This window comes from Heterocephalus glaber, unplaced genomic scaffold (genome assembly GCF_053883595.1).
Source record: "Heterocephalus glaber isolate CG9 unplaced genomic scaffold, H.glaber_assembly_v1.0 deba00001472, whole genome shotgun sequence".
In the NCBI taxonomy this organism is placed as follows: Eukaryota; Metazoa; Chordata; class Mammalia; order Rodentia; family Bathyergidae; genus Heterocephalus; species Heterocephalus glaber.
This window is the reverse complement of record NW_028258315.1, coordinates 44,693,770-44,765,858: the sequence shown is the minus strand read 5'-3', so window position 1 is coordinate 44,765,858 and position 72,089 is coordinate 44,693,770. Positions and strand designations below refer to the sequence as shown.

The window sequence follows — 72,089 nt, the reverse complement described above, 5'->3', positions numbered from 1 at the left end:
TGACAACTTCTAAGAAGTACATTGGAAGGCAAATTAATGAAACTGACTCTGGAGGAAAAAAAAATTTGAATAGCACCTATTAGAGTATATTCCTAGCTTGAACACCTACCTATATGACAACAACAGGCTCATATATATATAAATTATGTCAAACATTTAAAGCAGAAAAAAAGAAGGAACACTTCTCCCCTCATTTTAGGAACTCAACATTGTGCTAATCCTAAAACTGGATAAAAATAATAGAAGAAAAACGTATGAACATAGATATTTGTTTAACAAACCAAACTCTTAGAAGTCAGATCTGCCAGTACGTAGAAAGAGGTTTTATTATAGGGATGGCAGTGTTGGTTCAGCATTGGAAGATCCACCCCCAAAAGTCATCATTTAAACAAAGGAAAGGAAAAAGCCATACGATTACGTGAGTAGTTGGAGAAAAGGTAGGCTAAATTCTACAGCTGTTCATGGTATAAGCTAATCAGGTGACTAGAACAGAAACTTCTCAACAGATTAAAGACATGTACTCCATACTTCCTCAAAAATGCCTTATATGCATGGAGAAGATAAAATGCTTTCTTCCTACGGTGGGGGATAAGGGCAGATATGCCTACTCTTCACCTGTCCATTAAACTTTGAAACCTAGGCCTAAACCAAAATAGTCTGGCAATAAAATGACATAATTAGGATAGGATTGTCAAGGTGGAAGCAAAATCTTTATCTGTAGATGAAATGATAATCTACAGAGAAAATACTAAGAAATCTCTAGGAGCCCCGAGAACTTGTATTTGAATTTAGCAGGAATAGAGAACACAAGGTATATACATAAAAATTCAAGCCTATGTGTACTTGCTATACATGAATTGAATATTGAAATTTAAAAGTTATGTAGGAGTACAAAGGACTTGGAAAAGTAAAAGGAAGAAAACAGTATTTGAAGACATTAGCTAGTTTTAAGACTTCCTCTAAAGCTACAGTAATCAAGGCAATGTTGCTGTAAGGAAAGACATATAGATCATTGGAATAAAACAGAGAATTTAGGGTCCCATCAGACATGACCAGCCAGACCAAGAGGGTGAGCCAAGGAGTGTGAAGCTCCCTGGCACCATCCCGGGCCTTGCCCACTCCACGGTGAGGTCCCAGATGTGGCTTGGAGCCCCGGCCCCACCCGGTGCTCCGTACTCCGCTTAGCCATGCGGGCGCCTCCAAGGCCCACAAACACCCCACCCCCCTCCTCTGGCCTTCTGGCTCCTCTGCTACCTGGTCCCACACTACAGAGGCACAGGGGATTATAAAAGCCCTTGTCCAGAGTGCCACAAGATAGAGCAGAAGTTAGTAACAGAAAGAGTGTTTCTCGGACTCCTCGATGAAAACTGAAGCTCAGCAGAAAAGTAAAGAGAATCTCTACAATAAAGACAAGCCAGACCACCATACTTGGTAAGTTGGAGGGATCATCACTTGGGACCATTACCTCCCATCAAAACCTGCACTATCTTCAGGGGAAGGGCAACTGGAACCTGCAGTAGAACTTTGCAGAGTTCAACCCTGCGGGAGGACAGGGAGCTCAACTTGGGACTAGAAGCCAGAAATCTGCCTGAATCTCACAGGTCTGCTGCTGGCTTGCTGAGACTCATTGACCCTTATATGCACACGGATGCCTACATTGTCTACTATGACAGCAGAGACATACCCTGAAGGAGGCCTATCATTTATACTTTTTATTTGCAAAAGAGAAAAAATTATTTTTCTGTTTTTAATTCTTAATATTTACTTTTTTCTACTCTTTTGAAATTTTCATTTTTTTTTAATCTTTGCTTTGTCTCTCTCTCTCATTCTCTCACTGTCCCACATTGCTCTTCATCTCCTCATTTGTTCCTTTCTGCACTGAATTTGGATTTCTCCTTTTTTTTTCTTTTCTTCTCTTTTTCATTCTCTTGATTATCATTAGTTTTGAAGGAAAGTAAATATGGTATCTAGCCTCCCTGTTGCTGTTAGGTGATTCTGTTCACATCTTTGTTCTTTCAGTCTTTTTCCTCTTGCCTTCAACAATTTCTTAGTTTTTGTGATCTTCCTGTCTTCTGGCCTCACTGCTAATCTTTCCTGATATTCTTCCCTGTCCCTCCCTCCCCAACTCCTTCTAACTCCCCATCCCAAAGGGGAAAGATGCTATATTGAAGAGTTTATTCACTATAAACATATGTTGGGTTGGTTCTCAGTTTTAATTTAATCCACATAGTTAAATGTGATAGATTAATTACCACAAATGGTCATTTTCTAAGCTGCACTTGATGTTACGATATTGCTGATTGTATCATTTGGGCTAACATGTTGTGATTGATATAATCAGTTTTCCTTCCTCTTATGATGTATATAAAATAGCCTCAGACTCATTAGAGTCTAAAAAGCTAAACACAAGCTATATCTGGAAGTCACCTCTGAAAAACAGTCGTTCCAAAAGGGGTTTAAACACAAGCAACAAAGATAACTACATTAAGCAATTTTGCAATATCAACCTGGGAATTAAACCAAAGACAGTACCAAAAACAAAAATGAGAAGACATTTAAGCAAGGCACAAATGCAGGCTTCCATGCCACAAAAAGGAAATTCTGAGGGAAATGAGGGGGAAAAATCTGATTATCAACCACCTGAACATGCTGAACTGATAGTACAGGAAGTAACAAAGCACATGCATGAGGCTCTAGAAAATTTCAAAGTAGAAATAATCTCCCAGATAAATACAGACACGGTGAGCACAAAGACATGATTAGAAGCTTTAGAGCAGAAACAAGAAAATAGATGAGATCAGAAACAGGCTGGAAGCCATGAATGCCCAGCATAAGAAAGAGATGCAAACCATGATCACCCAACATAAGAAAGAAATGGAACCCATGAAACAGATTCAAACAGATATGCGGAGATTAAGAACTCCATTGAAAGCATGCAGAGCAGACTAAGAGAATCTGAAGACAGAATATCAGATATAGAAGACAGGATTGTGGTAAAGGACCACGAAAACAGAGATTTCTTAAAGATAGTAAGGGACCATGAGAAATCAATCCAATAGTGCTAGATGATGCAAAGAATACCATAAGACACATAGGAGTCCACAGAAAAACAGGAGAAAGTACAATTGACATAGAAAACTGTTCACAGAAGTAACAGTAGAAAACTTCCCAGAGATAGAGAATTAGACATACAGATAAGTGAGGCATATAGAACTCCAACTAGCCATGACCAAAAAAATCTACACCTAGACATACAATAGTCAAGATCCCAGAAACTCAACAGAAGAACACAATTATACAGGCAGAGAAAAGAAACAAATCATCTTCAAAGGAAACCCCATCAGAAACATGGCAGACAGTTCTCAACACAAGCTCTCAAATCAAGGAGATCCTGGAGTGAAGTATTTCAAGCCCTAAAAGAAAATAACTTCCAACCTAGACTGTGGTATCCTGCAAAATTATCTTTTATAATCTATGGGGAAATTAGATACTTTCACGACAAAGAACACCTGAGAAATTTCATGAACACAAAAGCAGAAATCCAAAAAATTTTAAGAACTATCCTAAAAAAGACAATGAAGGTCACATCTCCATGAGCCCCAACAGAGAGAAGACACCATGCAAGGTAAGACACTAAAGGGAAAGAGGAGAAAATAAGAAATGAAAGAGCCAACAAGAGTAAAACATCATGACAAGGATGAGTCAATATCTCTCAATTATAACTATTAATGTCAATAGCAATTCACCAATCAAAAGAAATAGATTAACAGAATGGATTAAGAAGCAAAACCCAGGAATATGTTATATAAAAGAAGCACACCTAAGTCAAAAGGAAATTCATAGACTGAAAGTAAAAGGATGGAAAACAGTTGTGCATGTGACAGTAGCCCAGAAAAAAGGAGTCTTAGGAATCTTATTTGCAGGCAAAGTAGATTTCAAACCAAAACTAATTAAGAGAGACAAAGATGGTCACTACATCTTTGTGAAAGGAACGATCCAAGAGGAAGAGATGACAATCCTAAATATATATGAGCCAAATATGAATGCCCCAAATTATGCAAAACAAATATTAATGGACATGAAAAACCAAATAAGCAGTAATACTATTGTAGTGGAGGACCTGAACACCCCTCCATCACAAGGAGACAGATGAACTAGAAAAAAAATTAACAATGAAAGTCTAGAACTGAGCCAAGCTATTGAACAAATGGACTTAATAGATGTTTACAGAGTGTTCCACCCCACAAAATCAGAGTACACACTCTTTTCAGCTACACACGGGTCATTCTCCAAAATAGATCACATGCTAGCTCATAGGACATATCTAAGTAAATGTAAAAGAAGTGAAATTACCCCTTGTATATTATCAGACCATAGTGCAATAAACTGGAGAGCAATAACATAAGTAACCACAAAACACCCACAAAGACATGGAAATTGAATAAAACCCTCCTAAGCAACCAAAGGAGAAACAGAGAAAATTAAAGGAGAAATTAGATAGTTTCTAAGAGTAAATGATAATGTCAGTACAACATACAGGAATCTGTGGGACACAGTGAAAGCAGTTCTATGTGGGAAATTCATAGCAGTGAATGTCCACATTAGGAAAACAGAGATAACTCATTTAAATAACCTAATGCAGAACCTCAATCTCCTAGAAAAAGAAGATCATAACAAATCCAAAGCTCATACAAGAAAGGAAATTATAAAGGTCTGAGCAGAAATCAATGCAATGGAGACTCAGAGAATGATACAAAAAAATCAATGAATCAAAGAGCTGTTTTTTTAAAGAATAAATAAAATCAATAAAACTTTAGCCAACCTTATCAAAAAAAGGAAAGAAAAGGCTCAAATCCATGCAATTAAGAACGAAAAAGATGAAGCCACAACAGATCCAGCAGAAATCCAGAGGATCATCAATACCTACTTTGAAAACCTGTACTCTAGTAAAGTATAAAAGAAGAAATAGACAGATTCCTAGATACGAATTGCCAAAGTTAAATGAATAAGATATAGAAATTCTAAACACCCCAATTACAATGAGTGAAATTGAAAATGTAATATTTACCCACAATGAAAAGTCCCAGCTCCTCATGGGTTCACTGCTGAATTCTATAAGACATTGAAAGAACTACCACATTACTGTTTAAACTCATCAAGGAAATTAAAAGGGAAGCAAGGCTTCCAAATTCATTCCTGGAAGCAAGTGTTACTTTTATTCCAAAACCAGAGAAAGACCCCCCCTAAGGAGAACTACAGGCCGATCTCCCTAAAGAGCATAGACACAAAAGTCCTTCAGAAGATACTGGCAAACAATACAGAGTGTCATCGAGAATATAATACACCCTGACCAAGTCTGATTGATCCCAGGGATACAAGGATGGTTCAACATTTGTAAATCAATTAATGTAATGCACTATATTAACAGAGTCAAGGGCAAAACCATATGATCATCTCAATAGATGCAGAAAAAGCATTCGACAAAATCCAACACCCATTCATGATAAAAACCCTACAGAAAATTGGAATAGAAAGCCTTTATCTTAGCATGGTTAAGGCTATCTATGAAAAACCAACAGCCAACATCATAGAAGCAAAGAAAGAGACCCAAAGATCAGTGAAATATATTGGAAGATGCAGAAACAACTCCAGACATACTCAGCCACCTTATGTTTGACAAAGGAGCCAACCACCCTCATTGGAGGAAAGATAGCATATTTAATAAATAGTGTTGGAAAAACTGGACTTCAACCTTCCAAAGATTAAAACTAGACCCATACCTATCACCGTGCACTAAACTAAGATCGAAGGGGATTAAAGATCTAAATATTAACATAGAAACACTAAACTTGCTGGAAGATAAGTTAAGTAGAACTCTTAATGAACATAGCATAGGAAAAGACTTTATAAACAAATCTTCACTACCACAGGAGCTAGCAAAAAAAAATCAACAACTGGGATCTCATCATATTAAAAAGCTTCTGCACTGCAAGAGAAACTACCAACAGAGCTAAGAGACAACCTACAATGTGGGAAGAAATTTTTAGCAGCTGTACCTCAGACGAAGGTCTACTATCGAGAATATATAAAGCACTGAAAGACATCAACCCCCCCCCCAAATTCAAAGACCCAATTCAAAAATGGGCATCTGAAATGAACAGACATTTCTCAAAGTAGTAAAAGCAGCAAATAAATATATAAAAAAAGTTGAACATCACTGGTCTTTGGAGAGATGCAGATGAAAACAACACTGAGATTCCACCTCATCCCATAAGAATGGCTATCAATAAATCAACCAATAACAAATGCTAGTGGGGGTGTGGAGAGAAAGGAACACTTCTCCATTGTTGGTAGGAGTGCAGACTGGTGCAACCACTATGGAAATCTGTGTGGAGAGACCTCAAAGTACTAGGGCTGGAGGTCCCATTTGACCCAGCTATTCCCCTACTGGGTATCTTCCCCAATGAATTAAAAGAATCCTAGCATAGCAATATATGTGCACCTATGTTTATACCTGCACAGTTTGTAATAGCTAAAGCTTGGAAACAGCCCAATTGCCCATCAACTGGAAATTGGATAAAGATGATGTGATTTTTTTATATATATAAAATAGAATACAACTCAGCCAGAAAGAATGAGAAACTAGAGTCATTTATAGCTAAATGGATGCATATTGAGGCCATACTCTTAAGCGAAATAAATGGAACCCACTTATGTAGATACCCAATAGTATCTCTACTGTGAGAAACAGAGAGTGTAAATAAGGATGAAAATGAGTAAAATGAATAATTGATAATTTGAAATTGGCAAAGTTCCAAAGGTGTAGGAATGGCACGAGGGAAAGGGGAAAGAAAAGAAGCGGAAGGAAAAATTATGAGAATGAAAAAAAAGCAGTCTATGTAAATCGGAAAGGGTGGAGGGAGTGAAGGGCTCACAGGTAATGAGGGAAAAATAAGAACTAAGATACAGCATGTTCAGGTACAAGCACCCAATGATAAATGTAAATGTATTGTATACCTAAAATGTACCAATAAAGATATAAATAAAAAATAAATAAAACAGAGAATCTAGAAATAGAACCATACATATATGATCCACTGAGTTTTGAAAGATTATTTAACATTAACATTTCATAGAACATAAACTCAAGTCAGGAGCAGAGGAAAAGATTTTGTTTTCAGCAAATGGCACTACAACACTGGTATCCATATATAGAAAAATGAACATCAACCCTTCATTTCCATACATAAAAATAACCTGAAAGGATCTATGAATCTAAATATGAAAGACTAAAACTATTAAACTTAATGAAGAAATTTTAAGGGAAAATGTTTATGAATTTAAGGTAGGAAAGAATTTCCTACCATATAAAAAACGATGTATAAAACAAAAAATGTTAAATGAGAGTTCATCAAAACTTAGTAATTTAAATGACATCGTTAAGAAAATGAAAAGTAGTCCTTAAACAGACCTTATTTATAATGCATATAAGCTATGACCAGAATATATAAAGAACACTTATAGCTCATTAATAGACAACCCAATTAAAAAGTAGACACAGGAAGATGATAGCCTGTACAGCACAAAGAAAGGAGTGCAACACTAGAATCAGAAAAACACTAATCAGTACAATAACAAGATTGAATTATACACTCATTAAGGAAATGAAGTTAAAAGCTTTAAAAGCCATGACTTTTTGTTTTCGTTGGATTCTCCCCGTTTGTGTTTACTTTGCCTTCCCCCAAAGATTCTGCTGGGCCTCCTGGAGTTGTGATCCTCATTGTCTTTTCTTAGGATATTGTCTAAAAATTTGGGGAGTGCTGGTTTAGGATTCATGAAGTTCCTAAAGTGCCCTGTATCATGAAAGTATCTTATTTCTCAATTGTGAAAGAGTTTTGCAGGGTACCTCAATCTGGCTTGGAGGCTGTTTTCCTTTTAGGGCTTGAAGTAAGCCACTCCAAGCTCTTCTTGCCTTGCAGGTTTGCATTGAGAAGTCTGCTGTGATTTGGATGGGCTTTCTTTTGTATGTGATTTGCTTCTTTTCTCTCACTGCTTGCAGAATTTTTTCTTCTGTTGGGTTTCTGGAATCCTATTATATGCCTATGCGTAGATCTTTTTTTGATCAAGGCTAGATGAAGTCCTATATGCCTCACTTATCTGTATGTCAAATTCTTTCCCCCTGTTTGGGAAATTTTCTGCCATCACTTCTGTGAATAGTTTTATGTCATCTGCACTCTTTCCTGTTTCTTCATTGGCTCCAATCAGTCTTATGTTATTTTTCTTTGCATCATCTAGCAGCTGCTGGATTGATTTCTCATGGTCCCTTACAATTTTAAAGCAATCTTTTTTCCTGGTCACTAATTGCAATCTTATCTTCTATATCTGAAATTCTGTCCTCACATTGGTTTATTCTGCTGTGTAGACTTTCAGTGGAATTTTTAATCTCCTGGAAATCTGTTTGCATCTGTTTTATGGATTCCATTTTGTTCCTATGTTGGAATTCCATCATGTTCCTCAGCTCCTCGTTTTTTTTAATCTATGTTCTCTCTAGATTTATTAATCATGTCTTGTACTATGGGCACAATATCTGCTGTTATCTGAGAAATTATTTCTGATTTCTTTTTTTCCAGATCCTCTTTTGTTGCCACTTCAGGCAATCCAGATGGTTGTTAGAGTGTTCCATCTTATTTCCCTTTGGGGTTGCTGTAGGTGATCTGGAAGTCTGTTTCTGAGGCTTATTTGTCTTCTCATTTCCACGGTGGGGGTGGGGGTGCTGCTAGTGCCCCTGCGGCTTACCTCCTCTGCCCTGGGAGCAGTGGAATGGCAGCCAGGGAGCCTCCTCCTGGGCCCTGGGATTGGCTCACCTCCTCTTCCCTGGGATCCATGGAATGGCAGCCAGGGAGCCTCCTCCTGAATCTACTTATAAGAATTGAATTTAATTGTCCAACTGATGGAGACAAAATAGAATGACTTTCCAGAAGGTCAGCAAAGAAGTCCCTGGGGAGTTCTTGTTTTATGACTACAGTTTCTATTCAAGAAGATGAAAAAGTGCTGGAAATAGATGGTAGTGATGGTTGCAACACAATAAGAAAGCCACTCCACTGTATACTCATAAATACTGCAAATGGTTAATGTATATGTTATGTGTATTATATCATAATAAAAAGATTTTCAATCATCTTAACTAAATTGTTTAAAATATTCTTTTTAATCTCAAAAAAGAAAGGTGACAAAATTTTCAAGTGTCCCCAGGTAATTTTTCCAGTTTAAAAAATACAGTAAAATTTTCCAAATAATTATTTGAAGATTGATTTCTAAGTTATACAAATCTTATTTTCAATTTTTCCAAAGACATAAAACTTAATATGGATGCAGATATGTATGACTATGTGCTGCTCAGCTTTTAAAAGAGTTTTAGCACTGTTTTAAGAAGTCCCAGTATTATATTTCCTTGATGTGTATCTGTGATCAAAACACAAAATTTATATTCTCAGTATACTAGAAATGCAAAATTACCTATCATTTTTATGAATTATTGCCATAAAAAGTATGTACATGTAATGTGCTTTTTCATAAATCAAATAGAAATGCTGTTAGTATATTTTACATAGGTGATAGTGTTATGTTATTCAATATTTGAATTGATTAACTCAGGGAAAAATTATAAAACAAAATACCAGTATAACCTAGTAATATCACTGTTTATATTTTGATATTAGAGTTTTGTTTTTAGGAGTGTGATTTAAAGAAATAAAAAGTGGGAGACACAAGCAGGAATTCTGATACAAATTACATTATGCATACTTTCTAAATTTTGCATTCAACAAAATACCCAGTAGGTCCTATATTTTTCTTTTTGTTTTGGTACCAGGGATCGAACTCAGGTCCTTGCACTTGCGCGGCAGGTGACAGAACCACAGAGCTAAATCTCGGGCCAGAGTCCTATTTATTTTTTTTTTTAAGAGAATGTCCAGAAACATTAGGTATTAAAGAATTTCATGGCATTGTTTTACAAAAGTTAGACAGTGAATTATTTTATTTTCTAATGTAGGCTTCACTTATTAATGAGGTCGATGAACTGATGCAAATACTAAAAAAAATCCAGACAATCGTATAAAGGAAAAAACATTCACATTTTGAATCTGTTGATTGGAATGAATTCTGTGGTCACAACACCACCACTGGCTAAGAATCAACTTCCCCACAGCAGGGAACCAGTTATGAACTTCTCAATAAGTCATATAGATCTCTCAGATATAGGCACCATGGCTGAAGTCTCACACAAAATGTCTGTGTCCCTTTAATTACACAATATGGTAGTGTTTAGTTCATGGGGACTTAATACTTATTAAAAGGAAAAATAGAAAATCTGCTTGCATGTTATGTGTGAGTACATCACTGTACTGTGGGTGGGTTTGAGGGCATTAGCCCTTATTATAGAGTAATTCCACCAAGAAAGTATCTGTCAGTTCCCAGTTGCTCACTGTTAGGTCAGGGCCTTCTTCATCTCTTAGTTGACTGAAGTGATTCAAACTGAGTTAGGTGTAAGAGTTCTTACAGCTCAGTTTTATTTCTCAGCCTCAGGGTTTGTGAGGGTACTTCACTGTTTCTATTTTATGTCAGACTTTGTAGGAGTTCCCAGTTTTCTGTTGACACCTATAGAATAGCCATCCCAATGATTTTGAGCCACACCAATGATATCTCCAGGCTGCATGGGGATTTCCTCTTCAGTTCAAGATTGATAAGGATAAATAGCAATCTTGTGAGCATTTTGGCCCCCAAAATAGTAGATGTCATCTAAAGAATGAAAGTTTGCAGAGGTATCATGATGCAGTGTTTGCATGATTTCATAAGCTACTCGACAAACCTGGGATGTAAAAGTACACACCAGGAAGTCTACCTGGAACAGAAAGTGTATATCCAGGCTCATACCCTGAAGGGAATTTTCTGTGTACCAACTGTGCAGTCCAGTCAAGAGAGTTATCACAAATAAATTCATAATTGTTTTGCCTCCTTTAATAAAGAAGGATCATCTGTGGCCAAATACATTTTTTATTCACTTGCATTCTACGTGAGAGAAGCTGAAAGTATTCTTTAACAACATGCACCATGTACTCCTCAATGGGTTGGAAGGCTACTTCTTTTCCTCCTTTGTGCATCTGACATGGGCTCCAATAACTGGGTGCTTGAAGCCAAACTTCTTGGTGTCCACTTCTATTTCCTTTTCCAGCTAAAATATTTGACAAACTGAGACACCCACCACACTGCAGAATCCATGGACTTTTAGGAGTCGATCTGTGAGATCTTCTGGCACAGCCAAGGGTAAATAAGGAGGCTGGGGGTGAAGACTTTCTACAGTGGGGAGCTTGACCACTTAAACATTTGTGTCCTTCACTGACCAGTGTCCACTAGAGATGCCAGATCTGTCTGTGCATTTCTCAGTCACAGGTCTAAACACTGTCTCCCATCCATCAGTAGCATATCGCCAGTTCTGAGATTCGAAGGTGAGTGTTCACTGAGTGTCATATGCAATCATGAAGCAATAGACCACATGATGGAGTTGACTGCCATAGCCACAGCCACACCAGCTTCTTGGATTTGCTGCAGTCCTTGGGATTCTGGAGATATGTTATTCTCTGCTGGACCAGCTCAGTTAGATCTTTGGCTTCTTTCCCCCACCAATCACCTGCTCCATCTGTTTGACTGAGGTAGTATAGATCTGTCATTATAGACCTTTCATGATGTCCTAAATCTGAAAGAAATTCATCTGCATGTCTTTGGAGTTCGTTTCCTTCTAAATTCTTTAATTTCTTCAATTCCCTCTGTAGAAAAAACTAGAGCTCTTTAGCCCCATTTCCAATTCTCCTTTTTAGGACTTCATGATCGCTCCCCAGACCATTTCTGGTTTATTATAATTTTCAATCTGTTCTTTGGCCTCAACAAGCTGCTCTTCTAAAGCACATACCCTTCCTGTAGCTGGCCCTTGATCAATGGGGCCTTCTGATATCTGGAGAGATTCAGCCATTGGTCCCAAGTCTTCATTCTGCTCCTTTAAGTGTTCCAGTTTTGCCAGAATCTTAGACATTTCATGACTAGAGTGATCAGAGTGGTCATTATCTCAAACCAAGTGACCACCTATAGAGAATAGCAAGGTCCCTCAGGAAAAAAGAATGAGCATAATCTAATGCCAGGAACCAGTCCATGGCTACATTTTCAGATTTTCAACTCTTCTAGCTTCCTGGAGCTCAAAGAATTGAAAACATCATAACCATTTCTAGTACACAGATGAAAAAACCGGTTGTTTCAACACACGATGCTTCAGAACAATTAATCTCTCTGGTAGTCCTGTGTTGAATCAAAGAGATCCTTCTGGTGAGTGAATAGGAAGCTTCATGGACTCTATGTGCCTCCTTCCTCTAGAAGAGCAGACACAGGCAAAACCACTGTGATATTTCCAGAGGGAGGTATTATTGCTTGAATCTGGGTCACTAAAATTATTAGCTTTGAATCCAGGGAAGTATTAAATTGAGGAAGAAAATGCAACCTCTAGTAAACCATGGCCCACAGTATTTCTAGATAGAAAGACTTACAAGAAACTGTTACTATGAGGGCCGGGGATTTAGCTCAGTGGTTCCGCCACCTGCCTCACAGGCGCAAGGTCCCGAGTTCCATCCCCAGTACAAAAAAAAAAAAAACTCCCCAAAACTAAACTGTTACTATGAGATCGCTGTACTCAACTAGCTAAACCCGGACCCAATAGTGGATTCAAGTCAAACCTGTGGTTCTCAAATTTGAATTTGTTCAGTCAATCAATAAAGGAAATAAAGCACTTTATGTTGAATGAAAGCACCATTAGAGTCTTGGATGTCCTCTTAGCAAAAGCAGCAGCAACCCTAGGCTGGAGCAAGGCGGTTGTGCCATCCCAGTCTCATTGACCACAGCCCAGCCCGCAGGTGACCTGCTCTGGGGAGTGGGAGGGGTGTCTCTGTGGAGGATGCTTCTCCGGACTGAAAGTAGAGGAAGAAAAGGAAACAGAAACGCTGCTAGCCGCTTAACAGAACCTTCGGGGCCACCGCCTGAGCAAGAGTGAGCGAGGCAGGCGCGAGGCGGGCAGTCCCAGACGAGAGACCGAGACCAAAGGAGAGCCGGGTCCAGGGCTTGCAACCCTGAGCTGTGCCGGCCCCATTCAGGGAGGAGAGGAAGGGGACCGGCCCACAGGAAGGCAGAGGGCGGGCGTCTGGAGCCGAGGGCCCAATAAGTCCTATTTTAACAAAATGAGAGTATTTAGCTAGTTGACATGACAGATATTATGCAACTACTTAAATATCAAGAATGGAGAAAGCAATTAGGAAATATATGGACGACAAAGAGACACTTCAAAATTAAGGTATTCAGATGAAATGATTTAGTTTAACATCACATGCCATTGAGACAAATTAAAAGTTAAATTAGATGCCAGCTATTCTCTCATTAGAATGCACTATCACTGATTATCAGTGGGAGTGCCAAATGGACATTTTGGGAAAACAGTATAGTAGTTTCTTATATAATTATCGTATGATCTAGCAATTATAATTCTAGGTTATATGCCAATTAACTGCAAACAGACACCCTCACAAAATTTGTAAGCATATACTTATAGCAACATTTTTCATGATCACTACAGATTGTAAAGAATAAAGATAGGCCCAAAATGTATAATAGATAATGTGAAATAGGAAAAAAAGGTCCAAAGTGGAAGGGGAAGGGGAAGTGGGAGGAGTAGTAGAAAGGAAAGAAGGGAAAGGAAAAAAACAGAAACAAAGTCTTTGTAAATAGGGATTGGATGTGTTGAAAGGAGGGCAGGGTAATGGAGAAAAAACAAGAACCAAGATGTATTATGTAAAGGTGCAAATCTCCAATGATGATTGTCATCATATTGTATACCTAAAATGTACCAATAAACAATGAATTAAAAAAAGAATGAATAAGCAAATGTTGTGCACCTATACAATGAATTCCTGTTCAACGAGAGAGAGGAGTAGCCTAGCAATTAGCTGAAAAATATGAATGAATCATACTTGAATCTTACTAAATGAAAGAAGTCATACTCCAAAAGCTACATATTTTATTGTTCCATTTGTACATTTTAAAAAGAGAAACAGGGACTAGACAATAAGTCAATAGTTTTGAGTGCGGGTACAGGCAGAGGTGGTTGAATAAAAAGGGGATACACCTGGGAAAATTTTAAAGTTAATAAACTGTTCTGTATTGTAATACAGAGGTGGATATATACGTATACATATATATGTGTCTACATATTTGTCAAAATCCATAGACTTTTAGCTGTGTGAAGTGGTACATACTTATAATCTGAGTGTTCTGGGAGGCTGACACAGAAGGATCACAAGTTGAAGCCAGTATAGGCAACTTCACCACTTAGTGAGATACTATCTCAAAGTAAAACATACAAACAAAAAGAACTGGGAATATACCTCAGTGTGACAATCCTAGGGCCAATCCCCAGAGTGTGGTGCTGGTTTGTTGGTCATGAATTTCTTCAGGTTTTCTTCATCATAGAAGTATCTTATTTCTCCATTGATTTTGAAAGATAGTTTTGCAGGATATATCAACCTGGGTTGGAGGTTGTTTTATTTCAGGACTTGAACTAGTTCACTCTAAACTCTCCTTCACATAAGGAGAAAGCTGCTGTGATTGTGATGGGCTTTCCTTTATAGGTATTTTTTTAACAGCTTTTAGTATTTTGTTCTTGTGCTGTTTTTCAAACCTTGATCATTATATGCCTGAAAGTAGGTTTATTTTGGTCATGACCCTTTGGAGTACTGTATGCTTTTCTTATTTGTATGTCAAATTCTTTTTCTGGTTTAGGGAAGTCATCTGCCATTACTTTTTTGAAAATTTTTTATGGTGTTTGCATTGTTCCCTGCTTTCTCATTGACTCCAGTCAATTTTCTGTTGTTCTTTGCATCATCTTGTAGCTGTTGAATATTTTTCATTATCCCTTGCTATTTTTAAGAAATCTTTCTTTTTGGTCACTAACCACAATCCTGTCTTCTAGGTCTGATATTCTGTCCTCACCTTGGTTCAAATGATTTGTGTATACTTTCAATGGAGCTTTTAATTGCCTGGATACCTGTTTAAATCCGTTTGATGGATTGCATTTGTTTCTTATGTTGGGCATTCATGGCTTTCATCTTTTCGCTAAGCTCTATTTTTTGTCTGTATTTATTCTATATTCACTAAGCAAGCACTTCATTTTGATCATCTTTTTTTTCACCTTAGATATTATTTCTGACCTAATTTTATCTATAGCCTCATTCTTGTTTTTTCTACTTCTGCTGCTATCATTTCAGAAAATTCAGGTGGATGGCTTCTGATTTCCTCTAACTTATTGTGCCCTGCACTTGTCCTGAATGAGCTGGAGGTCTGGGGTTGCATTTTGCTTTTGCATATTGTCATTTTCTATTTTTTGTTTTAATTTGTTTTCTTTATTGAAGCTTGTAAATTACTTATAACAGCTTTATCACTAATATTGAGGCTTCGGTAGGAAAGGTCTATTCCTCAGAGCTGTCTTCTAGGTATAGTTGGCTGATGGACTTTGTGTGTGTCCCCAGATTCTACTTTCCCAGTTTATTAGAGAGGAGAAGGTGCTATTTGGCTCAGTAACCAGCCCTTTGGTACTGTCCTGTGGTGATGGTTATGACCCTAGACTGTCATCATCTTGTCATACAAAGGAGAAAAACTGATTGCAATATGTATGGCATCCTGGTTAAAGTAGTGCAATTAAAAGTAACAACATCAAGCACAACCCAGAAATAGACCAACTGTGGTATTTATTAATTTGGTACCTTTAACTGTAGGAACAAGACCTATAGTTATACAACAAAACCCAACATAAAACAGGAACTTGTATCCATTGAGTTTTCCCTTAGTAGATGATTGTTTTTTCCTGGGATGAAGGGAATGTGAGAGGACAAAACAAAGAGATAAATGAAGAGGACTACAGTAGAAGCAAGGTTGAAAGACGAAGGATGATCACCCAATCTTTGGAAAACAGAAGAGGATAGGAGAGAAAGAATGAAGGAGAAAGCAAGAGAATATAAAAGCAAATCAAGAAGACTAGAAACAATGTTCACTAACAAGAAAATATCAAAAAATTAAGAAAGTTGAGGAAATAGAGAAGGAAAATAAAAACAAAAAGCCGCAATACAAGTGAAAACTTAAACAACAACAACAACAAAACCCCAGACAGATAAATGAAAACCAGAGAAAGAAATTTCAATCGACATTGCATTAAATCTATATAGTAGTTTTGGAAGTATAGTAATTTTCACTATATTGGTTCTTCCTACTCAGGAACAAGGGATGTTTTTCTTTTTTTTTGTATAAATTCTTTTATTGGTACATTTTAGGTATACAGTATGTTTACATTTGTCATTGGGTGCTTGTACCTGTACATGATGTATCTTGGTTCTTATTTTTTCCCCATTACCTGTGCTCCCTTCACCCTTCACCCTTCCCTATTTACATACTTCCAATTTTTTTTCTCATAATTTTTCCTTTCCATTCTTTCTTTTCCCCATCTCCTCCCACCACTCCTACCCCTTTGGAGCCTTTCCTATTTCAAAGTATCAATTATTAGTTATTAATGCTTTTAATCCTTATTTACACTCTCAGTTTCTCACACTAGAGAAACTATTCAGTATTTCCACATGTGTGTCTTTAATTTGCTTAAGAGTATGGCCTCAATATGCATCCATTTAGATATAAATGACTTTATTTTCTCATTATTGCCGAGTAGTACTCCCTTTTATTAAAAAACCCCACATCTTCTTTATCCATTTTCCAGTTGATGGGCACTTACTTGGGCTGTTTCCAAGCTTTAGCTATTACAAACTGTGCTGCAATAAACACGGGAACACAAATATCTCTGTGGTATGAGTCTTTTAATTCTTCTGGGAAAATACACAGCAGAGGAATAGCTGGGTCAAATGGGAACTCCAGCCCTAGTTCTTTGTGGTATCTCCACACTGATTTGCTAGTGGTTGCACCAGTCTGCACTCCCACCAACAATGAAGGGTACCTTTCTCCGCACAACCCCACCAGCATTTGTTACTGGTTGATTTCTTGACAGCTATTCTTTCTAGGGTGAGGTGGAATCTCAGTGTTGTTTTCATCTGCATCTCTCGAGTGACCAGTGATGAACATTTTTTCATATATTTGCTGCTGTTACTTCATCTGAGAAATGTCTGTTCATTTCAGATGCCCATTTTTGAATTGGGTCTTTGAATTTGGGGGGGGTTGATTTTTTTCAGTTCTTTATATATTTTCGATAGTAGACCTTTGTCTGAGGTACAGCTGCTAAAATTTTTTTCCCACATTGTAGATAGGCTGTTAGCTCTGTTGGTAGTTTCTCTTGCAGTGCAGAAGCTTTTTAATAAGATGGAGTCCCAGTTGTTGATTTTTTTCTGCTAGTTCCTGTGCTACTGAGATTTTGTTCATAAAGTCTTTGCTTATGTCTATCTTCAAGAGTTCTACCTAACATCTTCCAGCAAGTTTAGTGTTTCTGACTTATTTAGATCTTTATTCCACTTCGATCTTAGTTTAGTGTGCGGTAATAGATATGGGTCTAGTTTTAATCTCTCACAGGTTGAAATCCAGTTTTTCCAACACCATTTATTAATTATGCTATCTTTCCTCCAGTTAGGGAGGTTGGCTCCTTTGTCAAAGATGAGGTGGCTGAGTGTGTCTGGAGTTGTTTCTACATCTTCTAATCTATTCAACTGATCTTCGGGTCTCTTTGCCTTTACCATGCTGTTTTTAATCACAGTAGCAATGTAGTATAGCTTCAAGTTGGGCACTGTGATACCCTCAGCCATGTCTCTGTTGCCCAGAACTGCTTTTACTATTCTAGATCTCTTCGAGTTCCAAATGAATTTTTAGATAGTTTTCTCGAGCTCTGTGAAGTATATTGTTGGAGTTCCAATTGGCTTTGCATTAAATCTATAAGGCAGTTTTGGAAGCATGGCCATTTTCCATATCTTGATTCTTCCTACCCAGGAACAAGGGATGTCTTTCCATTTTCTTATATCCTCCTTGATCTAATTCAGGATGCTGTAGTTTTCACTGTAGAGGTCTTTTCCTTTCTTTGTTAGATTGATTCCTAGATATTTCATTTTTTTGGATGCTATTGTTAAAGGAATTGTTTCCCTAATTTCTCTCTCAATCAGTTTGCTATTTGTGTATAAAAAGGCTACGGTTTTTTAAGTGTTGACCTTATATCTAGCTACTCTATTGAATCTGTCAATTAGGTCTAGAAGGCTTTCGACTGAGGTTTTTGGGTCTTCTATGTAAAGTGTCATATCATCAGCAAATAATGGCAGTTTCACTTCTTCTTTTCCTATCTTTATTCCTTTTATTTCTTTCTCTTGTCTAATTGCTATGGCTAATGTTTCCAGAACAATATTGAACAGGACTGATGATAATGGGCATCGTTGTCTTGTTTCTGATTTTAGAGTGAAAGTTTTCAGTTTTTGACCGTTTAGTATGATGTTGGGTGTTGGTTTTTCATAGCCTTAATGAGGTTGAGATAAAGACCTTCTATTCCAATTTTCTGTAGGGTTTTTATCATGAATAGGTGCTGGATTTTGTTGAATGCATTTTCTGCATCTATTGAGATGATCATATGGTTTTTGTCCTTGACTCTGTTATGGTGTATTACATTTATTGATTTACAAATGTTGAACCATCCTTGCATCCCTGGGATAAATCCAACTTTATCAGGGTGTAAGATCTTCTTGATGACCCTCTGTAGTTTGTTTGCCAGTATCTTGTTGAGGATTTTTGCACCTATGTTCATTATGGAGATTGGGCTGTAGTTGTCTTTTTGGGTTGGGTCTTTCCCTGGTTTTGGTATCAAAGTAACACTTGCTTCCAGGAAAGAATTTGGAAGCCTTGCTTCCCTTTCAATTTCTTTGATGAGTTTAAAGAGTAATGGCAATAGTTCTTCTTTCAATGTCTTGTAGAATTCAGCACTGAACCCATCAGGACCTGGGCTTTTCTTTGTTGGTAAATTTTTATTACATTTTCAATTTCGCTCATTGTAATAAGAGTATTTAGAATTTCTATATCTTTTTCATTTAACTTTGGCAGTTTGTATAAATCTAGGAATCTGTCCATTTCTTCTGTGTTTTAGATTTTATTAGAGTACAGATTCTCAAAGTATGTATTAATGATCCTCTGAATTTCTGCTGGATCTGTTGTGGCTTCACCTTTTTCATTCTTAATTGCATGGATTTGGGCCCTTTCTTTCCTTTTTTTGATAAGGTTGGCTAAAGATTTATCGATTTTTTTCTCTTTAAAAAAAATTCTCTTAGTCTCCATTTCATTGATTTCTGCTCAGATCTTTATAATTTCCTCTCTTGTATGAGCTTTGGGTTTATGTTCTTCTTTTTCTAGGAGCTTGAGGTTCTGTATTTATTTAATTGAGTTCTCTGTGTTGTCCTAATATGGGCATTCACTGCTATGAATTTCCCACATAGAACTGCTTTCACTGTGTCCCACAGATTCCTGTATGTTGTAGTGGCATTATCATTTACTTTTAGAAACTAATTTCTTCTTTAAATTCCTCTGTGACCCATTGGTTGTTATTCAGGAGAATTTTATTCAATTTCCATGTGTTTGTGGGTGTTCTGCAGTTTCTTATGTTATTGATCTCCAATTTTATTACACTATGGTCTGATAATACACAGGGGATAACTCAGTTGTTTTACATTTACTTAGATTTGCATTATCAGCTAGCATGTGATCTATTTTGGAGAATGACCAGTGTGCAGCTGAAAAGAATGTATACTCTGATTTTATGGGGTTGTACACTCTGTAAACATCTACTAAGTCCATTTGTTCAATAGCTTGGTTCAGTTCTAAAATTTCAGTGTTAATTTTTTTCCTAGATGATTTGTGATAGAGGGGTGCTGAGGTCCCCCACTACAATTGTGTTCGTCCTTGTTTTTCATGTCCATTAATATTTGTTTTGTATAGTTGAGAGCATTCGTTTTTGGTATATAAGTAGGATTTTCATCTCTTCCTCTTGGATTGTTTCTTTCACAAGGATGTAGTCACCATCTTTGTCTCTCTTAATTTTGGTTTGAAATCTACTTTGTCTCCAAATAAGATTGCTACAGCTGCTTTTTTCTGTGATCCTGTCTTGTGAAGAACTGTTTTCCATCTTTTTACTTTCAGTCTATGAATTTCCTTTTGAGATCAGAGTGTTTCTTGTATACAGCATATTGCTGGATTTTGCTTCTTAATCCATTCTGTCTGTTTCTTTTGATCGGTGAATTGAGGCTATTAACATTGAGAGTTATAATTGAGACATATTGACTCATTCTTGGATGGTGTTTTATTGTTGTTGGCTCTTTTTTTATCTTTTCCCCCTTTCCCTTCAGTGCCTTACCTTGAGTGGTGTATTCTCTCTGCTCGCCCTCATGGAGTTGTGACCTTTCATTGTCTTTTTCTAGGATATTGCATAAAATTGTTTGGATTGCTGGTTTTGTGTTCATGAAATTTCTCAGGGTGTTCTTTGTCATGAAAGTATCTAATTTCTCCATCGATTTTGAAAGATAATTTTCCCGGATACAACAGTCTAGGTTGGAAGTTATTTTCTTTTAGGGCTTGAAATACTTTACTCCAGGCTCTGCTTGATTTGAGGGTTTGTGTTGAGAAGTCTGCCATGATTTTGATGGGCTTTCCTTTGTAGGCAGTTTCTTTTCTCTAACTGCCTGTAGAATTTTGTTCTGTTGGATTTATGGGATCTTGACTATTATATGCCTAGGTGTAGATTTTTTTTATCGCTGCTGGTTGAAGCTCTATATGCCTCACTTATCTATGTGTCCAATTCTCCACCTCTGTCTGGGAAGTTTTCTACTATTCTGGGAACAGTTTTTTAATGTCAATTGTACTTTCTCCTGTTTTTTGTGGACTCCTATTAGTTTTATTGTTCTTTGCATCATCTAGCAGCTGTTGGATTGATTTCTCTTGGTCCCTTACTATGCTTAAGAAATCTCTGTTTTCATGGTCCTTTACTGCTATCCTGTCTTCCATGTCTGATATTCTGTCTTCAGATTCTCTTAGTCTGCTCTGCATGCTTTCAATCGAGTTTTTAATCTCCTGAATATCTGTTTGAATCTGTTTCATGGTTTCCATTTTTTTCTTATGCTGGGCATTCATGGCTTCCAGCATGTTTCTGCTTTCATCTATTTTCTTGTCTGTTTCTGCTCTAGAGCCTCTAATCATGTCTTTCACTCTACTCACCATCTCTGTATTTATCTGGGAGATTATTTCTGCTTTGAATTTTTCTAGAGCCTCATGTACCTGCTTTGTTACTTCCTGTGCTTTCAGTTCAGGGTGTCCAGGTTGTTGATTATCTAACTTTTCCACCTCATTTCTCCCAGAATTTACTTTTTGTGGCATGGAAGCCTGCATTTGTTCCTTGCTTAAATGTCTTCTCATTCTTTTTGGTACTGTCCTTAATTTAATTCCTGGATTGATATTTCAAAATTGCTTAATGGGTATATCTTTGTTGCTTGTGTTTAAAACCCTTGTGGAATGATTGCTTTTCAGAGGTGTCTTCCAGATATGGCTTGTGTTTAGCTTTTGAGGCTCTAATGACTCTGAGGCTATTTTCCTTATACCAGGAAGGAAAACTGATTAGATCAATCCAAACATGTTAGGCCAAATGTTACAATCAGCAATACCATAGCATCAAGCACAGCTTAGAAAATGACAATTTATGGTAGTTATTAATCTATCACATTTATGTGAAGTATAGTCCTCTGTGCCTCTGTAGTGAAGGAAAAGGTAGCAGAAGAGCTATAAGTTGGGGGAAGATGAAATTGGGCCTTGCAGGTGGCCGCTTGGCTAAGCAGAGCACCGGATGAAGACAGGGCTCCTAGCCACTCCTGGGACCTCACCGTGCTGTGCACAGGAACCAGAACACAGCCGAGGAGTCTCAGGTTGCTTGGCTGACCCGATAAGAGACGCTCTGGATGAAGGCGGGGCTCCAAGCCCAACCGGGAACTCTCGTTGCCATGGACAAGAATGAGAACACAGCCGAGGAGCCCACTTACCATTTTTTGACTCAAAAATGTTTTGAAAATTTGAAGTCATGCATTACATTACTTCCTTGGCAATCTTCTGAGTCTATTGTAATCCACAGATATGTGGAGAAATTTGTCATGGTGCACAAGTACTCCTAAAACTGTACACACTGTAACGACAGGGTTTTATTAACTTTTACTTATTTTTTCATCCTTCTAAAAATTTTTCCCATTCAAGTTCAAAGTCTGTGGCTTTTTACTTTAAAAGAAATTCTTACAATATTACCTATTGCTGTATAGCAAATTACAATGAAACTTAGCAGCATAACACAATACATCCTTATAATTTTACATTTTCACCAATCAGTAACTGGGCATGTCCTTCTAATTCAAAGCCTCATGAGAATGCAAGTAAGGGTTTGCAAGTGCTGCAGTCATTCCTAGGCCCTACTGTGTCAGAATCTCCTTCATACCATAGTTCAGTAAGTGTTTGTTACAATTGGGATTTTGCAAGGGAATAAATTTAATACAAGACACATAATTTATAGGATTTTACAATATGTACCCAAAAGGTCAAATGCAGAGGAGTGCAAGAGATCTGTCCACACACCAGAAACCTGAAGGACCAGCAGCTGGCCTGGATCCTACAGGAATCTCCTGCACAGGTCCAGATGAAGGCCTAGAGTCCAATGCAATGTCCTCCATCAGTCTAGCCAAAGGCCTAGAGCCCATGGACGTGTCTTATGCTTGTCTGTATGAAGGATCTGCACCAGAAGGCCCAAAGTTCAGTGGTGGGAGCTAGAAAGCCTGTGCTGGTGTGATGAAGTATTTGTGCCACCAGGCTGAGGGATCTACCCTGAAGCCATTAAGCAACATTCAAGGCAAAGATCAGGGCTTCACTGAGAACAGTAGCCATTTCCAGTGACAGCAAGTGCTCCTTCCTCTAAGAGCCAAGTTTAGATCAAGAAAACCAGCCAAGGCAGGCTTCTCTAAGAATATAAACAGCAAATGACATTCCCTGCTAGGTCTCTTTTTATGCCTTTGGCAACAATCCTCAGGTGGGCTTCCATGCCCAGAACCACACTGATTCTGTTCAGATGGGTGTTATACGTTAAACACTAATTCTCCACAGTGTTCATTGGCATTATTTCATTCTTTACAAGCTGTTGACTAAATCTTTCATTCTTTGCATGACATTTATCAGAATCCAAGCTTGTCCTTGATTGTTGGCCTCACCAGAGCAAGCATGTAAAGACTCACAGAAAGAATACCAAAAGGTCAAAGTCAGTATCTTAAGAAAATGTCAGAAATGACATCCCATCACTTTACTCTGTGTAGTTGAATAAAATCACTTAGTCTAGCTCACACTCAATGATGGGATTGTACAATATGTAAATACTGAAGGAATGGATCACTGTAAGTCATTTTAGAGTCACTCGAGGCATCTATCTACTTAGCATTTGTAATAACCTGGTATCATTTTGATTATTTAGGGGTCTTTAATTATTTGGGGTTTTTTTCTTTCTTTTATTCTTCATCATAAAGTAATTTTAAACTTACATAAAACCTTTCCAAATACTCAAAATATTCACTTACATTCCTTACCATTTCCACTACTTTTAACAACTTTATATCACTATAATACAAATATTATGAATAGGACACTAACATAGGTAAAACACTACATGCAAAATGACACCTCTATTCAAATATCACTAATTTATAACCTAATATTCTTTATCTGCTCCAGTGTTTTCTTATTCCTTTAGTTTCAGTTCTACAGTGTGTCCTCATCTTTTTATTACATGATAGTTCTGAACAGTATTGCCCAGTTATAAAACAACTCTCAATTTGACCTTTTCTGTCTAAAATTATAATAAAATTCTTCAGTGGAAAAAATACAACACAATTATGGTTCGGGGGTTCTTTCCCTTATAAATTCTTTTATTGGTATATTTTAGATATGCAATACATTCACATTTATCATTGTGAAGTTGTACCGTTACATGATCTATCTTGGTTCTTATTTTTCCCAATTCCCCTGCCCTCCTTTTACCCCTACCATCCTTCCCTATGGTTCTGGGTTTTTAAGTGCACTGTATCAAAGGTTTCACACGTGAAAATTTATGAAATTTTTCATTTAAAAACAATACTGCAATAAATGTTTTTATTGATATGTGTTTTTTTTCTTTAGTCCCTTTACTGGTACATTTTAGGTATACAGTTCATTTACATTTATCATTGGGTGTTTGTACCTGTACATGATATATCTTGGTTCTTTTCTTCCCCATTACCCGTGCAAACTTCACCCCCTCCACTGTTCCCTATTTACATAGATTTCATTTCCAGTTTTTCCTTTTCGCATAGTTTTTCCTTTCCCTCTTTTTCTTTCCCCTTTACCTCCCTTCACTAATTTCTAATTATCTAATTTCCCCATCTATTTTGAAAGCTAGTTTGTAGGATACAACAGTCTGGGTTGGAAGTTACTGTCTTTTAAGGCTTGAAATACTTCACTCCAGGCTCTCCTTGATTTGAGAGTTTGCGTTGAGAAGTCTGCTGTGATTCTGATGGGCTTTCCGTTGTAGGTGATTTTTTTTTCTCTAATTGCTTGTGGGATTTTGTTTTTCTGTTGGGTTTCTGGGATCTTGACTATTATATATCCAGAGGTAGTTTTTTTTTTCATCATGGCTGGTTGAAGTTCTATATGCCTCCCTTATCTGTATGGCTAATTCTCTACCTCTCCCTGAGAAATTTTCCACTATTACTTCTGTGAACAATTTTTTATGTCAATTGTGCTTTCTCCTGTTTTTTCATGGACTCCTATCAGTCTTATGTTATTCTTCTTTGCATTGTCTAGCAGTTGTTGGATTGATATCTCGTGGTCCTTACTATTTTTAAGGAATCTTGATTTTCATGGTCTCTAACTGCGATCCTGATTTCTGTATCTGATATTCTATCTTCAGATTCCCTTAATCTGCTGTGGATACTTTCAGTGGAGTTTTTGATTTCCTGAATAAGTTTGAGTCTGTTTCATGGATTCCAGTTCTTTCTTATGTCGGGTGATCACGGTTTCCATTTCTTTCTTATGCTAGGTATTCATGGCTTCCAGCATGTTTCTGAGCTCATCTATTTTTTTTTATCTGTTTCTGTTCTAGATCCTCTAATCATGTCTTTCACTCTGCTCACCATGTCTGCGGATATCTGGGAGATTGTTTCTGCTTTGAATTTTTCTAGTGCCTCATTCATCTATCTAGTTACTTCTTGTGCTATCAGTATAGGGTATCCAGGTGGTTGGTTACGGGACTTTTCAATTTCATTTCCCCTAGTATTTACCCTTGGTGGGGTGGAAGCCTGAGTTTGTGCCTTGCTTAAATGTCTTCTCATTTTTGTCTTTGGTACTGTCCTTGGTTTAACTCCTGGGTTGACAGTTTGAAATTGCTTATTTCAGGTATTTTTGCTGCTTGTAATTAGAACCCTTATGGAATTATTGCTTCTCAGCGGTGTCTTCCAGATATAGCTGGTCTTTAGGTTTTGAATCTCTATGACTCTAAGACTATCTCATTTTCCTTATGCTAAGATTAGGTTCATTGACTAGATAAATAACACCTTAGCCCAAGTGATACAATTAGCAAGACCATTGCATCAAGTACATCTTCAAAAGTGACATTTTGTGGTAGTTATTAATCTATCACCTTTAGCTGTGTGAATTAAAACAAGATCGAGGACCAACCCAACATATAGTGAATAAACTGTTCAATATAAGAACTTTACCCTTTGCGATGGGGAGTTAGAAGGGGTTGTGGAGGGCGGGACAGATGGGAAGAAGGATAGGGGAAGGTTAGCAGTATGGCCAGAGGACACAGGTGAGATGGAAAAAAAGAAGAATAGGAAAATGAAGAACTGCGACTGAGGACCAAAAGAGGGACAAAAACGGAAGATGAACAATGTGGGAGAGCAAGAGAGAGTGTAAGACAGAGAGAAAGGAAAGAGAAAGGAGGCAAATGAAAAAAGAAAATTATTTGCGAAGAGTAGGAAAAAGAATTAAAGAGGAGCAAAAGAAAAGAAAAGAGAAAAAAACCAAGCTAATAATACTAATTTTGGGAATAAAAAATAACAATGAAGATGAAGGACCTCTTTCAGGGTATATCTCTGATGTCACAATCGACAACGTGGGTAGCAGTGTGCAGATATAAGTCACTGAGTCTCAGTGACCTAGTCGCAGTCCTGTGAGATTCAGGCAGATTTCTGGCTGCAAGTCCCAAGTTGAGCTCCCCATCCTCCTTTTGTGTTGAACTCTGCAGAGGTTTATTGCAGGTTCCTGCTGCCCTTCTCCTGAAGATAGTCCCAGTACTGATGGGAGGTGAGGATGACTCTAATTTACCCAGTACAGTGGTCTGGTGGTCCGCTGTCCTCTGCATCTTTGTAGTATGGAACCAGGTGGCTGTACAGAGAAGAGACCAGAGGAGGGGGGCGGGGGTTGTCCAGTGGATTGCTGCCAGGGCTGGGGCTAATTCGGCATGTTCCACCTGACTCACTACCTTGGTATGGCATCTGCAGACCTGCCTGTCTGCAGTGGGCTGATTCGGCATGTTCCATGGGACGCGCAACCTATGTGTTTTTAAACTTAGAAGGTATATCTTCAGATTCGATTCTTAGAAGTGAGATTTCTCTGAAAGTGTGTTCAGTGTCATGTATTTAATCTAAACTTTTTGCAATATGAGAACTATTATCTCAGTATTATTTTCATTTACATTTACATTACTGGAAACTTGATTTTTTCATGTTTTAACAGCAATTTGTCAGGCTTTAAATTATGTTACATAATTCCTCTTTGTTACTTTCTTACTTTGTCTCTCAGATTTTCCTTTTTAAATATTTAATTGAAACAAAACATAAACCTTATCCATTTTAATTGGGTAACATGCAATGTTTGATATATGTATATATTGCATAATGTTTAAGTCAGGTTAAATAAATTTATCATTTTTGTGGTGAAAACATTCAAAAGCTATTTGAATTGTAGAGTATATTACTGTTAGATGGTCACCATACTGTGCAAGTGTAACCCAGACCATCTTGCCTGTAACTATAACTAAAAACCCACTGATAAACCTTTCCCCATCCCCACATACCCCTTACTATCTGGGAATACCATGGTTGATTTTGGAGGATGGAGACAGTAAGGGGTATCCTCCAAAATCAACCATGGTATTCCCAACTTCTGAGAGATCATATATTTTATGTTCTATATGAGTCAGATCACTTGTCTTTCTTTACATGGCCTATTATACTTAATATAGTGATCTCTGGTTTCACTCATGTTGCAAATTACAAAATTTCCTCCTCTTTTGGACTGAAAGGTATTCCATTATATATCACATTTTACCCACTCATCAATTGATAATACCTTAGGTTATTTCCATTTTTTTATCTGTTGCAATAGTGCTAAAATAAATATTGGAGTGGAGCAAGGTCTTTCATATGCTGCTTTCAGTTTCTTTGGATACAGGCCAAGGGTAGTGATTTCCTTTTGGATGGTAGATCAAGAGCATTGACCTATAGAACAAATTTAGTGAGCACATGACATTCCTTTATTTTAAATGTAAGTTTTAAAAGGTGAGATAAAATGAACATGATTTCAATCACTCCAAAAATTTCTTCACACCAATAGGATATCTTTGTAAAAAATTCACCCATGAAGTATGCCATTTTCATTCATGTCTTACCAAAAGACCAGGTTAAGTCTCCTGTTTACATTTTGGAAGCTGTTCCATTTATAATAACTCCTAAAATGCGGAGGGTTATACAATCTCACGTACTTTAAATAAAAGAAATTTTGTTGAGAAACCAGAGCCACTCACCTGATTTTTACCTACAATTAGCTAGGGTAGAAAATAAATGGGCCATATTGAAAATAAACTTTTCTGAGATAAAAAAGTCAGACAGTGAGAAAATGCAATGCATCTATTTTCCTTCTGGTGGAAAACAATACCCTAAACGCTGAACATTTTTTCTTCCACCTGGGAAAGAAACCTAGATGTAGACTGTATGGAGTGCTACGACTTCTGAACTGTGCTATCAACCCTCAGAACACTTCCTGTTTTCCACTCTTCCATCCATTTCAAGACAACTGCCACCGAATGAAGGCAAATCAAAGAGCTAAAAACCCAGTGGCTCCCATCTACATCTCACTGGCCAGAACATAGTGATAGTTACTGCTGTCTTCAAACTGTACTGGGAAATACAGTCTTTCAAGTCACCCAAAAAGAAAAAGACAGAAGGAAGCACTATCTTCTCAAATATGTCTTCATCATGCCTTAGTCTGCAATAATAACAATGACACTTGTTGTTAGATGTTAGTTTGAGGGGCCCACTATATGCAATGTAGCGTGTGTCCATTGGTGAAGTATATACAAAAGACCTGTCCCACCCTCCCTTTCTTAAGGAGCACTCACTGTGCACAAAGAACTTACTTCCTATTCCTTTAATTCTCATAATATCCTTGGAAAGTCGGTACTATCATTCCCATCATACTGACAAGTAAATGGCATCTCTGAGAGGCTAAAAATCTACTTGAGACTCCATAAATACAGGACAGAGTCCCAATTCAAACCCATGCTGATCCACTCCAGAGGTACTGGATTTGAAAAATATTCTGTATTGTGGTTAAACTTAAGATATCCTTGAAAGCTTTTATGTAATCTAATGCCTGTACCCACTCGCCAGAAACTTTTATTGGTTGGATATAGGACTCAAGCATCATTGTGCTTGTATTATCTCATTTAAACCTCACAATTAGAAATGAATATATTTTTCTCTTTATATTCAGAGAAACTAAGACTAGACAGGTGGGCTCACTTGCCTAAAGTCACACAGGAAGTTCACAGTGGAAGTGGGGTGTGCAATGATGGCTCTTCACCTTCTTCAGAGAGCTGTTTTGGAATCAGAATAAAAAGCAGCCTATATGAAGCAGCCCTTCAGCCACAGCCATCCCCAGGAGTCACTCTGCCAAGGGAAGGTGGCACTTGGGTGACAATGGGCTATGCCAAGGGTGGGCCAGAAGCCCAGCCTGCTGAAGGGCAGAAGTATGACTGGAGCAAGGAAGGGTTGGCCATAAGGATGCATGTTTCCCCCAGCACAACAGGTTGTGGGCTTCCTGCTCTCCAGATAAGCCCTGCCTAATTACACATATATCAGAGTGCTTGGCCAACCACGTACACTCTTCATATGTTGAATTGATTTTCTTTCTCTCTATGAATGTAGACATTGACTAATCAGTTTTGAAAAGTAGCATTCCTTTTCCCTGGACAAGTCAATCTCTCTCGGGCCCATTCATGTGAAATATTGGATTGTAGGTGTTATAGGTTTTAATTCTTGTATTTGCCTTTAATTCCTTTTGTGATTCAAATTCTCTCTGGAAACACCTACTTCTGCATATTATATCTAGATTAATTTTTAACGCATTACATTAGTTGCTAATAAAGAACTACCTTCTAATTACAATACTTGGAACATCAATAGGTTTGCCTAAAATTTTGACTCTAGGTCACAAGTTTGCCACGTCTCATAATAGTTTATTAATATTAATGTTATATGAACTTCATAGGAGACTGAAGCACAATTTTATATAATTTATTTCAGAGAAAGTACAGGCTAATTCCAACGTTCACTCTGGAGGATAAGGGACGATTATTCAGCTTCTTCATAGAGGGAAGTCCAGCACAGGCTGAGTCTCTGTCTCAGTTAAATTTAGTCTGTCTCTGATTACTTCAACCCCACATCCAGCTCTGCCTGTACATTTTCATTTTTTAAAAAATTCACTTTCAAATGTCACTCACAGTTTACATCCAGAAACTGAGAGTTTGAAATTGTGCCATAAAGAACCAATACTGCCCACACTTGATCTTAGCCAAAAGGCCAAGAAGTGATAAGAACCAATACTATCTAGAAATCATGTGCTCTGTGTGACAACAGACCTAGGGAACAGTGAGCTTATTGAAGCTACTAGGAGCTAACAGAAGGTGCCAAGACTGTCCTGGCCCAGAGAAGACTATCCAATATGAAATTATATTGAAATAATTTGAATTTAGGATCAAAATGTGATGATTTGGGACTATCTACTTATTGGAACTCTTGAGATTCCTCCATGCAGATCTTTCAAGGAAACTTCAGAGAACACTTTTGAGCACAGCATTCCCTAGAGTGCTATAACCCTGCAGAGTGTAAAGTAAAATACACGGAAATTATTCCACTGAGACTTTGTTTCTGTCTTCCCAGAAGGCTTTTGTCATCTTTTTACAGATACTAAAGATACAGGCCTGCCGAGAGCTTATTAAAAACATCCATTCCTTAAACTTGTGCAGGGTCTTCTCAAGGATCCTTAGTCTTCCCCCAACATGTGCATCTGTTAAGTGCCCCTGTTTTCACAGATGCAGAATCAACCGGCAGATGTAGTCTTAGACAGGTTATGGGAGAAGAAAAATTAGGCCTTTTAATAAGGTATTTTGTAGCTTGAGAAGAAACTTCCAGCTTTAACAATCCTACTCAGCCCAGAGGATAAATTTGTCTATACTGTCACAGTAAATTTATTTTATACATAAAATTGTACAGTTTTTTGGCTCATAAAATAAGTCAATATTTTCAAAACAAAATCAATTAATTTTAATTTTGCATTTGTTCATCTGAATTCCATGACTTTCACTGACTAGCTGTATCAGTATTCACATTATATACAGAATGTTACTAAGAGATTTAAAATATTTTTGATACTACAATAGGAAAATTCATAAATTTTACTTTTATGCTCTTCTAATATACTAAACTTTTACTGTCATCTTGGTAAATCAAAGAGCTACTATGGATGTAAGTTATTTCTATACTTTGGGGAATTTAAAATGTAGTTTCAAAATTTTTAGAAGGGTTTACCATTCTAAGTGCAACACATCTCAGAGAATGTAACTTCACATTACTGCAAGGCACTGACTAGCGAATTTTCTCACAACATATTTTTGTCCTTATTTTATTTCATGCTTTAAAAATTATAATGTTGACTGTTACCCGGTGTTATATCAAAGCTTTTTAAAATGGGAAGATTATGTTTTCTTTTCCCTTCCAGGCTCCAAAGACATAAATACAATTACTAAGATCTGGGGAGAGATAAATTATTTGTGACCATTACTATTTTCTCCATATAGTACTAATTTTAAAAATATACCTCACCATTTATCCAATAACAGATGTACTTAAAACTCATTTTGTTTGGGAGAAATAGTTATGGCAGCTAAAGTCCATCATGCCTTAGTCTTTTTGTTTAGCTTTTGGACTATTCACAAACTATATCTTTTCATGCATTTTATACTCACTGTGTCTTTTCATGCACTTAGTATAGTATGACTGAATAAATGTTACCCTAATTACATTTCTTTTTAGTAAGATACATGCAATAAGGTGAGGCAAAACTGTTTATCAAGAAATCCAGTCGACTTTTGTTTCATTGATTGGTTGATCAGAAAATCAGATTTCTCTGCAGGACTGTTTAGGGTTCCCAGTGATGACACGTTAGTGTCAAAGAAGAACCCCCTCTGGGGCTTTTGGCTTCTTTTAAAAAATTATGTTTTGCTGTTTGTGGTAACATATTTTAAATATTGGTAATGTGCTGCAGTTGTGATAAATGAGCTGCAGTCATCATCCTTTACACATCATTTCAGTGCTAAAGGATAGTCGTGGTTACTTAATGCTTCTTAAGGCAAACATAATCTTTTTCCTTTCACTCTGAAATCTGTTCATCCACACAGTCACAAGCACCCAATTATTGAGGATTCCTCCTTTCTCTCCAATCTCTATATTTGTCAGGACCACAAGTTCAGACTCACTGACCTGAACAATTAGTCCCTTATTTGGAAGCCCATTTGATAATACTCTGTATCACAGGATTGTGCCTCATTTGGGTAACTGCAGAATGATATAAAGTTTAATGAAATTATTTCCTTACTTCACATAGTAATATTCTTAACTGTAGATGGGACTTCTGAAATCAAGTCATTTTCCCTGTGCCTTCTGTCTTTACAGAAAGTCAGGTCCCTCTGAAGTCTTTTCTAGTTTGTAAAATTTACCTTTATTGCATGGAACCATCAAGTACCATCTCAGCATGCTCATTCCTAAAAGAAATTCTTGAGAATGGGCTCCTAAGATATTCTTCTGAGAAAAGAGCTTTTGCCCACTCCTTCTGAGCATAATGAGACATGGTTAGTAAAGGTCATGTTTTACTAGAATCTCCACTAACATATTTATATTAATCAGACTGTTACCTATTTAAATGATCTATTAGCCCTGAAGTTGCTGTATACCTTTATGGAACTTACTATGCAATACTTAAATAATTTAAGCTGTATGTGTTGATTTGTAGGTTTGATATAGTTGAGTATGATACTAGTAGGATGACTAGAGGAATATTTTCTGTGGTCTCTCTAGGCACAGCTTGGAGGATGGTAAGTTGGAATATATGATTACATGAAATCCTCTCACTTTTCTTGAAATATATTCTGCTAGAAGGAAGTTAATTTATCCTGTTACTCCTGAAGAATTTCATTTCCAGAGAAATTAACTTTTTGAGTGGTTTGAAAACAATGGTACACTGAAGCCATGATTTGTTCAATATTAATATAAATTCATAGCATCTGTATGCTCTTGACTTTCCTAAATCATCTAGATTCATAGCATTGCACTTTTTGAAATGCTGAAAATAATGTGGTCCAATACCCAGATGTAGGCATGATCAAAACTTGTGACTTGGAAAGTTTACCTGCAATGTGTTTGTAAGTCTATTCTAAAAATGAATTAAACTGAATTACAGCAAATTGGTATTTAACATAAATGATGAGAAAGTAACTTTTTGAACAATTCAGAAATAATATTAAATACTCTTGCACATCTATTTGAAATTATTCCTTCTAAACTTTATTAGTATGGTTCATTCTGCAAGAAGTAAATACAAAAAACATGCAAATACCACTACAAGTTCATATAGGTCACAGAATAACATTTAGAGGTGTGTGTTCATAATCAAATGTATTGCATAAAGATGGAAACAAATGGAATTTGGATTTCACTATATTTCTTCTGGAATTATTATGGGATAAATCCAAATATGTTTGTGGAAAGAAAAAATTCATTTTACTGAGTCAATATTTTGGAAAAATTGAACTCATCTCCTTTCTTATTTCTTCCCTCACTAGCATCTATTCACTGAGACTAAAACTAGGAAAACAGGCCCATATGTTGTATAAAAATTTACAAATCAGAGAAATTAATTTACTAATACTTAGCACTCTATTACTATCCACAATACAGTCAATTAATTATATAAAAAACTTTTTCTAATAATTCTATAGAACTTTTATTTCAGAAAATCCATTTTCAGATGTTTTTAACAGTATCCTCATCTCTGAATTCCTAAATTGTACCATGTGTTAATCAATGTTCAACATTTCTGCTTCACCTTAGTATCTTACTTTACATAACCACATGGTCTAAATAGCCATAAAATAGTTTACCTTTCCATCCTTGAATTTCACATTACAATTCCTTTTGGTATTTTTGGGAAATATTTTTATAATATTATGGAAGAGTGGGGTCAAATGGGACTTCCAGGCCTAGTTCTTTGAGGTATCTTCATACTGGTTTCCACAGTGCTTGCACTAGTCTACACTCCCACCAGCAGTTGAACAGGGTTCCTCCTTCCCCACAGCCCCACCAGCATTTATTGGTTGACTTCTTGATAGTAGTCATTCTTTCTGAGGTGAGGGGGAATCTCAGCATTGTTTTCATTTGCATCTCTCGAATGACCAGTGATGAACAGTTTTTCATGTATTTATTTGCTATTTCTACTTCTTTGAGCAATGTCTGTTCATTTCAGATGCCCATTTTCAGATTGGATCTTTAAATTTGGGAGGTATGATCTTTTTAAATTCTTTATGTATTTGAGATAGTAGAATTTTGTCTGAGGAAGAGCAGGTGAAGATTTTCTTTCCCACATTGTGGGTTGTCTCTTCACACTGCTGCTGATTTCCCTTGCGGTGCAGGAGCTTTTTAATAAGAAGAGATCCTACTTGTTTGTGCTAGTTCAAGGGCAACTGAGGTTTCTTTCATAGAATCTTTTCCTACATCCATGTCTTCAAGAGTTCTACCTAACCTCTGTTCCACCTGGTACAGAGTTTCAATTTTAATACTTAGCTTTTGAATCCATTTTGATTTTAGTTTAGTGGATGGTGTGAGAACTAGTTTTTATCTTTGGGAATTTGAAGCCCAATTTTTCCAGCACCATTTATAAAGAGGCTGTTTCCTCGAGTGAGGGTGTTTGGCTCTTCTATCAAAGATGAGATGGCTGAGTGTGTCTGGCTTTGTTTCTGCATCTTCTAATCTGTTCCACTGGTCTTCAGGTCTGTTTCTCTGCCAGTACCATGCTTTTTTTTTTTAATCACAGTAGCTTTGTAGTATAGTTGCAGGTTGGGAATTGTGATACTCTCTGCCATGTCTCTGTTACCTAGAATTGCTTTTGCTATTCTGGGTCTCTTCTTGATCCAAATGAATCTTTGGATTGTTTTCTCAAGGTCCATGAAGTATGCTGCTGGGATCTCAATTGGAATTGCATTAAATTGATATAGCAGTTTTGGAAGTATGGCCATTTTCACTATATTAATCCTTATTACCCAGCAGCAGGGGACGTCTGTTCATTTTCTGATATCATCTTCAATCTCTCTTTTCAGAGTGCCATAGTTTTCAGAGAAGAGGTCTTTGATTTCTTTCAAAGGTTGATTATTAGGTTGATTCCTAGGTATTTCAGTGTTTTGGATGCTCCTGTGAAAGGAATTATTTGCCCTGTTTCTCTCTCAGTGAGTCTGTCATTGGTGTAGAGGAAAGCTATTGATTTTTGTGTGTTGACCTTGTAACCAGCTACTTGACTGAATTTGGTTATTAAGTCTAGAAGACCTTTGATGGAGCACTTGGGGTCTTCTATATAGAGTATCATGTCATCTACATATAATGACAATTTGACTTCTTCATTTCCTATCTTTATTTTATTTCTTTTTCCTGTCTAATTTCCATGGCTGTTTCCAGAACTATACTGCTGGGGATCTTCCCCCCAAAATTAAAAGAATCATACCACAGTGATATATGTGCGCCCATGTTCATAGCAGCAGGTTGTGATAGCTCCCACTTGGAAACAGCCCAAATGTCCATCAACTGGAAACTGAATAAAGAAAATGCGTTTTAATAAAATGGAGTACTACTCAGCCATAAGAAATGAGAAATTAGAGACATTTGTAGCTAAGTGGATGCACATCGAGGCAATAATCTTAAGCGAAATAAATAGGATAAACATGTATAAATATCGAATATTTTCTCTGGTATAAGAAACTGAAAGTGTAAATGCCTAAAATGTATAATAGGTAATGTGAAATAGGAAAAAAAGGGGCAAAGTGGAAGGAAGTGGGAGGGCTAAGGGAAAGGATAGAAGGGAATGGGATTAATATGAGAAAATGGAAAACTAGGAACAAAATCTTTGTAAATAGGGAGGAATGGAGGGGTTGAAGGGAGGGCTGGGCAAGGGTGAAAAATAAGAACCAAGAGAGACTATGTAAAGTTGCAAATTTACAATGATGAATGTCATTATATTGTATACCTAAAATGTACCAATGATTAGAATGAATAATTGATAATGCAAAATAGGAAGAAAAGGTCCAAAGGGGTAGGGGTAGTGGGAGGGGCAGGGGAAAGGAAAGAAGGGAAAGGAAAAATAATGAGAACTGGAAAACATGGAAATAAAGTCTTTGCAAATAGGGAAGGGTGGAGGGGGTGAAGGAAGGGCTAATAATTGGGATAAAATAAGAACCAAGATGCATTATGTAAAGGTACAATTCCTAATGAGAAATGTAATTGTGTTGTATGCCTAAAAATGTACCAATAAAAGAATTTAACAAAAAAAGGAAAAAATATTTTTATAATATGTAACTCTTATTCATGAAAATAGAATTAAAGTACTAATGTATGTTCTGTAAGAAATATCCTACCAATAGATCAGTCATTAAATTTTTTGTAACAGTTGTTGGCTAAAGTCTGGAGAAATATTACTGCTTATGTGGAGGAGAGATGAAAGCTTGGACTCTTATGGAGTCCATCTTTCAGCATTATGTGGGATATTTAATTAAAACCTTAAAATAGGATAAACAGAATGCATTTTAGTCATTATTCTGTTTATTGCCCTGATTCCAAATGCCTGAAGAGAAAAATAAAAATAGCTCCATCCTAATATTTGGACTCTTCTCAGATAAACTAGCTATTCCATGATGATGATAAAAAAAATGTGTGAGATATATAGCTACTTTGAAGTATTCAAAGAGAAGTTATAAAATTCCGTCAGAGTTCTCTGAAGAAAGATTATTCAGAGTTTGTACTCTTCTGGCAATTTTGTGGTCTTCTTTGTTACAGGAGAAAATGCAAGGTCATCAGTTCCTGAACCAACTACGTTAATTCCACCAAATAATATGTACGAGGAAGTGCATGATAATAAGAATAGTAGCCAATATATCTAGAAAGATAATTATGCGCCAGACAAACTTCCATGTTTGGAATGTATTATTCACATCCTTTCACTCATAAAATATGCAAGATATATTTAGTGCAAATTTGTTATTTTATACAGCACATGATTGAATCTCAGCTGAATTAGTGATCAAGGTCACATTCAGAGTAAATGGCAAAAAAAAGATATAAATTCAAGAAGTATGACTTCAGTGTTCACAATTATTAATTTTTGCTCTGTTCATGCATTAAGACTATCTGGCCTACAAAGACCGCAACCTCACAGTGGAAATGAGAAGACACATAAACAAGCCTCAAAAACTTCTGGATCACCTACAACAAGCCCGAAGGGAAACGAGATGGAACAATCTAATAAACACCTGGACTCTGAACTGGCAACAAAAGAGGATCTGGGAAAAGTGAAATCAGAAATCACTCAGATAACAGCAAGCATTGCATGATTAATAAATCTAGAGAGGACACGGATAAAAAAATAGAGTATCTGAGGAACATGATGGAATCCCAACATAGGAAACAAATGGAATCCATAAAACAGATACAAACAGATTTCCAAAAGATTAAAAACTCCATCGAAAGTCTTTGCAGCAGAATGAACCAATGTGAGGATAGAATTTCAGATATAGAAGATAAGACTGCAATTAGTGACCAGAAAAAGAAAAATGGCTTTAAAATTGTAAGGGAACATGAGAAAGCAATCCAGCAGCTGCTAGACGATGCAAAGAAGAATAACATAAGACTGATTGGAGTCAAAGAAGAAAGAGGAGAGAGTGCAGATGACATAAAAAAACTGTTCACAGAAGTGATGGCAGAAAACGTTCCAAGCAGGGGAAAAGAACTTGACTTACAGATAAGTGAGGCATATAGGACTCCAGCTAGCCTTAATAAAATAAATCTACACATAGGCATATAATAATTAAGATTCCAGAAATCCAGCAGAAGAATAAAATTCTACAAGCTGTGAGAAAAGAAACAAATCACATACAAAGGAAAGCCCATCAGAGTCACAGCAGACTTCTCAATGCAAACCCTCACGGCAAGAAGAGCTTAGAGTGAAGTATTTCAAGCCCTAAAGGAAAACAGCCTGCAACCCAGATTGATGTACCCTGCAAAACTGCCTTTCAAAATGGATGGAGCAATGACATACTTTCACGATAAAGAGCACCTCAGGAACTTCATGAATACCAAACCGGCACTCCAAAAAATTTTAGACAATACCCTAGGGAAAGACAATGAGGATCACAAGGCCAGGAAACCCAGCAGAATGAATCCACTGGGCATGACAAATTAAACACAAAACGGGAGAATCCAACAAAAAGAAATAGTCTTGACAAGGCTTTTAAAGCTTTTGACTTCATCTCCCTGAGTGTATAATTCAATCTTGGTATTATACTGAGTAGTATTTTTCTGACTCTAGAATTGCACACCATTCCTTGTGCTACACTGGCTGTTTATCATCTTCTTATGTCTACATTTTAATTGGGTTGTCTATTAATGAGCTCTAAGAATTCTTTCTATATTTGGCTCATAGGTTATATGCATTGTAAATATGGTCTAAGGGCTACTTTTCATTTTAATGATGTCATTTAAAGTTCTAAATTTTGTTGGAATCTCATTTATCATTTTCTTTTATACATCATGTCTTTTGTATCCTAGGTAGTTCTTGCCTACCCTGAAATATTTTCCGTTATAATTTCTTCTTAAAGTTTTATACTTTTAGGCTCTCATATTTAGGTTCATGGATCCCTTCAAGTAATTTTCATGTGTGGAAATAAAGGGTTGAGGGTTAATTTTTTATATGTGGATACCAGGTATTCTAGTGCCATTTGCTGAAGACACTATCTCTTCCTCAGCTCTTGAATCGAGTTTATATTCTATAAAATGCTAAAGTTAATAATCTTTCAAAACTCAGTGGACCATATATGTGTGGGTCTATTTCTAGATTCTGTTTTATTCCAATGATCTATGTCTTTCCTTACACCAACACTGCCTTGATTACTGTAGCTTTAGAAGAAGTCTTAAAATTGGCTACAGTGCTTTCCAACACTGTTTTGTTTCTGTTTTTGGCTTTTCTGGGTCCTTTGTACTACTCCTTACTTTTAAATTTCAATATCCAATTCATTTATAGCAAGTATACACAGACCTGAATTTTTATATATATCCTGTGTTTTCTAATCCTGCTAAATTTAAGTACAAGTTCTAGGGGCTCCGAGAGATTTCTTAGTATTTTCTCTGTAGATGATCATTTCATCTACATATAAAGATTTTGCTTCTGCCCTGCCAATCCTATCCTAGTTGTGTCATTTTATTGCCAGACTATTGTGCTTTAGACCTATGTTTCAAAGTCTAATGCACAGATGAAGAGTAGGCATATATGCCCTTGTTCCCCACTTTAGGGAGAAAGCATTGTACCATTTCCATTCATAGAAGTTTTTCTTGGAAGTATGGGGTACATGTCTTTGATCTGTTGAGAAGGTTGTGTTCTACTTCTAGTTTCCCAATAGCTTTTACCATGAATAGCTGTAGAATTTAGTCCAATACTTTTTCTCCAACTAGTGACAGGATCATATAGCTTTCTCCTTTCTTCTGTTAAAATGATTACTTTTGGGGGGTAGATCTTCTAATGCTGAAGCAACACTGCCATCCCTGTAATAAAACCACTTTCTACATACTGACAGATCTGACTTCTAAGAGTTTGTTTTGTGATACAAATTTCTACGTTCATACCTTTTTCTTCTATTATCTTTATCCAGTTTTAGGATTAGCACAGTGTTGATTTCCTTAAATGAGGGAAATTTCTGCTTTAAATATTTGATATAATTTATCAGTTGAAATGTTTATGAGCCTGCTGTTGTCATTTAGGTAGGTTTTCAAGCTAGAATGTACATTCTTTAATAGGTGCTACTCAAATTTTATATTTCCTCCAGAGTTAGTTTCATTAATTTGTCTTCTAAGTTACTTCTTAGAAGTTGTCAAATTTATTTCAGAAGACTTTTGTAATATGCTTTCTATATCCTTTTAAATTCTGTAAAATCTATGATAATGTCTCCTAGATCTTAATATTGTAATTTAAAAAATGTATAACTGATATTGTGTAACAGGAAGAAAAGGTCTAAATAGCAGGGGAAGTGGGAGGGGTAGGGGAAGGGAAAAGGGGGAAAGAAAAAAACAAGAGAAGAGGAAAACAATGGAAACAAGGTCTTTGCAAATAGGGAAGGGGAAAAAGAAAGAACCAAGAGACTCATGTAATGGTACAAGATCCCAATGATGAATGTAACTGTATTTTATACCTACAATGTACTAATAAAGTTAATGGGGAAAAAAGAGACTATCTGGCCTAGCAAAAAACAAACCAGAATAAAACTAATACTGGAATAAAGTAATTTTGTGCATGTCTAATCTGTAGGCATATTTAATTGGGAGGATCAATGTAGTAAGGTTGATGTGGAAGCCTTGAAATGGCATGCATAATCCAGACATGATTGGAAAATGTTGAGACACAGATAGAGTGTCAATAACTTTTGGATGGTATAAGGGACAGGTGAGGCTTTAAGTGGACTAAGAATGCAGCAGGAGGAATCTACCCATTTTCATGATGGCAGCAGTGACAGTTGAATTGATGAAGGGAATTCTATTTGTAGTAAAAACCTTTTGTTGATTTTTCTCTTCAGACATTGACTATATGAATCTTTCCAATGTAAGATGAACAACAACAAATTCAGTAATTTTAACATCAGAATCATCTTCTAGTCTGAACTTGGCATTGGTGTCTTAGGCAATGCCATCCTTCTCTTCCAATTCACCATGTTCCTTTTAGGGCACAGGCCCAGACTCACCGACCTGCCTATTGGCCTCTTGGCCCTAAACTACCTAGTGATGCTGCTTATCAAAGGATACATAGGCACCGACATTTTTAAATCTTAGGTGAGGTTTTGGGATGACATCACATGCAAGTCACTTGCTTACTTGTATAGGTTGATGAGGGGCGTCTCCATTTGTATCACCTACCAGCTGAGTGTTCTTCAGGCCATCATACTCAGCCACAGAAGCTGTTGTTTGGCACAGTTCTAACACAAATCTTCATGTCACAACCTATGTTCCCTTCTTTTCTTCTGGTTATTCTATACATCCACTAGCAGTCACCTCTTAATTTCCATTGCTGCTTCTGCAAACTTGACCAGAGATCACCTTATGTATGTCAGTGAATCCTGCTCTCTTTTGCTCATGAGTTATATTTCCCGGCAAATATTTTCCACCTTGTTGATCTTCTGGGAAGTTTTCTTTATGTGGCTCATGTCCCTCTCAGGTGGCTACATAGTGATTCTCTTGTGCAGACATAAGAAGCAATCCTGTCATCTTCACAGCACCAAACTTTCTCCCAAACAATCCCAACAATACAGGGCCATTAGGAACATTTTGCTGCACATGAGATTTTTTTATGGTCATGTCCACCTCTGACAGCATTATCAGCTATTCAAGAATTAAGTTTAATGATAATCCAATATTTTATTGTATCCGATTCTTATAGACCATAGATAGCTATGCCACAGTCAGCCCATTTGGTGTTTATCATTACTGAAAAATGTGTCATTAATTTTTTGAGATTAATTTGTGAAAGACAGTAAATATGTGGTTACTAATAATGCGTAGGTTCTCTTTTTTCCCATTAAGTTTCTTGGTACATTTTCAGTATAAAATACAGTTACATTCATCATTGGGCTCTTGTACCATTACATGAGTATCTTGGTTCTTATATTTTTTTCACCTTCCCTTGCCCTCATGTCATGCCCTCCACCCTTCCCTATTTGCAAAGGTCTTGTTTCCATTGTTTTCCTTTTCTCATATTTTTTTTTCCCTTTTCTTTCCCTTACCTCTCCCACTTCCCCTGCTCCTGTAGACCTTTTCTTCCTGTTACACATATCAATTATACACTTTTAAAATTACAATATTAAGATCTAGGAGACATTAACAGATTTTACAGAATTTAAAAGGATATAGAAAGCATATTACAAAAATCTGTTTTGATTTTTAAGAAGCACCTTGGAAGGCAAATTAATGAAACTAACCCTGGAGGAAATATAAAATTTGAATAGCACCTATTAAAGAAAGTATATTCCTAGCTTGAAAACCTACCTATACAACAACAGGTTCATATACATTTTAACTGATAAATTATATCAAACATTTAAAGCAGATAAAAGAAGGAACATTTTTTCCCTCATTTTAGGAACTCAATATTATGCTAATACTAAAACTGGATAAAGATAATAGAAGAAAAAAGTATGAACATAGAAATTTAACAAAACAAACTCTTAGAAGTCAGATCTGTCAGTATGTAGAAAGTGGTTTTGTTATAGGAATGGCAGTATTGGTTCAGCATTGGCAGATCCACCCCCAAAAGTCATCATTTTAACAGAGGAAAGGAAAAAGCCATATGATCCTGTCACTAGTTGGACAAAAAGTATTGGACTAAATTCTACAACTATTCATGGTAAAAGCTATCAGGAGATTAGGAGTAGAGCAGAACCTTCTCAACAGTTTAAAGACATGTACTCCATACTTCCAGGGAGGATTCTTTATATGAATGGAGAAGAGGCAATGCTTTCTCCTTAAGGTGGGGAACAAGGGCAGATATGCTTACTCTTTATCTGTCCATTAAACTTTGAAACCTAGGCCCCACCAAAATACTCTGGCAAAAATGACATAATTAAGATTTTCAAGGTAGAAGCAAAATCTTTACATGTAGATGATCATCTACAGAGAAAAAACTAAATCTCCAGGAGCCCCTCAAACTTGTATTTGAATTTGGCAGGATTACAAAATACAAGGTATATATAAAAATTCAGGTCTGTGTATACTTGCTATAAATGAAGAATAGGATATTAAAATTTAAAAGGTATGTGGGAATACAAATGACCTAGAAAAGTTAAAAAACAAAAAGTCTATTGGAAGATGTTTAATACCTAATTCTAAGACTTCTTCTAAAGCTACAGTAATCAAGGCAGTGTTGGTGTAAGGAAAGACATATGGATCATTTGAATAAAATGGAGAATCTGGAAATAGAACCACACATATATGGTCCACTGAGTTTTGAAAGTTTTAATATTAGCACTTTATAGAATATAAATCAAGAGCCGAGGAAGAGCTAGTGTTTTCAGCAAATCGCACTAGAATACCTGGCATGCATCTATAAAAAAATTAACCTTAACTATTTCCATACATGAAAATAACTTGAAGGGATCCATGAACCCAAATATGAAATCCTAAAAGTATAAAACTTTAAGAAGAAATTATAAGGGAAAATATTTATGAATTCAGAGTAAGCAAGAACTACCTAGGACACAAAAGACATGAAGTATAAAAGAAAACAATTGATAAATGAGATTCCATCAAAATTTAGAACTTTAAATGACATCATTAAATTAAAAGTAGTCCTAAATGTATAATAGATAATGTGAAATAGGAAAAGGGGCAAAGGGGAAGTAAGTGGGAGGGCTATGGGAAAGGATAGAAGGGAATGGGATTAATATGAGAAAATGGAAAACTAGGAACAAAATCTTTGTAAATAGGGAGGAATGGAGGGGTTGAAGGGAGGTCTGGGCAAGGGCGAAAAACAAGAACCAGGAGAGACTACGTATAGGTACAAATTTCCAATGATGAATGTCATTATATTGTATACCTAAAATGTACCAATGATTAGAATGAATAATCAAAAATGTAAAATAGGAAGAAAAGGTCCAAAGGGGTAGTATGTCATTTCTCCATCAATTTTGAAAGACAGTTTTGCAGGGTACATCTGGGTTGGAGGCTGTTTTCCTTTAGGGCTTGAAATACTTCACTCCAAGCTCTTCTTGCCTTGAGGGTTTGCATTGATAAGTCTGCTGTGATTCTGCTGAATGATTCTGATGGGCTTTCCTGTGTATGTTACTTGTTTCTTTTCTCTCACTACTTGTAGAATTTTATTCTTCTGTTGGATTTCTGGTATCTTATTATATGCCTATGTGTAGATTTTTTGGATTAAGGCTATCCAGAGTCCCATATGCCTCACTTATCTGCATGTCAAATTCTTTTCCCCTCCTTGGGAAGTTTTCTGGATCACTTCTGTGAATTTTTTTTAAATGTCATCTGCACTCTCTTCTTTCTTCATTGACTCCAATCAGTCTTATGTTATTCTTCTTTGCATCATCTATCAGCTGCTGGAATGATTTTTCATTTTCCTTTACAATTTTAAAGCATTTTTTTCTTTTCCTGGTCACTAATTGCAATCTTTTCTTCTATATGTGAAAGTCTAACCTTACATTGGTTTGTTCTGCTGTGCAGACTTTCGATGGAGTTTTTATTCTCCTGGACATCTGTTTGTATCTGTTTTATGGATTCCATTTGTTTCCTATGTTGAGATTCCATCATGTTCCTCAGATACTCTATTTTTTTATGTGTCCGCTCTAGATTTATTAATCATGTCTTGCACCATGAGCACAATGCTTGCTGTTATCTGAGTGATTTCTGATTTCACTTTTCAAAGATCCTCTTTTGTTGCCAGTTCAGAGAGTCCAGGTGGTTATCAGAGTGTTCCATCTCGTTTCCCTTTAGGGTTGCTGTAGGTGATCTAGAAGTCTGATTTTGAGGCTTTTATATGTGTCTTCTCATTTCCACAGTGTGGAAGTGTGCTTCTGGCACCCGCATGGCTCACCTTCTCTGCCCTAGGAGCTTGGGATGGTGGCAGCGGGGAGCTTCCTTCCTGGTGATGGGACCTGCTCAGCTTCTCTGCCCTAGGAGCTTGGTATTTTGGCAGGGGAGCTTCCTTCTGGGTGCTGGGACCAGCTCGAGTTCTCTGCCCTAGGAGCTTGGGATGGTGGCAGGGGTACTTCCTCTCATGTGCTGGGACCCACTCAACTTCTCTGCCAATGGGTAAGTTCTCTTAAAATAAGCCAATTCACTGGACTCAGAATGATGAATTATGGCATAGTATGCCTGATCACAGAAAGATTTATCATGCTCTTTGGCTTAAACATATGAAGTTTTTCTTTTCGTGTTATACCTAATTTGATACAAATGGATGGGAAGTACTTAAAAGAATATTAAGCCGCACACCTCTGTGATAGTCAACAAGGGTTTTATATTTCTCAGTGTGTCCACAAAGCAGACATGTGAGCCCTGGGACAACCTACACTATTTAATCAATATGTGATATCTTATATCATTTTTTGGTAATTCAACTGGTTTATTTATTTGTATTTTGCCAAGTAGTATTCACCTGTAGGTGAATATTTATTAATAGACATCACATAATCTAGAATACACACACACACACACACACACACACACGATGCAAGGAAAGAACTTAATGCAAGGAACCAGTCCTTAGTACACTACTGTTCATGATATTATAATTCATGATAGCCAAAGGAAGAAACAACCCAAAGACTATAACCATAAGTATATATAAGCAAAATATAATCTTTAAATACATTATCATATTATTGACCCTTAAATTTGAAAGAAAATTCTGGCGTGTGTTGCAATATAGGTGAGCTCTGAAGCTACTATGCTGAAGTAAGTCATTCATAACAGAAAAAAATCTTTAAAAATACTTGTAGGTAGTAAACTTAAGATTTTAACTGGGGTCACACTGACCTGAGCAGCATGTAACTCAGCAGAGACCTGCCACTTCATAGACCAGATTCTAGGTTTCTGTGGCAGCCACTGGGGGAGGGACTACATTCACCCAGTTCACCACCTGACATGGCAATTTTAGTCACATAGAGCTTTAGTCTGACTCCTGATATAAAAAAATAGACAAATTATGGAAAGCAAGAAGCAGGTGCCACTCATAGCCCACTAGTACTGGGCAGGGATGTCTGTTATAGGGGTCTTTTACTTCCTTTATTAGATTGATTCTTAGGTTATTTCTTTTTGGGGGCTCTATTTTAAAAGGAGTTATTGTCCCAATTTCTTTCGCAGTGAATCTGTTGTTCGTGTACAGGAAGGCTATTGATTTTTGAATGTTGATCTTGTATCCCACTATTCTACTGAATTGGGTTATTAAGTCTATATGTCTTTTGGTGGAATTTTTGGTATCTTTTATATACAATATCAAGTCATCTGAAAATGACAATTTAACTTCATTTCCTATCTTTATTTTTTTTTTCTTTCTCTTGTCTAAATGCTGTGGATAATGTTTCCAAAACTATATTGAGCAGAAGTGGTGGTAGTGGATATCCTTGTCTTGTTCCTGATTTTAGTTTGAAGGATTTCAGTTTTTGATCATTTAGTATGACGCTGCTATTTTTTAAAAATGGCTTTTATTGGTTTGAGATAAAGACCATCTGTTCCAATTTTCTGTAGGTTTTTTTTTTAAATCATGAATTGGTGTTGGTATTTGTCAAATGCTTTTTCCTGCATCTGTTGAGATGATCATATGGTTTTTGTCTTTGACTCTGCTAATATAATGTACTACATTTTTTGATTTACATATGTTGAGCCATCCTTTGGACATTCTGTTTGCCAGTATCTTATTGAGGATTTTTGTGTCTATGTTCAATAAGGAGAATGGACAGTACTTTTTTGGTTGGGTTCTTCTCTGTTTTTGGAATCAGGGTAATTGTTGCTCCCAAGAATGCATTTGGGAGTACTGCTTCCCTTTCAGTTTTATTAAAGGGTTTAAGAAGTAGCAGCATTAGGAAATGACTACTTCTCAGAGGTTTTCTTCCAGGTATAGCAGGCTCATGGGTTCTTGAATCTGTTGCAAGATCCTATCTCCTCAGTCCACTAGGGTGAGACATTGCTGCCCACTTGGCCCAACTCCTGGTTCCTTGGCACTGGACTATAGTATTTTTAATGATACAGGCAATCTCAGTCTTAGCATACCAGGAAGAGCAACTGATTAGAATTATGTCACCTTGATTAAGGCAATACAATCATCATTAACAATAACATCTAACACAGTCTAGAAAATGGCAAGCTGTGGTAACTATTAATTTTCCACCTTTAACTGTATGAACTATGTTTTTGGTTATCTAACAATATCTAAAACAAACCAGAGATATGTTTATAGTAAATAAGCCCTCAATATAGCAAATTTTCTCTCTGGGGAGAAAATTTAGAATGAATGGTTTGGTAGAGAAATAACAGGTAGGGGAAAAGATTAAAGTAAGGTAAGAACTCAAAGGAAGATTATGTAAACTTTGGGAAATTGGTAAAGACAAGGTGGAAAGAGAGAGGGAAGAGGTACAAAGAAGAAGAGCAAGACAATAACAATGAGAAAAATAGAAACCATGTTCAAGTGCCTATAAAAATAAAAACAATCAAGGATAAATATAACAGGTCAAGGATATAGCTCAGCGGTACAGTGCCTGCCTGGCAAGTGCAAGGCCCTGTGTTCAATTCCTGGCACCAAAAAAAAAAAAAAAAGAATAAACATACCAGGACAAAACAGAAATGAGAGGATCAAAATGAAGGAAGAAAAAAAAGTTGACTTAAAGGAGTATCTCTCTTGTCACCAGTAGACCATGTTGAGCATTGTACAGCTCCTAATTGATTAATCTCAGAAAGGCAGCCATGGCCTACTGAAGTTCAGGCTGGTTTCTGGTTGTGAAGCTGGAGCTGAGCTCCTTGACCTATTACAGATTTGAACTCTGCAATTTGACTGCAGGTTCAAGGTACTCTTCCTCCACAGTGAGTCTGAACTCTGGTAGAAGGTGCTGACCCCAGCAACTCATCAGCCACTACAATCTGCTGCATCTTTATTCCAGAGTCTCTCTCTTCACTCTCCCAGTGGGTTTTAATATTCCACATCAAAACCTCAGCGAGGCTTGCTTTGCAAGCTCAAAGACCTGAGTTCGATCCCTGGTACCAAAAAAAAAAAAATCTGGAAATATCTGCTAGCAGCTGACTGAGATGCAGAGAAGCTGGAGGGGCAACATTTAGATGTGTTGCTGATTTTGTGGAAGAAGTTCAACCCTGAGAAGCAATACCAGTCTGTGGGCCCAAAGGTAAAAGCAGCCCCTGTGAAGCAGGATGAGCTCATGCTGGTAGCCTTTTAACGAGACTAGGAGAAAGGTTTCCAGGGATCCCAGGAGATCAGAGGCTACTTGTGGTACTATTTATTGATCCTTAAAGAAGTTCAGCATGTGCTGGCACTGGTGGATACTAGAGTCAAGCTAGATCATTTCACAGGATGCACTGAATGCATAGAAGAATATGGAGGTCGCCACATTATGGTTTGGAAGGCCAAGATGACTTTGGGCATCAGGCATTTGGTCCTGCAGCCCTATGTTTATGTTTCCCCAGTTGCTGAATACATACTGGTTAGACACCACACAGAGAATCCCACGTGCAGATTTGCATGATTAAAACTGCTCTTCAAGGGAATCCCCATCACACACCCTTAACTCTCCCACAGAAAATGCAAGTTGTGTGTGTGAAGTAGTACCAGCTCCCTTGGGGGGGGGGTCATGAGGAAATAGAACAGACTGTTTTGAGGTTAGAAGCAAGGTTGATACAACCCGCAAAAAGTCCTTTCAATTCTCATGTTGGGCCTCTGCACAAGCCCATGGGACTTGGAGAACAATTGTGGACTGCTGGGAACTGAACAAGGTGACTTCTCCATTATGTGTGGCAGTACCTAATATTGCTGATTGGATTGGCTCATTCTGATGTTGCGTTGATACCATTACATACTGAGCTTTCTTCAGCAGCACATATACTAAAATTGGAAAAATACCATTACATAGTGGACCTGGCCAATGCATTCTTCTCCATCACTATCATGCCTGAGAGTCAGGACCATTTTGCCTGCACCTGGGAGGACAGATAATGGACTTTTCAAGTGTTGCCCCAAGACTATTTGCAGATTACTATGTGTCATGGCCTGGTTCCCCATGATCTGGCCACCCAGACCAAGTTACACGCTGTGTCTTTGTTCTATTATGTTGATGATGTATTAACTTGATTGCCTTACAGATTTGGAAGCTGCTGAATGCAATCTAAAAGATTTGCTGGCCTGGAGTGGGCCATCAATGAAGACAAGATCCAGGGCCCTGGCTTTTCTATCAAATTCTTGGGAGTTATCTACTTGGGTAAGTAAAAAAGTAATCCCTGATGCAATGATTGATAAGATCATACACCCTGACCAAGTGGGGTTCATCCCAGGGATGCCGGGATGGTTCAACATATGCAAATCAATGTAATACACTATATCAATGGAGCCAAGGACAAAAACATATGACTATCTCCATAGATGTAGAAAAAGCATTTGACAAAATCCAACATGCATTTATGATAAAAACCCTACAAAAACTGTAATAGATGGTCTCTACCTCGATCTGATAAAAGCCACCTATGAAAATCCAACAGCCAATATCATACTAAATGGTCAAAAACTGAAATCCTTCACACTAAAATCAGGAACAAGACAAAGATGTCCACTATGACGACTTCTGTTCAATAATAGTTTTGAAAGCTTTAGCCATGGTAATTAGACAAGAGAAAGAAATAAAAGGAATAAAGATAGGAAATGAAGAAGTCAAATTGTCATTTGCAGATGACATGATACTCTATATAGAAGACTCGAGAACTCCACCAAAAGTCTTCTAGTCTTAACCATATTCAGGAAAGTAGCTGGATACAAGGTCAACACACAAAAAACAGCTTTCCTCTATCTGAAGAACAGACTCACTGAGACAGAAATAGGGCAAACAATTCCTTTCACAATAGCATCCAAAAAACTGAAATAGCTAGGAATCAACAAAAGAAATCAAAGACTTTGAAAACTATAGCACTCTGAAAAAAGAGATTGAAAATGATATCAGAAAATGGAAAGACATCCCTTGCTCCTGGGTAGGAGGGATCAACATAGTGAAAATGGCGATACTTCCAAAACTGCCATATAGATTCAATGCAATTCCAATTGAAATTCTAAAAGCGTACTTCAGAGACTTTGAGAAAACAATCCAAAAATTCATTTGGAACAAGAAGAGACCTAGAATAGCAAAAGCAATTCTAGGCAACAAAAACAAGTTAAGGGATATCACAATTGTCAATTTGAAACTATACTTCAAAGCTACTGTGATAAAACAGCGTGGTACTGGCAAAGGAACAGACTCGAGGACCAGTGGAACAGATTTGAAGATGTAGAAACAACTCCAGAAACAGCCACCTCATCTTTGAAAAAGGAGCCAAACATCCTCACTGGAGGAAAGATAGCCTCTTTAACAAATGGTACTGGAAAAATTGGGCTTCAACTTGCCAAAGATTAAAACTAGACCTATATGTCTCATCATGCCCTACACTAAAATATAAATGGATTAAAATCTAAATATTAAAACAGAAGCACAAACTTGCTTAAAGAGAGTTTAGCTAGAACTTTTGAAGACATTGACATAAGAAAAGATTTCATGAACAAAACTTCATTTGCATGTGAACTAGCACAAAGAATCAAGAACTGGGATCTTTTCTCATTAAAAAGCTTCTGGACAGCATGAGAAATTACCAATAGCATGAAGAGACAACCCACAGTATGGAAAACAATTTTCCAGCTGTTCTTCAGACAGAGGTTCACTATCTACAATATATAAAGTATTTTTAAAAATCAGACCTGCCAAAATTAAGATCCAATTCAAAAATGGTCATGTGAAGTGATGAGACATTTCTCATACAAAGAAGTAAAAGCAACAAATGAGCATATGTAAAAATGTTCAACATCACTTGTTATTCAAGAGATGCAAATCTAAACATCACTGAGATTCTACTTCACTCCAGAAAGAATGGCTGCTATCATGAAATCAACCAATAACAAATGCTGGAGGAGCTCTGGGGAAAAGGCAATGCATTTTCTGCTGGTGAAAGTGATGGCTGGTGCAACCAATGTGGAAATCACTATGGAGATATCTAAAAGAACCAGTATTAGCAATCTCATTTGACCCAGCTATTCTCCTGCTAGGTATCTTCCCAAAAGAATTAAAAGAGTCATACCACAGCAATATATGTGCACCCATATTCATAGTGGCACAGTTTGCATAGGTAAAACTTGGAAACAGCCCAATTTCCCATCAACTAGAGACTGGATAAAGAAGATGTGGGTTTTTAAATTAAAATGGAGTACTACTCAACCACAAAGAATGAGAAATTAAAGTCATTTATAGCTAAATGAATTCACATTGAGGCCATATTCTTAAGTGAATTAAATAGGAGACACGTGTAAATACTGAATGATTTCTCTGGTGTGAGAAACTGAAAGTGTAAAGAAGGAACGAAATGTATAATAGATAATGTGAAATAGAAAGAAAAGGTGCAAAGGGGAAGGAGAATTGGGAAGGAAAGGGGAAGGGAAAGAAGAAAACGGAATTAATAGAAAAAGAAAAAAATGGAAACAAAATCTCTGTAATAGGGAGGGTGGAGGAATTGAAGGGAGGGCAGGGGAATGGAGAAAAAAACAGAACCAAGATAGATTACAGAAAGGTACAAATTTCCAAACATATATATATAACTAATATGTACTAATAAAATTTTTAAAAATTCTAAACAGCCCAATTTCAATCAGTGAAATTGGAAATGTAATTAAAAATTTGCTAACAAATAAAAGCCCAGTTCCTGATGGCTTCACTGTTGAATTCTAAAGAAATTTAGGGAAGAGCTAGTGCCACTAATTCTGAAACTCTTTAATGATATTGAAAGGGAAGAAATACTCCCAAATTCATTCATGAACGCAAGCATCACCTTGATTCCCAAAGCAGAAAAAAACCCAACCAAAAAAGAGATCTGCAGGCTAATCTCCCCAAGGACCACAGATGCCAAAATCTTCCATTAGATATTGGCAAACAGAATACAGACAATCATCAAGATGACCATACATTTTGGCAAAAAAACACATCATACACCTTGATCAAGTTGGATTCACCCCAGGGATGCAAAGATGGTTCAAAATATGTAAATCAATAAATGTGATACAGTATATTAACAGACTCAAGGACAAAAACCATATGATCAACTCAATAGATGCAGAAAAAACATTCAACAAAATCCAACACCAATTCATAATAAAAATTCTACAGAAAATTGGAATAGATGGGCTTTATCTCAGTCTGATAAAGGCTGTCTATGAAAAACCAAAGGCCAACATCAGACTAAATGGTCCAAAACTGAATGCTTTCATGCTAAAATCAGAAACAAGACAAGGATGTCCACTATCACCACTCCTGTTCAATATAGTTCTGGAAACATTAGTCACAGCAATTAGACAAGAGAAAGAAATATAAGGAATAAAGATAGGAAAGGAGGATGCTAAATTTCCATTATTTATGTCTGTTCATTTAAGATGCTCATTTTTGAATTGGGTCTTTCTATTTAGGGGGCCTGATTTTTAAAAATTCTTTATATATTCTAGATACTAGACTTTTGTCTGAGGAACAGCTGGTAACACTTTTTTCTCACATCCTAGGTTATCTTATAGCTCTGTTGGTGTTTTCTCTTGCAGTGCGGAATATTTTTAATATGATGAGATCTCAGTTGTCAATTATTTGTGCTAGTTCTTGTGCTACTGAGGATTTGTTCATAAAATCTTTTCCTATGCCAATGTCTTCGAGAGTTCTATGTAACTTATCTTCCAGAAAGTTCAGTATTTCTAATGTTTAGATCTTCACTTCAATTTCAGTTTAGAGCATGGTGACAGGGGTCTAGTTTCAATCTTTGAAAAGTTGACATCCAGTATTTCCAAACCATTTATTAAAGAGGCTATCCTTCCTCCAGTGAGGATGATTGGCTCCTTTGCCAAAGATCAGGTAGCTGTGTGTATCAAGTTGTTTCTGCATCTTCTAATCTGTTTCACTGATCCTCAGGTCCGTTTCTTTGCCATTATGCTGTTTTCATCACAGTGCCTTTGTAATATAATTTCAAGGTGGGGATTGTGATATCCCCTGCCATATCTCTGTTGCCTAGAATTGCTTTTGCTGTTGTAGGTTTCTTTGGGTTCCAAATGAATTTTTGGATTGCTTTCACTAGTTCTGTGAAATATACTGTTGGGATTTCAATTGGGATTGCATTGAATCTGTACAGCAGTTTTGGAAATATATTGGTTCTTCCTATCCAGGAACTGGGGATGTCATTCCATTTTCTTATATCCTCTTTGATTTCTTTCTTGAGAATGCTGTCGTTCTCAATGTAGAAGTCTTTTGTGTCCTTCATTAGATTCATTCCTAGATATTTCATTGTTTTGGATGCTATAGTGAAAGAAATTGTTTTCCTAATTTCTTAGAGAGTCTGTTAGTTGTGTACAAGAAGGCTATTGATTTTGGAGTGTTGACCATGTATCCAGCTACTCTAATGAATCTGTCAATTATGTCTAGAAGTCTTTTGGTAGAGTTTTTGGGTCTTCTATGTAGAGCATCATTTCATCAGCAAATAATGACAATTTAACATCTTCCTTTCCCATTTTATTCTTTTCATTTCTTTTTCTTGTCTAATTGCTGGGGCTGTTTCCAGAACTGTATTGAACAGAAGTGGTGATAGTGGACATTCTTGACTTATTTCTCATTTTAGCATGAAGGTGTTCAGTTTTTGACCATTTAGCATGATATTGGCAGTTGAATTATCGTACATAGCCTTTATCATGTTGAAATAAAGACCATTTCTTTCCATTTTTTTGTAGGGGTTTATCATGAATGTGTGTTGAGTTTTGTTGAATGCTTTTCTATTGAGATGATCATATAGTTTTTGCCCTTGGCTCTTGTAATATAGTGTATGACCTTATTGATTTATGTATGTTGAGCCATCCTTGCATCCCTGAGATAAATTCAACTTGTTCAGGGCGTATGATCTTCTTCATTATCTTTTCCACTCTGCTTGCCCATATCTTATTGAAGATTTTGCATCTATGTTCTTTAGTGAAATTGGCCTATACTTCTCTTTTTCAGTTGGGTCTTTCTCTGATTTGGAGATGAAGGTGATGCTTGCTTCCAGGAATGAATATGGGAGTATTGTTTTCCTTTTGATTTCATTGAAGAGTATAAACAGTAGTGGCAGTAATCTCTCTTTAAATGTCTTGAAGAATTCAGCAGGGACGCCATCAGGACAAATACTTTTCTTAGTTTTTAAATTTTTAATTATGTTTTTAATTTCATTGATTGATAATGGGTTGTTTAGAATTTTTAGGTCTTCTTCGCTCAACTTTGGTTATTTAAATGTATCTAGGAATCTATCCATTCCTCTTTTTTTTTCCAAGTTACTTATTAGGCTTTATATTATTAGTAAGAATGTTTAAGTTAGCAAGTAAAACTTGTAAATCACAAACATCTTTGTAAAAACATTAAAAGAATCAAAAATAGCACATATCTACAATGATTTATAGCTAAATCAGGAATACATTTGATTTTTTAAGTTTATATATTAATTGGTACATTTTAGGTATACAATACATTTACATTTATCACTGTTTGTGATGCATGATGAGCATGATGCATCTTAGTTCTTTTTTTCCCCATTACCTGTGCTCCCTTCAGCCCCACCACCCTTCTCTATTTACATAGACTTTGTTTCCATTTTTTTTTCACATAATTTTTCCTTTCCTTTTTTCCCTTTCCCCTTCCCCTCCATTTCTTTTGTGTTTTCTGTCTTATTTGCATATAGGTTCTCCAAGTAGTTATTGATGATCCTCAGCTGAGTCCATTGTAATTTCACCCTTTTCATTCCTAGTTGCAAGGATTTGGGCCTATTCTTTCCTTTTTTCATAAGGTTGGCTAAGGGTTTGTCAATTGTTTTTATTTCAAAGAACCATGCCATGGCATGTATAATCCAGGCATAATTTGAAAATGTTGAGACACAGAGTGGGAATGACATTTGGTTGCTATGAGGAACTAGGTTTTAAGTGAAATTAGGATGTAGCAGGAAGAATCTACTCATTATTTTGATGGCAGCCATGACTGTTGATATTGATGGAGTTTCTATTTGTACTAAAGAATTCTTTTCTCCTGAGATGTGCTATATGCATCTTACCATATAAGATGAATAAAAACAACTAATTGGTAAGTAATAATAACATGAAAATCACTTTTTATTCTCAAGTTGTCATTGGGGTCTCAGGCAATGCTTTCCTTCTCTTCCACATTATCTTCTTTCTAGGGCACAGACCCAGATTCACTGACCTAACTATTGGCCTCTTGGCCCTAAACCACCTAGTGATGCTGCTCACCAAAGGATTCATAACTGCAGACATTTTTACCTCTCAAGCGAGGTTTTGGGATGACATCACATAAAAAGCAGTTATCTACTTGTATAGGTCAATGAGGGGCCTCTCCATTTGTATCACCTACCAGCTGAGCGTTCTTCAGGCCAGCACACTTAGCCACAGAAGCTCTTGTTTGGCACAGTTCTAACACAAATCCTCATGTCACAACCTATGTTCCCTTCTTTTCTTCTGGATATTCTCTATTTCCATTAGCAGTCACCTCATAGTCTCCATTGCTGCTACTGTGAATTTGACCAGAGATCACCTTATGTATGTCAGTGAATCCTGCTCTCTTTTGCCCATGAGTTATATTTCCCGGCAAATATTTTCCACCTTGTTGACCTTCTGGGAAGTTTTCTTTATGTGGCTCATGTCCCTCTCAGGTGGATACATAGTGATTCTCTTGTGCAGACATAAGAAGCAGTCCCAGCAACTTTGCAGAATCAAACTTTCTCCGAAAGCATCACCTGGACAAAGGGCCACTAGAACCATTCTGCTGCTTATGTGTTTCTTTGTGGTGATGACCAGTTTGGACATTATGTTTTACTCAAGAATTGTGTTGAATAATCCAATATTTTATTGCATCCAAATTCTTATGGCCCATAGCTATGCTGTAGTCAGTCCTTTGGTGTTTATTACTACTGAAAAATTTATCAATAACTTTCTGAGATTCATGTGTGGAAGACAATAAATATGTGGTTATCAGTGATAGGTATGTTCCCTTAAAATAAGTGCACTTGCTCCAAAATGAGAAATTGTGGCACAGAATGCCTAATCACAAAATGATTAATGATGCTCTTTGGTTTAAGGGAACACATGGAGTTTTTTGTGTAATACCTATTTTGTTGCATATGGATTGCAAGTACATAAAAGAAAATTAAACCTTAAGCCTTTTGATATATAAGAAGGATTTTATATTTCTCATTGGATCAACAAAGCAGACCTGTGATACGGGTCTCATTTTTCATTGCCTTGCATAACCTACACTATTTAACAATATGTGATACCTTATGTCATTTTTCAATCATTTACTTGCCTTATTCATTTGTATTTTGACATACCAGATAAATACAAATATTTGTTAGCAAGTATAATCATACAATCCAGAATATACACACACACATACAGACACACACAAACACACACAAAAAAGAACTTCATGCAAGAAATCAGTCCTTAGTATACCAGTGCTCATGACACCATGATTTACAAGAGTCAAAGCTAGAAACAACCAAATATCTATAATCTTGATTGTATAAGCAAAATGTAACTTTTAAATACACTGGGATATTATTCAGCCTTAGCTATGAAAGAACATTCTGGCATATAGTGCAATATTGAATATCCCTGACAGTATTGAAGTAAGTCATTCACAACAAAAAAACAACTTTTAAAGAATCTAATTATAAGAAGTGAATTTAAGAGTAGTTCAATTGATAGAGACAGAAAATAGCATGGAATTCAGAGGTTGAGGAAAGAAGGCACTGGGGAGCTCTTGTTGGATACAGTTTCTGTTCAGGAAGAAGAAAAAGTGCTGGAAATGGTGGTGATGGTTGCAACACAATATGTATGCACTCAAATGTATACTCAGAAGCAAACCAAATGGTTGTTTATGTTATGTGTATTCTATCATAACAAAAAGGTTTTTAGTTATCTTAACTAAGTTGTGGAAAATATTCTCTCTAAATATAAAATGTGACAAATTTTTCAAGTGTCAAAATGTAAGTTTTCAAGTTTAAAAAATACATTAAATTTATTCCAAACAATTATTTGAAGTTTGATTTCTAAGGTATAAATTTTAATCTTGATTTTTCTAAAGATTAAAAAGAACTCTTCATATGGACTCAGATATGTACCACTCTGTGTTGCTCCACCATTAAAAGAGATCCAGCATTGCTTTAAGAAGTCCCAGTATTATATTTCCTTGATGAGTAGTATGTCTATAACCAAAAAACAAAATTTATTTTATTTTAATTTTTTTAGACTTAGGTAATTTTTTTATTATACAACATCAGTACAAGATAGTGAAAAATCTATACCTAAAGATATTTTTTTAAATGCTGAATTAAAATAACCATTTTATTTCCCGAGGATGAATTTAATTTTTAATACAAAACATAGTCGAATATCCTCTTTTATTTATATACTATGTCTCTAAATGAAATAACTATTAACATGCTCAGAGATCAAGCAATCATTTTTTTAAATTCTTTTATTGGTACACTTCAGGCATACAACACATTTACATTTCTCATTGGGAACTTGTACCTTTACATGATGCATCTTGGTTCTTATTTTTTTCCCCATTCCTAGCCCTCCTTTCAAGCCCTCCACCCTTCCCTATTTACAAAGACTTTGTTTCCATTTTTTCCATTTCTCAGCATTTTTCCTTTCTCTTCTTTCCTTTCCCCTGCCTCTCCCACTTCCCCTACCATTTTGGACCTTTTCTTCCTATTTTGCATTATCAATTATTCATTCTAATCATTGGTACATTTTAGGTATACAATATAATGACACTCATCATTGGAAATTTGCACCTTTACATAATCTCTCTTGGTTCTTATTTTTGACCCTTCCCCTGCCCTCCCTTCAACCCCTCCATCCCTCCCTATTTACAAAGACTTTGTTTACATTTCTCCATTTTCTCATATTAATTCCATTCCCTTCTTTCCTTTCCCCTACCCCTCCCACTTCCCCTTCCCCTTTGCCTTTTTTTACATTATCTATTATACGTTTTAGTCCTTATTTACACTTTCAGTTTTTCACACTAGAGAAACTATTAGGTATTTATACAACTGTGCCTTATTTATTTAACTTGAGTATCACCTCAATGTGCATCCATTTAGCTACAAATATCTCTAATTTCTCATTTTTTATGGCTCTGTGGTACTCTATGTTATAAAAAAACACATTTTCTTTCTTATTTTTTCTCATTAAGTTTATTGGTACATTTTAGGTATAAAATACAGTTACATTCATCATTGGGCTCTTGTACCATTACATGAGTATCTTGGTTCTTATTTTTTCCCCTTCCCTTGCCCTCCCTTCCCTATTTACAAGGACTTTGTTTCCATTTGTTTCCTTTTCTCATATTTTTTCTTTTCCGTTTTTTCCTTTCCCATACCCCTCCCACTTCCCCTGCTCCTTTAGACCTTTTCTTCCTGTTACACAATATCAGTAATACATTTTGAAAATTACAATATCAAGATCGAGACATTACCACAGATTTTACAGAATTTAAAAGGATATAGAAAGCATATTTCAAAAATCTGTTTTGAATTAAATATGTCAACTTCTAAGAAGTACATTAGAAGACAAATGAAACTAACTCTGGAGGAAATATAAAATTTGAATAGCACCTATTAAAAAGTATATTCCTAGCTTGAAACCTACCTATATGACAAAAACAGGCTCATATACATTTTAACTGATAAATTATATCAAGCAATTAAAGTAGAAAAAAGAAGGAACATTTCTCCCCTCATATTAGGAACTGAACATTGTGCTACTCCTAAAACTGGATAAAGATAGAAGAAAAATGTATGAACATAGAAATTTAACAAAAACTCTTAGAAGTCAGATATGGCAGTATGTAGAAAGTGGTTTTGTCATAGGCATGGCAGTGTTGGTTCAGTATTGGAAGATCCACCCCCAAAAGTCATCATTTTAACAGAGGAAAGGAAAAAGCCATATGATCCTGCCACTAGTTGGGGAAAAAGGACTAAATTCTACAGCTGTTCATGGTAAAAACTATCAGGAGACTAGAAGTAGAACAGAAACTTCTCAGATTAAAGACATGTACTCCATACTTCCAGCGAGAACACCTTATATGAATGGAGAAGATACAATGCCTTCTCCTTAAGGTGGGGAACAAGGGCAGATATGCTTACTCTTTGTCCATTAAACTTTGAAACCTAGGCCCCACCAAAATAGTCTGACAATAAAATGACACAATTAGGATAGGATTGGCAAGGTAGAAGCAAAATCTTTATATGTAGATGAAATGATCATCTACAGAGACAATACTAAGAAATCTCTAGGAGCCCCTGGAACTTATATTTGAATTTAGCAGAATTAGAAACCACAAGCTATATATAAAAATTCAGGTCTGTGTATACTTGCTATAAATGAAGAATTGGATATTGAAATTCAAAGTTATGTAGGAGTACAAAGGTATGAGAAAGATTTTTAAAAAGTGTTGGAAGATGTTTAGTACCTAATTCTAAGACTTCTTCTAAAGCTACAGTAATCAAGGCAGTGTTGGTGTAAGGAAAGGCATATAGATCATTGGAATAAAACAGAGAATCTGGAAATAAAACCACACATATATGGTCCACTGAGTTTTGAAAGATTTAATATTAGCATTTTATAGAATATAAACTCAAGAGCCGAGGAAGAGCTAGTGTTTTCAGCAAATGGCACTAGAATACCTGGTATCCATATATAAAAAATTAACCTCAGCTCTTTATTTCCGTACATGAAAATAACTTGAAGGGATCCATGAACCTAAATATGAAAGCCTAAAAATATAAGACTTTAAGAAGAAATTATAAAGGAAAATATTTATGAATTCAGCGTAGGCAAGAACTACCTAGAATACAAAAGACATGATGTATAAAAGAAAAAAATTCATAAATAAGATTCCATCAAAATTTAGAACTTTAAATGACATCATTAAAATGAAAAGTAGTCCTTAAACAGACCATATTTACAATGCATATACCCTATGAGCAGAATGTATAAAGAATTCTTAGAGCTCATTAATAGACAATCCAATAAAAAAGAAGACATAAGAAGATGATAAATAGCCAGTACAGCACAAGGAAAGGTGTGCAACTCTAGAATCAGAAAAATACTAATCAGTACAATAATAAGATTGAATTATGCACTCATTATGGAGATGAAGTTAAAAATTTTAAAAGCCTTGTCATGACATTTTCTTTTTGTTGGATTCTCCCCCTTTGTATTTAATTTGTCACACCCAATGGATTCATTCTCCTGGGTTTCCTGAGGTTGTGCTCCTCATTGTCTTTTCCTAGGGTATTGTCTAAAATTTTTTGGAGTGCCGGCTTGATATTCATGAAGTTCCTGAGGTGCTTATCATGAAAGTATCTTATTTCTCCATCAATTTTGAAAGACAGTTTTGCAGAGTACATCAATCTGGGTTGGAGGCTGTTTTCCTTTAGGGCTTGAAATACATCACTCCAAGCTCTTCTTGCCTTGAGGGTTTTTGGATTGAGAAGTCTGCTGTGATTCTGATGGGCTTTCCTTTGTATGTGATTTGTTTCTTTTCTCTCACTGCTTGTAGAATTTTGTTCTTCTGTTGGGTTTCTGGAATCCTAACCATTATATGCCTATGTGTAGATTTTTTTGATCAAGGCTATTTGGAGTCCTATATGACTCTTACCTGTATGTCAAGTTCTTTTCCCCTCCTTGGAAAATTTTCTGCCATCACTTCTGTGAACAGTTTTTTTATGTCATCTGCACTCTCTCCTCTTTCTTCACTGACTCCAATCAGTCTTATGTTATTCTTCTTCACATTGTCTAGCAGCTGCTGAATTGATTTCTCCTGTTCCTTTACAATTTTTAATCAATTTTTCTTTTCCTGGTCACTAATTGCAATCTTTTCTTCTATATCTGAAATTCTATCCTCACATTGGTTCATTCTGCTGCACAGACTTTCAATGGAATTTTTAAGCTCCTGCAAATCTGTTTGTATCTGTTTTATGGATTCCATTTGTTTCCTATGTTGGGATTCCATCATGTTTCTCAGCCCCTCTATTTTTTTTTATCTGTGTTCTCTCTAGATTTATTAATCATGTCTTGCACCATGAGCACAATGCTTGCTGTTATCTGAGTGATTTCTGATTTCACTTTTCACAGATCCTCTTTTGTTGCCAGTTCAGAGAGTCCAGGTGTTTATTAGATTGTTCCATCTTGTTTCCCTTTGGGCTTGCTGTACGTGATCCAGAAGTCTGTTTTTGAGGCTTGTTTATGTGTCTTCTCATTTCCACGGTGGGAGGATTGCTTCTGGTGCCCATACAACTCAGCTTCTCTGCCCTAGGAGATTGGAATGGCAGTGGAGGAGCTTCCTTCTGGGTGCTGGGACTGGCTCCAGATATTCCTTGTTTAACAACTGAGTTCTGTTCCTGAGACTAGGTTGTTAATGAATTAGTTGCTAAATGAGGAATTGCATATCATATGTACAATATTCAGAACAAACAAAAAAAAGGTCAAAGGAAACTCCAACTTGATGACTTTGCTTTTATTTGTGTAACTCTTCCATGTAGTGCTTAGATTTCTCAAAGCCCTTTTGTTCTGGTCTTCCCATTTGTTTCCTATAGAAGCCAGGTTCTTGAAGATTTCCAGCATCACATCTCTGTAGAGAGTCTTCTGGGAAGGATTCAGCAAAGTCCACTCTTCCAGAGTGAAGTTCACAGCCACATCCTTATAGAACACAGGATTCATCTCCGGGTTCCATGGCGCCCTGGCCCCTCTCCAGAAAAGTGCAGTGCCCACCAGTGACAAGACGACAGGGACTGGGGTACCATACGCCAGCAGCGTGGGCATGTGGTGGAGCCGAGCTCCTGGGGAAAAGTCTGAGAGGCTGCGGAAGCCCACCCCTTCCACCCCAGAGCAGGGTCCACATTTTCTTTATCCAGTCTCCAGCTGGGCATCTGGGCTGTAAAACACAAAATTTAAATGGTATACTAGACATGAAAATCTACCTATCATTATTATGAATTACTGCCATGAAAAGTATGTACATGTAATATGATTTTTCAGAAACCAACTAGAAATTCTGTCTAGTATGTTTTACATAGGTGATGTTATGTCATTCAATATTTCAAATAACTCAAGAAAATATTATAAAACCAAATACCACTTTTTCCTATCACCTAGTAATGTTACTGTTCATATTTTTATATTAGAAATTTACTTTTAAGACTGTGACTTAAAGAAATAAAAATTGGGTAACAGGAGCAGGCAATTTTGATACAGATTAAGTTGTGCATACTTTCTAAATTTTACATTGAACAAAATGCCCAATAAGTCCTACTTTAGCAAAATAAGAGTATTAGCTAGTTGACATGATAAATATCATACAGCTATTAAAATATCAAGAATGGAGAAAAGAAATGTATGGAAGACAGACACTTCAATATTAAGTATTCAGATGAAAAGATTTAGTTTGATATCACATACCATTGAAAAAATAAATTAAAAGTATAATTACATGCCACTATTCTCTCATTGGAATGTCACTATCACTGATTGCCAGTGGGAGTGTAAAGTGGTACAACATTTTAGGGAAAACAGTGCAGTGGTTTATCTTAACTTATAATTATCTTTTGAACTAGGAATTATGTTTCTAATCTATATACCAATTATCTGCAAACTGATGCCCACACAAAATTTGTAGGCACATATTTATAGCAACATCTTGCATAATCTCTATAGATTTTAAAGAATAAAGATGAACTCCAGTAAGAATGAATAAACAAACATTGTGCTCCCATATAATGAATTCCTGTTTAGCAAAAGAGGAGTGGGCTAGCAATTTGCTGAATAATATGAATAAATTGTAATTGGATCTTACTAGAGGAAGCCATACCTCAAGAGCTACACATGTTATTATTCCATTCATATAACATTTGTTAAAGGGAAATGTGATGTAGACAATAAATGAGAAGTTTGGAGGGCTGGTACAGGCAAAGGTGGTTGAATAAAAAGTGGAAGCACCTGGGAAACTTTTAAGGCGAATAAACCTTTATTGTAATATGGAGGTAGATACATATCTATGTCTATGTATGCATATCGACATCTATTTGTCAAACTCCATAGAATTTTATCTGTGTAAAGTAGTACATGCTTATAATCTGAGTGCTCTCAGAAGCTGACACAGAAGGATCACAAGTTGGAGCCAGTATAGGCAACTTCACCACTTAGTGAGAGCCTATCTCAGAGTAAAATATACAAATAAAAAGGGCTGGGAATGTATTTCACTGTGAAGGTCATAGGGTCTATCTCCAGCAACACACACACACACACACATACACACACACACACACACAGCCTAAGGAAAAATAAGGAACTTGTGGGATATGTATGAGTCAACAAAAGCATATTACAAGATTCAAAAAGGATAATAAAGAAATAAAAAGGAACAAAACTGATTTTAAGAAGCAAGAGCTAAAAGAAAAGAAATCTCAAACCTGGGAAAAGAATTCCCCTGATATTCAGACTAAGGAAACCCAAAAGAGTGGAGATCCAACATGGCTTTAATAGAGCAAGACAGAAAATATCAACTAAAAACCTAAAAACACAGGTAATTTGAAGAAGAGGAGAGACATACAACCGGATGCAAAAAATTAACTTGAAAGAAGAGACTTTGAGATCAAACAAAATATTTGTATAGGCATTTAAAAAAGGGATAGTGGTCTGGCAAGACTGGACTGCAGGATCCCCAGCCTTTCCCATCATGGAAGTCATTTTGAGAAGTTCCCAAATAGCTGGAAGGTTGTTAGCAATAATCAGAGTCTAGACTCAAAAGATAGATTTGGGGGTACATAGGTCCTTTATCTCATAGTTTTCTCTACAAACACAGAAGAGGCTGCAGTCTGGCAGCATTTTCACAGGCACATGCAATGGAGAATGATCAGGGATGGAAACTGCTCCCATTTTACTAGCCCTTTTTCAGATTCTGAGAGGATAAACAAGCAATCACTGTGTCAGAAGTCTTCAGTATCAGATGCCAGGCACACATGAGCAACTGCCCAAAGTCCATAGTTTATCCTACACCAGCTAGGTTATTAATCCAACACAGGGCTAACACTGGTCTGGTTTGAGTCTGTTTTTTGCACCGCAGGGCTCAAGCGGTGTATCCAAATCTCACAACCTTGATCCAATCCTAGACCTTCCAGAGATTCTGACATCTAGCACCAGTCCTTGGGCAACTTGGATTTACACAGTGTTCCAACCTCATATGAATCTCTGCCTGGTACACCTGGACTATCCCAGCATCCATTCAACACCAAGTGCATTGACTCCACTCTGGGCACATCAGAATCTCTACCCTGAATTCTTCCAGAGACACCATTATAGTCCCTGCTTAACATAATAGACCAGTCCTCTGCCTCATTAAGCACCAAGGGTCTGCCTATTTAGACCAGTACTTTGGATGCCTCACTGGGCCTGCAGGAATCTTTCCATGTCAGACTTGGACAGATTTGTTTCTCCTCTAGGACCCTGTCCCATGGAGACTAGAATATAAATCAGGTAAGCAGCATTGGTTCCTGAGGAGAAATTCACAACAGGAGCCCCAAAACCAAGGCTTCACACTCTTACTGGTGTGATACCACTGCTTGAACAGCTGCCACAAATGGGGCATTAAAGAGAGAGGTTCTCTTAAACTGAGTCACCTCCATACAAACTTATAGACTATAAAAAGGGGCAAAGATGATGTGACTTGTAAGATTAAAGACTACTGGATTTGGAAGAAAACAGTCCTCTGGAAATACATACATAATGACTGCCTCTCTCTCTCTCTCTCTCTGTCACCTTTTTCCTGCTCATTTAAGTGAAATATTTCTCCTCCCTTGGTACATTTTAGATTTTTAACAATTTTTTTCTTTTCATGGAGGTTGAAGTTTTATCACCCATTTTCTTCTTGCCAATTTTTAAAATCACTTTATTTCAATGGGCCTTTCTTTTACTATTTCTCTCTCTTTTTTCTCACTTTTTATTTCTTAACTTTTTCCTTAGTATATTTTCTTATCCTCTAATTAAATCTCCACTCCTGATTATTTATTCTTTTCCTCATTGGTCTTCTCTATTATGGTTATCTAATATTAATTTCCCTTTCCTTCTTAAGAGGACCTTTCACATCAGTCTTACCACATTTTTCACATCTTACATTGCTTTAGTTTTCATAATTTATTTTTTGTTCTTCATGCTTTCATGCCAGTACTGCTTACCTTTATGAATTGCTAAGTAGTTAAGTCTATTTTATTATGGGTAAATACTGCTTTACAATGCAAGGGGAGAAAATTGCTCTATTGAGTGTATATTTACTGTATATAACATGCTGATTCATTTTAGATTTTGATATATAAATATAAATCTTGTAAATATGGTTAAAGGTGGCAGAGTATTAGTTATCATACTTTGTCATTTTCCAGTTTATGTTTGATGCTATTGTTATTGCTGATTGTACTACTTTACCCAAGGTGGCACAGTTGTGCTCTACTGATCTTCTTTGTACGCAAATACTTAGATTGTCCAGGGGTAATAAACAATACGACAGTCCAATAACAAAGTACAGTGTGCTAGGCCAAACAGGCTACAACTTTTCACCCCTAATAAACAAGTGCCAGGATCCTGGAATAGACTAAAAGGCCAAACACCATCAACCCCTAGAAAACATCTCTAAAAAGTAGTCCTTACCTAAAGAGGTCTTGATACTAGTAATAAAGCTGTCACACAAAAAGGCCGAAAACCAAGACCAGACCAGGCCACAACAAGCCTTTATTAAGGGAACAGATCTACCCGGCTGTCTCTGAACAAAGGAGAGACAAAGGTAATATGGCTGGGGCAGGGAGTGTCTTTTATAGAGACTGAGGTGGAGTTTGTAGGGATTGAGGTGGGGTTGAGTGAGGTAGTGACTAGGGAATGGAGGAGCCAGTGACATCACTAACTGGCAGGAGGTGAGTGAGTATTAGGTTACTCTCTAGGAGGGAACAGGGGGATGCTGGGAAGAAGGGTTTGTTCTTTGGTGGGAGCAGCCATCTAGCTGTGATGTCACACAGCGGAGGGGGCAAGGCACAATAGGAAGAGGGCAGCTACTATACATAATAGCTGCTGAGGTAGTGGGAGACCTATCATTCTAGGCTTTTGTTTTATGATAGTTGGGCGAAGGTCTCTTTTTCCTGGAGCTGCTTCCTGCTGACAAGGAGTGAAGACTGGAGCTAGGCCTGGTCTGATGAAGCCTGTGGCAAGTGGGACCTCTTCCTTTTGTCATAATGGCTTGTACCCCACCAGGATGAGCTCTGTGACTGTCTGGTTGGTGAATGCCCTCATTCTTTCCTGCAAGAAATTTTGAAAACAGCAAACCAGGCAGGGTCCAAAGCAGAGAATTAAACAGATAATACTGAGAGGCCCTGAAAATGGCAATAGCCAGGGAAGCCACGAGCGCCGTGAATCAAACGTGTCCCACCATTGATTAAAACCTTGGGAACTAAATTTGGCCCACTGGGTCCTTAATCTTTCTCTCATTTGGTGTGTAATTTCTTTTACCACAGATGTGTTGGAATAGTAACAGCATTCTTCCTTTAGGAAGGCACAGTTCCCTCCCTGTTCTGCAGTGAGAATATCAATGACCCATCTATTCTGGAGAGTCACTTCTGCCAGGGAGTCTATCTGTTGTTGTAAAGTATTGATGGCCTCTTGTGTGGCATCGAGCTCTGAACAGATTTCATATCCCAGATCTATAAATTGTTTTTGTCCTAACCCAAGTGTGGTGGCACTTGCAGCTACACTTCCAGCAATGGCTATTCCTGACAGTATGGGTAGAATTATGGTAACTCTTTTATAACATGTTAGTGCAGGAGGGGGTAGTCCTTTTTCCACAGAATATACTTCGATATCAGGAATTAGGAAACCTATGGCACATAGTCCCATGGAAATTTTTGTAAACGTGAGATAAATCCCATCATGGCATATTATAAAAGTTTCTGGTGGAGGTGCTAATGAGCTGCTGGTGATATTTTGAATCTCTGCACAGAAGGTGATTACATCCACTGTGTGGCCTGTTCCCTTCAGGCATGAGTCATTAACCCAGACTTTGATTGACTGAGATTGCAGTAATTTTCTGGGAGAATTAGTCTGATTTAACTGTAAATTTGGAACTACTAATCCAAGAACCCTGTAATATAACTTTGTAAGTGGCACACACAACCAACAGTCATGTCCCAGTTGTGGGTCAACTGTCTGTAGGATGTTGTGAGTGGAGCCAATCCCAGCACCCAGAAAGAGGGTCCTCCATAGCCATTCCATGCTCCTAAGGTGGAGAAGGTGAGCCAATCCCAGCACCCGGGAATAGGCTACCCTGCAGCCATTCCATGTTCCTAGGGTAGAGAAGGTGAGCCAATCCCAGCACTGAGGAAGAGGCTCCCCCACTGCCATTCCATGCTCCTAGGGCAGAGAAGGTGAGCCATGCAGGCACCAGAAGCACCAGCTCCCCCTGTAGAAATAAGATGACATGTAAAGAAGCCTCAAAAACAGACTTCCAGATCATCTACAGCAACCCCAAAGGGAACCAAGATGGAACAATCTGATACTCAACCACATGGACTCCCTGAACTGGCAACAAAAGAGGATCTTGAAAAAATGAAATCAGAAATAATTTCTCAGATAACAACAAAGATTGTGCCCATAGTGCAAGACATGATTAATAAATCTAGAGAGGACACAGATAAAAAAATACAGGATCTCAGGAACATGATGGAATCCAAACATAGGAAACAAATGGAATCCATAAAACAGATGAAAACAGAGTTCCAGGAGATTAAAAACTCCATCGAAAGCCTACACAGCAGAATGAACCAATGTGAGGACAGAATTTCAGATATAGAAGATAAGATTGCAATTAGTGACCAGGAAAAGAAAAATTGCTTTAAAATTGTAAGGGACCATGAGAAATCAATTCAGCAGCTGCTAGACAATGTGAAGAAGAATAACATAAGACAGATTGGAGTCAATGTAGAAACAGGAGAGAGTGCAGATGACATAAAAAAGCTGTTCACAGAAGGGAAGGCAGAAAACTTCCCCAGCATAGAACTTGACATACAGATAAGTGAGGCATATAGGACTTCAACTAGCCTTGATCAAGAAAACTCTACACATAGGCATATAATAGGATTCCAGAAACCCAACAGAACAAAATTCTACAAGCAGTCAGAGAAAAGAAACAAATCACATACAAAGGAAAGCCCACTAGAATCACAGAAGACTTCTCAATGCAAACCCTCAAGGTAAGAAGAGCTTGGAGTGATGTATTTCAAGCCCTAAAGGAAAACAGCCTCCAACCCAGATTGATGCACCCTGCAAAACTCTCTTTCAAAATTGATGGAGAAATAAGATGCTTTCATGATAAAGAGTACCTTAGGAACTTCATGGATACCAAACCAACACTCCAAAAAATTTTAGACCGTATCCTAGGAAAAGACAATGAGGATCACAACCCCAGGTAGCCCAGCAGAATGAATCCATTGGTGTGACAAATTAAATGCAAAGGGGAAGAATCCAACAAAAAGAAAAAGTCATGACAAGCCTTTAAAAACTTTTAACTTCATCTCCTTAATGAGTATTTAATTCCATTCTGTTATTGTCCATAATTAGTATTTTTCTGATTCTAGTGTTTCACACCTTTCCTTGTGCTGTACTGGCTATTTATCATCTCCTTGTATCTACTTTTTAATTGAGTTATCTATTAATGAGCTGTAAGAGTTCTTCATATTTTCTGGTCATAGGTTATATGTATTGTAAATATGGTCAGTTTAAAGACTACTTTTCATTTTAACGATGTCATTTAAAGTTCTAAATTTTGATGGAATCTCATTTATCAATTTTTTTCTTTTATACATTATGTTTTTTGTATCCTAGGAAGTTCGTGCCTACCCTAAATTCATAAACTTTTTCCCTTATAATTCTTAAAGTTTTATACTTTTAGGCTTTCATATCTAGGTTCATAGATCCCTTGAAGTTATTTTTATGTATGGAAATAAAAGGTTGAGGTTAATTTTTATATATGGATACTAGGTGTTCTAGTCTCATTTCCTGAAAACACTGTCTTTTCCTGGGCTCTTGAATTGAGTTTATATTCTATAAAATGTTAATGTTAAATAATCTTTCAAAATTCAGTGAACCGTAAATGTGTGGTTCTTTTTCTAGATTCTCTGTTTTATTCAAATGATCTATATGCCTTTCCTTACACCAACACTGCCCTGATTACTGTAGCTTTAGTGGAAGTCTTAAATTTAGGTACCAAACGTCTTCCAACACTTTTTTTTAACTTTTCTAGTTCCTTTGTACTCCTACATAACTTTAAATGTCAATATCCAATTCTTCATTTATAGCAAGTATACACGGACCTGAATTTTTATATATACCTTGTGTTTTCTAATCCTGCTAAATTCATATACAAGTTCTAGGGGCTCCTAGAGATTTCTTAGTATTTTCTCTGTAGATGATCATTTCATCTACATATAAAGATTTTGCTTCTACCTTGCCAATCCTATCCTAATGGTGTCATTTTATTGTCAGACTATTTTGGTTTAGGCCTAGGTTTCAAAGTTTAATGGACAGATAAAGAGTAAGTATATCTGCCTTGTTCCCCAGCTTAAGGAGAAGGCATTGTATCTTCTCCATTCATATAAGGCATTCTCACTGGAAGTATGGAGTACATGTCTTTAATCTGTTGAGAAGTTTCTGTTCTACTTCTAGGCTCCTGATAGCTTTTCCATGAACAGCTTTAGAATTTAGTCCAATACTTTTTCTCCAACTAGTGACAGGATTATATGGCTTTTTCCTTTCCTCTGTTAAAATGATGACTTTTGGGGGTGGATCTTCCAATACTGAACCAACACTGCCATGCCTATGACAAAACCACTTTCTACATACTGCCAGATCTGACTTCTAATAGTCTATTTTGTTAAACAAATTTCTATGTTCGTACTTTTTTCTTCTATTATCTTTATCCAGTTTTAGGTTTAGCACAATGTTCATTTCCTAAAATGAGGGAAGAAGTGTTCCTTTTTTTCTGCTTTAAATATTTGATATAATTTGTCAGTTAAAATGTATATGAGCATGTTTTTGTCATATAGGTAGGTGTCAAGTTAGGAATATACTTTCTTTAATAGGTGCTATTCAAATTTTATATTTCCTCCAGAGTTAGTTTCATTAATTTGTCTTCCAATGTACCTCTTAGAAGTTGACACATTTATTTCAAAACAGATTTTTGAAATATGCTTTCTATATCCTTTTAAATTCTGTAAAATCTGTGGTAATGTCTTCTAGATCTTGATATTGTAATTTTCAAAATGTATAATTGATATTGTGTAATAGGATGTAAAGGTCTAATGGAGCAGGGAAAGTGGGAGGGGTATGGGAAAGGAAAGAAGGGAAAATAAAATTATGAGAAAAAGAAAAAATGGAAACAAAATCTTTGCAAATAGGGAAGGGTGGAGGGGGTGAAAGGAGGGCAGGGGAAGGGGAAAAAATAAGGACCAAGATACTCATATAATGGTACAAGATCCCAATGATGTATGTAAATGTATTTTATAACTAAAATATATTAATAAACTTTTAAAAAAGGATGTTGTGAGTGGAATTTAGAATTTGTATTAGATCTAAATTTAGGGAGCTATCTTGTCTGGGTGGAGTCCTTGAGTTACGTGTTGGCTCTGGTGTTTGAGGGGCTATGAAAATTATCTGAGGTTTAGGTCAAGGTACTCTTATCTGTGAAGGAGTTGCCAGACCTTTTTTATGGTAAAGAGTTGTCCTGGAGCTCTCTGCCAGACACTGCTTGGTTTGATCTGAATGCCTCCATGACACCTTGCAGTCCAATCAGGGTCTTGGGGGTCCCTAAATTGTATAAGCCAAAGGATTACAGGATCCTTGTGAAAAACTTGGTGATGTAGGAAGAGCAACCAGAGAGGACTTAGTGTCTCCCTGATATTCCCTGATACATCTCCACTTCTCTCTGCAAAAATATCCTGCAGAACTATTACATCCCTCCTCCCTGATAGGTGTACATCTACAGTTTGATCCTGGTCATGGATAACACCCAGGAAATGTAGGACAATAATCCCTAATTAATTGTTTCCATTCTGAACAAAAATATTTTTTTTTGTTTTTGATAACCACGTTTTGTATTTAGGTCTGTGCATCCAGTTGACCAAAAATGTCCCTTTACCTCTTTAGGGCATGCATCAAAATAAATTGAGACATGAGATTTAGAAGGGTCCCAGTGTATCTGGTTAATGATGATATGGGGATTATTTTCATACAGCTGTACTTAAAATGTCCAGTGTCCAAGTGGGTCTGGTTCAGCTGTAGGTTTGTTAGACGTATAATCATAAGCCACCAATATGAGAAGTGTCTATAGAGAAGCATCCTTGACAAATTATTGTAGACAACCAATAATACCAATGAGAGTAGTGATGAGGTTATATATTGGTACCAGAAGACACTTATCTATAGTTTTGTAATTTCTTGGGGGCAGTAGCAACAAGCCCAATTCCAAAAAGAAGGCCAAAAAGAATTAATAAGACAAAGCTGAGGATATCTGTAAATGGCCCTGTGTGTATGCAATCCCAATATCCCATGAGTCCCTTAATACAACAAAGGGGAATGTCTTGAAGCAAACAAGAGCGTGTGTACAAACAGCAAGTGAGGAGAAAAGAAAAGAGCTCTATTTCAAAACATGAAAAATCAGCTAGTGCTCCCTGCAACCAGAGGTCTGTTACCCACTGGAGGATTGTCTCAGGGATGCCATCCTGTGGGCAGCACCAAGCATCGTTTTTCAGAGCACACTTGAGGAAGGCCTGAAACTGCTGCTGTCATCTGTATTACCTAGGAAGGTCAATTGGATTTTGAGCAGATAGGTTTAGAAATGTTGATGAGAGAGAGAGAAAGAGAGAGAGAAAGAGAGAGAGAAAGAGAGAGAGAGAGAGGTTAACCTTCCTTGAGAATCTGTGAGAGAGTATGGAATAATCTGAGTCTAGTAGGTCCTGTGAGAATGGAGGAGTATCTGGCAGTGTTAGGTTGCTGTTCAGGCTGTTTCATCTGGAAATCTGGAGGAGCGTTTTTATCCTGGAAAGATGGAACCAGGGGACCCTTTCCTGGAGTTTTACTGTGGTAGGAGTTATTAATGAAACAGTGAAAGGCCCCTCCCAAAGTGGTTAGAAGGGTCTTGGGGACAGGGTCTTGAGATATACCTGGTCACCTGGAGAAAGAGGAGGAGGATGTAGAATGCCTGATGAGTCCAGAAAGTGGAGAGTTTGATTAGCCAGGGTTTGAAGGAGATGAGCATAATTAAGTGTTGGGATATAATCATCAAGTGCTGGTGATGGGTCTGGTAAGTTAGAAAACAGGAGAGGTCATCCATACATCAACCC

The 72,089-nt window shown here is 36.8% G+C and overlaps 3 pseudogenes; 2 read left to right on the top strand and 1 right to left on the bottom strand.

Moving 5' to 3' along the window:
• Positions 1 to 10,181: 10,181 nt before the first annotated feature.
• LOC147826345 (alpha-(1,6)-fucosyltransferase pseudogene) lies at positions 10,182 to 11,955 on the bottom strand (annotated as a pseudogene).
• A 28,359-nt stretch (positions 11,956 to 40,314) lies between these two features.
• Positions 40,315 to 41,320, top strand: LOC147826344 (vomeronasal type-1 receptor 48-like; annotated as a pseudogene).
• A 13,353-nt stretch (positions 41,321 to 54,673) lies between these two features.
• Positions 54,674 to 55,603, top strand: LOC101723855 (vomeronasal type-1 receptor 48-like; annotated as a pseudogene).
• Positions 55,604 to 72,089: the final 16,486 nt, after the last annotated feature.